The 72,089-nt window shown below is 41.4% G+C and overlaps 1 protein-coding gene across 2 annotated transcripts; it reads left to right on the top strand.

The window, feature by feature from the left end:
* The first annotated feature begins 5,245 nt into the window (after positions 1-5,245).
* Positions 5,246-30,296, top strand: pax3a (paired box 3a). 2 transcript variants are annotated; one of them, XM_060905314.1, is made up of 9 exons: positions 5,246-5,330; positions 5,755-5,990; positions 6,524-6,653; positions 6,992-7,135; positions 20,560-20,759; positions 21,276-21,441; positions 22,070-22,293; positions 27,616-27,879; positions 30,094-30,296. In XM_060905314.1, exons 1-9 carry the CDS (start codon positions 5,246-5,248, stop codon positions 30,109-30,111), a joined length of 1,467 nt encoding a protein of 488 aa, XP_060761297.1. In that variant the 3' UTR covers positions 30,112-30,296. The 2 variants fall into 2 exon arrangements, with proteins under 2 accessions (XP_060761297.1, XP_060761298.1); XM_060905315.1 differs by having other exon boundaries at positions 27,616-27,874; positions 30,094-30,128.
* Positions 30,297-72,089: the final 41,793 nt, after the last annotated feature.

A 72,089-nucleotide genomic window follows, 5' to 3' on the forward strand; every position in this document is an offset into this window, starting at 1 on the left:
TGTTGCATCATACAAAAGGGGCTTATCAAACCAGCAGCCTACATCATCACTTTCTCAACATCGCAGATTTGTAGGAGCCAGGCCGTATGAAGTTTTTAATGGTTACAGTTAAAGAACGAAAGTTTTGGTTGTTAATTGTAAGTAAAGTAAATCTCTGGTGATGCTGTTTAAAGCGCACTTGCATTCTCCCAGGTCACTGTGTCTCTGATGTTGGCCGCCTGTTGCGCGGATCTGTTGCTGGACGCCGCGATCACCTGTCAGTTTCTCCAGCAGCGCGCTAACGCCATGCAGGTTCACCATGGAGGCAATAAACTCAACCCCATTCTGTAGGGCCACATCCCCATGCCCCCGGGCGCAGATCGTACAACCGCTTTAGTCGTCACCTCCAAACTGCCTTTTCTGTCGTGCACCCTCCCTTCCTGTCTCTTAATTTCCTTTGGATGACAGTGTCAATGGGTAAATGTAGCCTAGAAACACTGGAGATGCGTTCATAAGTAGCATGTAATTAAAACCGCCAAGCGCACAGTTTGCAGTGTGTTTTAGAGAATAGTTAGACATGAACGCACCGCTAATTGCTACAATTGGAAACGTGTGCAAACTCTGACTGATTCGGGCATATGCGTAAAAAAGAAGAGGAAAATATTAAGTTTACATGTTTGCATGTAAACGAAATTTTCTTTAATCGACTTCTACTCTATGTTCATTTAATACCTCTGTCGCTCACACACACACACACACACACACACACACACACACACACACACACACACACACACACACACACACACACACACACACACACACACACACACACATATACCAAAAGTAGTTATACTCGACATAAGCATTACTGAAAATAGGAATCTTGTTTACTTAACATAAAAAATTCTAATTAATACAATATAAAAACGAACTTCATTAAGCAGATGGTCTCGTTTATTGCACGTGTCATCATATTAGTATCAGCAGAGCAGCTGATAAAATCCATTTAGTATATTCAACATTTTGTTAGATTGTTACTGCTTAAAAACAATATTTTTACGTTTGCAATTAATTTCGAAATAGATGTATGTTGCAGGTTTTGAATGTGAATAAGATCGAGTTCCCGATCAGGTCAACAGGCTGTGGCCGTTTCAGTAATGTGTAACGTTACCTACAGACTGCAATCTGGTTTTGTGTTTGCACTGAAGAATTGAACTCCACCAGCTTGAATTTAATAAATGTCCTTCCAGAAAAAAGCAGGGTTTGGTTGAGATTCAAGTTGAACTCGGCAGGTTTGCCTTATTCTTCAACGTGACATTTGCCTCTTTATTTATGATGTTTTTCCTCCCACTGACGGAGAAAATTTCTGACTTGGATTTTTCACTCGAGAATTGATTTGACATGGATATCCAATATCCCTTTAAGCATAATCAAACGAACTCTCTGGCGATATCTCCCCCCACAGTTTCTGACGGAATAGAGTTACAGCTCTAGTCCGCTGTGCTTCATCATCACGGTTTATTTGGAGAGCTGAACATATCATAACAGAGTTTATTAGCCATTGTAAGAACACCTAGTAAACAGAAATTCACATAAAGCAGAAAAGGGTACCATAGTCACTATGTATGTTGAGCTGAATAGACCCAAAGCCTATTTAATAACACAGTAAATGAACACAAACATATTTACATCCTTATATGCAGGCCTATAATCTGCGGAGAGTGTTTAAACAGCCCAGAGTGTTTAATTCCATTCCAAACAACACCCTCCCTACACACACACACACTCACCAACCCTCCCCCCCGACCAAACTGAATTGACTTGAACTGACTTCACTGCACTATTACCGGTACTATCTATGCACTACTGTTTATTCATACCGCATTTTGTATATACTGCAAATATCTATCATATCATACCATTGCTCTATAGTACATTCATATCGCACATTTGTACATAATGTAAATATCTATATCATATCATTATACCATTCCATACCCTGTAATTTCTGTACATTTTTATTTGTATATTACACTTATGCTATTCACTGCTATGCACTTCTGGCTAGATGCAATCTGCATTTCGTTGCCTTGTACCTGTGACATGTGCAATGACAATAACGTTGAATCTAATCTAATCTAATCTAATCTAATCTAATCTAATCTAATCTAATCTAATCTAATCTAATCTAATCTAATCTAATCTAACAACAACAAACTTGAAGAGTTTAAGTATGTGCGAAATTCTATCACTATTTACATGAGTGTAGTTTTTTTTATTTCTAATATACATTGAGTTAGTGTATTGTTTGTGTATCCCCTATCAAAACCTATTTCAGTTGCTGGGATACTGTAGTATAAAGTGCACTAACTACGTGTTTATTTTCTATGTGGATCATAATTCACATGAGAAAAATATACAAGTAGCTTATAGTTTTACCAATATAAGCCTTGGAGCCCAACTTATACAAGTTGGCTAAATCGATGGCAGGCTAGTGTTTGGTTATTTACAAGGCCTATTGGCAATCGCCTTATATGCTCTAAGGCTTGCAGGTCCATAGGCTATTCACATAACTAGACGGTGGACCTTGGAATGAGTTGACAGAGGTTCGGTGTAAGAAGGAAATCAGAAAGGTCACGGATGCCCCTTATTGTAGCATCACGAGGTGCCCTCCGAAGTGCTTCCCTTGTGAAGTTTGGTTTTTAGAATAAGAACAAGTTGCGTGTTAGCACGTGAATGGCCTCCCGTGTTCTGGCCGCCCTTCCCTCCCGAGCGCCTTTGTCCCCGCGGTGCTGCGCTAACACAACATTTGAAGTTGCTTTTCATGCGCACAAAGACCGAGAGATGTTAATGTAGCCAATAACTGCTTAATGGGGACCTTATTTCCATTGCTCACTTTTGTTCCATTTGCTCTCAATGATCTCTTCTGAGAGACTTTAGAAGCCATGCAACTAAACTTAATGTAAGCAGGCAAACAAACTATTACTGACGACGACGACAACAACAACAGCAACAACGAAAAGAATACTATAAATAATAATAATAATAATAATAATAATAATAATAATAATAATAATAATAATGCAATTACATCTGCAAAATTAATAATACATATTTAATCTACATTATTTATATATATATATATATATATATATATATATATATATATATATATATATATATATATATATATGGGCTGCAAAAGTAGGTATACAGTAATGAAAAACAAAATGTTAGTATTAAATGAAACCTAGCACCACTATTATAATACTAGTAATACTGGAATAATCCTTACTGTTTCGCAGCCCCTGTATGTATGTATGTATGTATGTATGTATGCATGCATATATGCAAAATTATTACTTTTGCAGATGTAATATGCAATTACATCTGCAAAATTAATAATACATATTTAATCTACAAGACATAACAGCTATTTGTGTCAATACATACAGCGTGGACAATTTTAGTATAATTTATAATAGGCTGTTTTAAATATTTTTAAAGACAGGCCTGCAGTCTTTATAGCCTTTTTGTATTTCAATGACATTACACTAAGTCATACTTACAATGCGTCTTATAAACCAGAGATAATATATTCCAGAGTTTGCATGCTCTGAAATTCATTTAAAAAAAAAAAAGCCCCGTGCGTGTTTGTTGTTCATAGCGATGCATCAGGTGGATGTGTGAAAAACTGTCCCCAAAGTGAGTATTAACTGCCATGTCTCTTGCGCATGTTGCGGACTGATCTGTATAGATTTGCGCGCTTTATCCGCATCTCTCCACGCAACCTGCGCAAAACCGACTCATTATTCAGTGAGACTTACAGACCCCGAGAGACCAGGGATTTAGTTATTTAACTGTCGACACGTCTCTGTACAGATTATTACCGATGACAGCTGACGTATTTGTCACATTAGTTCCATAAGTGGACAAAAAATAAATTGGGAAGCGTTTAGCGCAATACAAATGTAACCGATCGTCATTAAGAAGTGAGGTTATCTTTCAACAAATGTAGACGTAATGACCAGGAAGTATTCGGCTACTGAATTTACCTTCTGACACATTTATTCTCTTCTTAAAAAAAAGATGTGTTCAGTGGCCCGGAGTGCTAAGTAGACTAAAATTGTATGTTCCTGTTGTCAGTGATGAAGAAAAAAAAAGAAGAAGCATTGTTTTAGTTGATAGCAGTCTTCCAGTCCACTGATCGATCGAGAAGTTTCCCGTGTACAGGAAAGGACTGAACTGACGTGAAGCTCTCAATGAGCTCTACAAAAAGAGGACCACTATATGTTATAGAGGACATAGAGAAAAATAAAGCTCGTCCCCAACTCCAGCGCACTTAGAAACAGTCCACAAAGCACAGATGGATAGAGGAAGTAGAGTGAGTAAAGATGGGATGCAGAGAAGCAGTGAAAGACTGAAAGAATAAGGTGCATAGGCCTACTGAATGTCACAAAGGTATAAATAAATACTCTTCACAATTGTATCCCTTTCTTACAGACAGTTTTTAGGGCCCTAGAGGCGTCATATCCTGCTGGGAGCCGAGCGTTGTACTCCTTTCACCAGACCTGTATTACTACCCGACTCTTTAAAAATGTCCATAACTATACTAAAAGTGCAAGATCGCATCTTATACATATACTTTATTAGCTATTGCTGAATTAACCCGTTGGCATAGTTCACATATATTTAATAATCAGGGCACTTGTGATAGACCTTATGGAATCAAAATAACAGACAGAATTCCCCTCATTCCATCATTCAACCATCGAGAACTTTTCTAGATTGATCATAGACGTTTTATCAGTGTCACATCTCGAGGACACAGCACGAGAAAACTTGACAGATTTGGACCAATCAGAGAACGCCATCGTGTCTCAGGACCCTCCTTCTCTCAGCCAATCACAGGCCTCGGTGCGCTGTTGGGACACAACTCCTCAACTGATAAAATGTTTCACTACCGAGCGCCGACTCAATCCACAACAAGTGCGTCCAAACAGCTGCGGAAAGCAGGGCTGACTTCTGAGTTTTATTGCAGGAACAGCAGTTTCATAGTCTGGATATCTCTCGATAACTTCGAAGGACTTTTCTGAGTGATATTTTTGATTTTCTGAGGACGTATCACAGTGACATCTCATCGGCCTCACAGATAACGGACAGCACCGACACCTGACCTTAAATAGATTCCGTCTGGATCTCTAAATCCTCCGTTAATTCCACTGTTAAGTGGTTTCGTTGCCGTTCCTTAGGAATTCGGGACATGGCCGCCTTAGCAGGGGGCATTCCCAGGATGGTGCGCCCCACGCCACCCCAAAACTACCCAAGAGGGGGCTATTCGCTCGAAGGTAGGGCATTAGCATCACTTGCTTTAATACAGTAGCCACAGCTTTTAGATCTTGCATCAAAATAGTTGTTCTCATCTAATGATTGTTAATACATTAGATGTGGAGTTGATGTACAGTCATAAAATGTCGCTTCTTTAACAGTCAACTATGATCAGAAATTAAATTGAATGATATAAAACTTTTTGGCAAATCCTGGAAGTGGCAGTGCAGTTGCTTTGTGGAATTGGTTTTATGAAGGCTACTGCTTCTAATGCAATAAAGTTTTGCAGCAGATTTTATTTTATCGATTAAGAAAGTTTTGATTATTATTATTATTATTATTATTATTAGGGCTATATCACATCTGGTCGGCATTATAGTGCTTAAATGATGATTACCGCAGCAGAAGAAAATGACAATAATAATGCTGTAATATTTCTTGCAGTTTCCACACCTTTAGGCCAGGGCCGAGTAAACCAGCTCGGCGGTGTGTTCATTAACGGACGCCCCTTACCCAACCACATTCGCCATAAGATAGTAGAAATGGCACATCACGGGATCCGACCGTGCGTCATCTCGCGCCAGCTGCGCGTCTCACACGGCTGCGTGTCCAAAATCCTATGCAGGTACCAGGAGACGGGATCCATCCGCCCTGGTGCTATCGGAGGTAGCAAGCCGAAGGTACAGCATTTGTGACTGAATGAGTTCTGGAATAATATTCAGAAATAAAACTTGAATATATCTTATTACCAGATTAAGCAAAGTTTCGGTTCCCTATAACGTTCATCACGTCATCCAAAATGTTATCATCTCCACACAAAAGGACCATTACATAATATCCAAGACACTTACATAATATCTAAAACACTTATATAATATCCAAGACACTTAAAATACAAAAGAAATGTTTAATTTCTTAGACATTGAAGCACTTTGCAACGAGTTTTTACGCATCGTTTTATCCAAATTTCACTGTTTTTGAAATTTTTAAATATGATTTTGACGGAATGACGCTCAGCAAACCTTAAATATCATGTGAGTAAAAAAAAAAAATCAGTTCTGTTGAAAAATATAGATAAAATATTATTAGTGAGAAGAAAGAAAACTTTTGTGGAAAGAATGCGAACTCTCCACTTCATTACATCACTGCAGTTGATATTTCAGTTTGGTTGACACTGACAGTGATTCGCTGTGCAAATGTTTATCAATTAAAGCAGAACACCAGTCCCGACGTGGATAAGAAAATCGAGGAATATAAGAGAGAGAACCCGGGAATGTTCAGTTGGGAGATCCGAGACAAGCTGCTGAAAGACGGCATCTGTGACAGAAACAACGTGCCCTCAGGTACCCGGTCTAGAATTATGCCTTTCTTTTTATTTATTTGTTTTCCTCACCTATGCATCTTATACAGGATGAGGTAAATAATTAATTTCCGCTATAATAAACTAAAAATTATTAGACAAAAGTAGTTCGTAATATTAGTAGTTATTAGGCAGGGTGTGTGAATGAGGTTGTGTAAAACTTTATGCAAAAACATAAAAGTGCATTGAAATGAATAATACAAAGTGTAAATAAAAGGAGAACAAAACAACGTTTTGAAAATGTTTTATTATTATTTTTATTACAGATATCATTTCTATAACCACAGTGGATTGTAACTGTTATAATGTGTTGCTCTCCAGTCAGCTCGATCAGCCGCATACTGCGCTGTAAGTTTGGTGGGAATGGGGAGGATGAGGAGGACGATGATGAAGTTGAAAAGAGGGAGCTTGAGGAAAACGAAAGACGTGCCAAACACAGCATCGATGGTATTCTCGGAGACAGATGTAAGTTGTTTATTTCTGCTTTTTGATGTATGCGCAAAGCTTTGCTGCTATAAATGGGAGCATAATGGTATCCAGTACAACTGATTTAATGAATACAGCGACGTTCATGCAGCGCTTTGGCAACACAACTTACTCTGTAAGGATTATTATTATTACTATAATAATAATAATAATAATAATAATAATAATAATAATAATAATAATAATAATAATAGTTGTAGTAACAGCAGCAGACTTGGCAGTATGAGGAAGAGGCCTAGTACTAGTGCAACACGTTGGCAATACAACCTGACACAACTTACTTTATAAGACTTTATTACTGTTATGTTGCTGCTATTGTTATGTTTTATAGATTATGTATTACAGATTATTATAGATAGATGCATTATATATGTAGATTATCTATGTATTATTAAAATTGCAGATTTAATTGCACAATAACAACAATAATAGTTGTAGTTGTTGTTGCTGCTGCTGTTGTTATTGTTGTTGGTAGTAGTAGTAGAAGAATTCTGCTTGAATTTATTATTATTATTATTATTATTATTATTATTATTATTATTGTTGTTGTTGTTGTTGTTATTATTATTGTTGTTGTTGTTGTTGTTGTTGTTGTTATGGAATGGTCACGGTTTATTACAGTGTATATTGTGTAATGATTAAAAGATAATTAGTGCACCGAAAATGAGAAACTTCCCGCTGTAAGGCACACAGATGTGCAGTCCGCAGGGCTGTCAGTTGCAATATGTTTTTAGGCTACGGTTTGGACATAGTAAAATATAGAGCTTAAGTAGCTGAATGAGCACTGAAAAAACAACAACAACAACAACAACAACAACAACACACACACATACAAAAAAAATATACTGCTCAGTGAAGTCACATTTAGATCCAAAGAAACAGATGTGTAAAAAAAAAAGTATATACGTATACTTCTGGTTATTGGTTAGAAAGTTCCAGGTTAACGAAACGGGCCAGGAAGCAAAATGTGCAGGAATCAGTTAATCAAACATTTGTCCAAGAGTTGCGCGCTGAAAGGCGGCTCTGCGGTGCACAATTGGACACTTGAGGATGAACTTGAGGAGACAAAAGCGCGCGAGTCCATGAGCCTCACGCTCCGCTTTCACGTGCACAAAAGCGTTCCTTTGTGCGCACAAAGGACACTGAGCTTTATAAAAAAAATGCAGAGAAAGGCAGAAAAAAAAGGCCTAACAAAAAAAGACGCTGAGAAGACATTACAGACGGCCAATGAGAGATGAATTATTCAGCAAAGGGCTTTAATGGCGGGCGGTTTCGCAAAGTGTCCGGCATCGATGAAAAAAAAAAATCAGTTTATATTATGCGCAAATAATAATAATAATAATAATAATAATAATAATAATAATAATAACGGCACACTTTAGAGAGGAAATGAACGATAACTTCAGCAGTTAAGCTGAAACAAACAAGCAAAAAATTAAGAAGGAAAAAAAGACCAAAAAAAACCCAGAGAACTAAACGAGTCCTAACACTTGACAGCAAACCTGTCAGAGGCGACTTTTCGATTTTTAATAATAAAAAAAACCCGCCATATTATTCCATAATAAGGTAATTACGAAGCTTTTGTTCCACAACAATTTGAATTCCTATTAAATATATGCATCAAACAAATGTTGTCTAAACTGCAGACCAAAATATGTTAGGCATTTACGCTTTCCATATGTCGCTATTTAGTGGTATGAAATGTTTCTTGAGGCTTAGGCCTATCGTGGATTTTACAAATTATATTTAGTTAATAACACAGGTTATTAATCCCAGACTCTTCTCTTAGATGTAAAGTGTAACTTCCGCACAGCCAGCAACAGCCGACGGGTAATACTCGTTTCTTTTCACTGGGGAAAAAAAAATCTGTCTGTTTAAACTTGGAACCTGATCCAGGCCCCCAGGTTTTTTTTTTCTTTCTTTCCTTAACCTCCAATTCTTCAGGTTCTCGGGTAGACGAGTGTGTTTTCGACTTCGGGTCTTCATTAGACCTTGGTGATTAAGTGGGATTGGATCACGTTCACGAGAGCACCACATTGTGTTCTGTGATCATCATTAAAACCCCTACCTGCTTGATTAAACCTCTGCCTCTTTATTCGTCTCCACTTTCAAAGCCCCGCCCTTTCGTCTCCGCCCACCTCTCTCTCTCTCTCTCTCTCTCTTTTGCATCACGCGCGGGAATCAGTTCCTAATTATTTCAACAAGCTACTCTGGATAGTCTTTTGTAGATGCAGGACTGATAAGAGTTTATGAAAGAGTTGGACAAAAACAGAGCTTATTAGTACAGTTAAACAAGATTAGCTGTAGAGGTCAAGTAAATTGTCACTGTTACACAGAATTATACAGATTAAAAATAAATAAATAAATAAATAAATAAATAATGTTGCTTCTCACTGCAGAAAACCTATTATAGAGTTGTGTATTTAGGGCTTCCAACTTTAAGCAATTATAACATTCTGGAAAGATTACAAACAAACAAACAAACAAACAAACAAACAAACAAACAAACAAACAAACAAACAAACAAACAAACAAACAGATTAATGTATAGTGGTAAATGTAAGCTATAATCTACTGTTAATAAGAATGTAATGATGTAATGAACATAAATATGAAAATAGCTTAAGTCCCACTAGGCATAAGTTCCCATTAATACTTCAACACTCAGAAGAGTTTATTCAACATTAAGTTTTTTTTTCTGCTGACTGACAAACAATTAACTTTTGTCCAAATGCAAATGTGCGCGCATCATAAAACTCAAACCCTCCTCACTGTGTCCTGATCTCTACTGACAGACTGTAAAGTTTTTCCCTCTTTTGTCCTTTTAGTTTATTTACTGCAAGGTGGCTCAGGAGAATCTGTATTTCATTCTGCTGTCTCTTTCAGTTGGGCTTCTGGTTGTTACTCCTTTTTTTATGGTGCTCAATTAAAATCTGAAAAGGGCGTTTTCAGTATCAAGTGGGAGTGTTCTGACCAAATATTGATTAAGTAGGTGCTTGAGTCTATAGTTGTTAGTGAGAAGGCCCTGTTGGCCTGCTGCCCCCACTCCTCAAAAACCTATTGTTGGGGTCTCTTTAAGTGCTGAGATCAAAGAATGCGCTTTTAAGATTTATTTGTCTGGGAAAAGCCAGGGCAGTGAAGCAGCAGGCTGAATCAGTGGAGCATCACTGTACTGTAGCAGTGAAAGTTTCATTCACAAGGTGCTACTGATACTGCTACTGGTGGATATTACTGGTTGGGAATTTAATGATGCTCTGTCCAGTTCATGACAGGATACATATCTGTTTATCTGTTTTCTTTTTAATTGTCATTTATTTAGAAGAACATCCTGCTGAATTTGTTTCCCACTCTTTTATGTTTCTTTACTGAAAAAAAACATATTATGATGGCTTTTAAGTATTCCTGGGACACAAAGCTTATAACATATTTCAATACATTTTCAGGATCTTAAAGAGGGTCTTTTCCAACTTAACCTGTTGGGCTATGATGTGTAAATTAATAAAGATTTTTTTTCCACAAAGACAAGCTTGCATGAGTGCACCCGCTCTTTTCCCTTATACTATTAACTTTGGGAAAGCTGACAATTCTCGAGCCTCATTTAGCTAATTAAAAGTAACTAAAGTCATCAAAGAGCAATGGCCCCAGCTCTCTCAGACTTTCATTTTATGGCGGGCAAGAAAAGAAAACTCAGAAATACAAACAGTCAAAGGGATCAAGTTTTTTCTTCTTTCTTTCTTTTTTTTCTGAAGGGAGTCCTGCCGAGGCCAATTGAATAAGCTTAGTGCCTTCAGATGTGCCATGGTGAACGCAGTCAACATGTAATAATTAGTTTCATTGAGGAGCATTCCAACAATCTGCTGCCATTCTCCTGAGGCTATTGTCCCTCCCACAGGCCAATAGCCAGGAAGACAGAGAGAATCAAGTGCTAACAAAACATGAAAGAAAGCGAGGAGGACTTTGTTTGTGTAAATAAAGTGGGGGGGGGGGGGTGCTGGCTCGCCACTATTCTGGCAAGGAACTCACTCAATAGCGAGAGAGAGAGAGAGAGAGAGAGAGAGAGAGAGAGAGAGAGAGAGAGAGAGAATGAGGTTGTTGTAGATTTGAGAATAGGCTTTGCATCCCTTATATACAAACTGGAACAGCTAGAAATATGTTATCTGAGTACAACAGCTGACTTAATTTTTTCCGCTTTCACTTCTTTGTGCAGCTTTTTGGGGGGCAATTATTTTTTTCTAGTATGGTTGTAAATTCCTGATGCATTTTGAGTGTACATTTGTGTACAAAGAGAGGGGAAAAAGAGGGAGAAAGAAAGACAGAACTGTGTCCGTGATCAATAAACAAGGGGCCTAGTCTTCCTGCTGGAATGCTTTTCTCAGTCATGACTCCGAAGCCCTGCAGGCAGAGAGATGCAGCAGTAAATTCATCCCTGTTCATCCCCCTGTCCCCTCTCTCTCTCTCTCTCTCTCTCTCTCTCTCTCTCTCTCTCTCTCTCTCTCTCTCTCTTTCTCTCTCTCTCTCTCCTACTCTTCTACATGTGGAATCAACTGAATATCAGAACACAGTGAACTTCACAAATACTGTTATCATAACATGATTGAAGATAGCTAACATAAATTTAAATTTTGTAGGAATTCATGCCATTCAAATAGTATGCAGCTACAAGTGGTTAAGGTTAGGGAGAGGGAATTAGTGCTTGGTGCTTTTTTAAGGACTTTATTTTATATCAAAATAAATAGCACATATTTTAGCTTTCATCATAATGCAACTAATATGATAAACTTTGTCACTAGGAAATTACTTGCTTGCTCTACTGCACAATATCAGGATCTGGTATTTTTGTTTTAACCAAATCTATGCTTTTACAACATTTATAAATGAACATTATAAAATAAACAATATATACACAATATCCTAATTGATTTTTTTTTTCTCAGAGGAAATCACTGTGGCCTGTGAGTCTAATTTTCATTACATGAGGAATTTTTGGGAAGTGAAATTTACTGGCAGTACTTTCTAAGAATATCACGTGTCATACTCTTCATATTTCAGGGCTGTTCCTTTTTTCTGCTCAATCCTCCTCTGTTTGTCTTTTCTATCAAGAAAGTACTCTTTTGTGCTACAGCTTTAAATGAAATAAACACACACTCACTCACACACATACCCCAAGTTTATCTGCAAATGAATGCTTGACTCTATGCTTCATTGATTCTTCTTTCTCTTGTGGCACCAGCATTGTGATCCTCTGATATTAATTCAAAGGACAATTAATGAATGCAGGCCATCTTTGAAGTGGGGTTCTGGGGTTGCGCCCAGGCCTGGCCCCTCTGAGCTGATGGACTCCCCTCTTTCACTCCAAACTTCTCTCAAAGACAGTTTGAAGTGGCTGAAAGAGAAAGTGAGCAATGGAAGGTCAAGGAGAATAGGCGCTCCTCTCCAAATAGAGCTCTCTCTCTCTCTCTCTCTCTCTCTCTCTCTCTCTCTCTCTCTCTCTCTCTCTCTCTCTCTCTCGCTCTGTTCTTTTGGAAGTATTAGTGCGAGCAGAGGATGAAAAGGAAAGTGGAGAGGTCGAAGGGGTAGGGGCCAACCTATAAACACACACAATGAGATGGTTAATTGAGAAAAGCTAGACAACGTTGTCAATCACTTAACTCGAAGAACTTCACTTCTCGCTCTTATTTCTCTGTGTGATTGTGGAACTTGGGAGAAGCACAGACAGAGAGACAGAGGGAGGGAGAAAGAAAGAAAGAAAGAAAGAAAGAAAGAAAGAAAGAAAGAAAGAAAGAAAGAAAGAAAGAAAGAAGTGTGGTGTCTGTGAAATGGAAAGTAGACATAAACAAATACTGTTTTTCTTTTACTGGATGTTGTTTTTCCCTAGTTTTGCCACTGACAATTTTGCAGTAATAGCTGGGAAGTATTTGTAGACAGGATCACCTGATTTGAGACAAACAACTATTTTTTGCTTTGAAAATTAAAAGCGTTCCACTGTCAACATGTTTGCATTAGTTTAAAACATTTCCAATGGATTCTAACTATTGTGTAAAAAAACAAAAACAAACAAACAAACAAACAAACAAACAAACAAACAAACAAACAAACAAATTGCACATGCTTTTATTCATTAAGGTTTTTTAAATGAGGACAAACATAAAAAATCTAAAAGTGAAATGAAAAAAGATTTACAGGATAGCAACTGCAACCTGTTGAATTTGGTTCTTTAAACTTTCTTTCTGAAAACTTCATTAGGGGTATAATAGAAAAAGTAGCAAAAAGCTCTGCCCTATTCTCAGGTGTATTTTCTAACACAAAAAATGATTTAAAAAATTTATACCACAGTCTTGATGAATTCACTGATTGGTCTGAAAGTGCTGATTAATTGTCTATAACAGCAGTTCTGACAATACTGCTGGCTGTAAGGCAAATCACAGGTTTATATTAATGAGCTTATGATGATATGTTAGCGTTTCTGTAGTAACATCTAATTCACAGAGACTTGTGTGGTAGAAGTCTAAGAATTAACTGATTAATTCACAAAGTATAAAGTCTAATGATTTATCTCGTGAAGTTTTTTGTATGAAAACATATGGAATTTATGGAAGTAGTCTCAAATCTCAGCTCTTCTTTTAAATTCAGTTTAAAGCAAAAGTATAGTTTGTGCTTTTTAGAGTTTTTTAGTGGCATTACAGTACAGGCTGTGATGTTTGTCTTACTAACTTCAAGAGAAAAAGAAAGGGGCTGTCAAGGAACCAGCTGTTTACATTACTTTTTTTTTTAACTATAACTAGAAACAGATATGTATAGTATGACATATTCTTTCATTAATTTAAAATTATAGTAATTGACTTTTTGTGCTATAAGTGTAACCTACATCAAAATTAGTAGTATTGACTTGCTCTATTTTCAGGATAATTACAGAACAATGTATTAGTTATCTCATCATCATCTCATTATCTCTAGCCACTTTATCCTGTTCTACAGGGTCGCAGGCAAGCTGGAGCCTATTGTATTAGTTATAATAATTAATAATTATTTACAAATATTTTAATTAGGAAGGTGCATTATATACAGTAGAAATGTGCTGAGTGGATGTTTTCCATTCTGCTACTGAGCCCTGCAAATTTGAGTGTGTAAAGTAAACAGAGAGCTAGAAAAAAATGGAGAACTGGAGGGTGTAGAGAAGGAGCACCTTGTCCACTTTCTGATCTCCAGAGAGTGTGATCCATACCTGTGCTGGGTCAAAGATGAGCCCTGGGTCACTGGCTGAGCAAATGCCTTCTCTGCTGGCAGCCAGGGTTAAAATAATGTTTTGCCTTACAATGACAGGTAAATGGAGCTTTGGGAATAAGTTCTTCATGAATGCAGCAAGAATTTCTTCATACAGTTTGTTTAAGCAGAAAAAATGGTCTGAGCAGTAAGATTTAAAAAAAAAAATTAAAACAACATTTTCAGGCAGTGTATTGGAATAGTTTCGTGGGAATGTCGAACTTGACTTTACACAGAAAGAGTCTAAAGATGGTTTAATGAGTTTAGTCTATTTAAGTAAATTATCATTTAAATTATTTCAAATAATTGGAAATCGGACAGGAAATTGTGACATTCATATTATAAGTTTTTTTCCTCTGGGTAAAGAATAAATTGAAGGTGTTCCCTTATAATACTCCCACAAAACACACTAAATGTACATAAGAAGATTTAATTCAGTGAACATTTTTAAGGCTGGTAACTTAACTGTACAAAATACAACTTATTTAGTGCATATACTTTTTTTTCTTGTACAAAATAAATTTTGGCATAATGATATGGATCCTGGAGGCAAAAATGATTCTTCCTGTTTGTGTTTCTGGGTGTGTTTCGTAGTGTATGCATGTGTGTGTTCTCTCTCTGCTCTATATGGGTGCTATTTTATGAATGTGTGCTCCAATCAAGCATTTCCATGCTATAATCCATGTTTCTGTGTAAACGTGACAGTATAATACCGACTGCATGCTGTGTACCCGTAATGCCTACTTTTTCCACTTTGTTATTGCATTAAATCAACAATAATATGTTTATTTGTTAAAAATCCCTGGCTTGTAGCGATTTAAATTATGGGATTTTCTCTTGGGTGTTGCATAATATCTTAATTAGGATCAAATGTTGTAAACATGTCTTAAAAATATTTTTCTTTACTTTTCCAATGGCCTCTCCTCACACCACTCTTTCTCTGTTTATTTTTTCCCCGTTACTCTGTCTTTCTCCAGCTGGAGAGTTAGTATCTCTTTAGCAGGCCGAGTGCCTCCCAAGTTCCTCCCTCTTAACTAAATGCCAGCCGCAGATGGACTCATAATCAGTCTCTTAACTATTCTTTCCTCTGCATCTGCTGGACCTCTATATACTGCTTAATACACTCCAACAGTGGCACACGGGCCCAAGAGCCCAAAGGGCCAGGGCTCTTCCACTGAGCAAATAAATGCTTCATTTGTCTCTTCTGCCTTTTGTTTTGTTTGCTGAACACATGTCACTAGCTCAATTACCCTGCCATTTAACTGCCCCTCAGGAGGAGATGGCTCTCCCCCTACTAAGAGCTATAAACGGCCCAGATGGCTACTCTCTCTCTCTCTCTCTCTCTCTCTCTCTCTCTCTCTCTCTCTCTCCTTTTTCTTTTTGCTTTATTTTGGAAGTTTTGTTTTCCCACCCTTCTCCCACTGATTTTCTTTTCTCTGGATATGAATCCTTTTTTTCAGCATCCTTTAATTTTGGGGGGTTTGGCATAATCTGCAGTCATTCAAATGACATTTTGCTGGCTCTGTCACTGAGGGTGAGGTTTACCTCTTTTACTTAACATATTTACAGAGAAAGTGTGACGCCGGGTCTCTGTGCGGGTGTGCATAAACATAAAAAGGGTTGTGTATATGAGAAGCACGCTATGAGACAAATACTGAGTAAACACTGCAAAATTGGAGCTCCAGTCATGCTTCCAATAGTAACATGGCAAAGTTAACAAAGTCTCCTCCTGTTGCCATCACCACTGAATGTTGTGCTCATGTTGCTATTTGGATCAGTGTGGAATTCTGTCTGCCCTAGTACAGAATTCTTATGTCCGCAGGTGGAACCCATTCAACAGTGTAGTTCTCTCTCTCTCTCTCTCTCTCTCTCTCTCTCTCTCTCTCCTTTAGTCCTCTTCTTCCACTCTGATGGAGGATTGATAAATAGTAAAGCTGTGCTTAGGTCTATAGAGTTTTAACCGTTTTTGTCCTTTGTGTCCTGTGTGTGTGTGTGTGTGTGTGTGTGTGTGTGTGTGTGCGTGTGCGCGTGCGCGTGCACTCCAGGAGTGACTGCTCTGAATACAAATACCCTCCTCGAATAGAAGGCATGCACCTTGTGTCAGATTAATGAATAGCCTTGCACTGTGGCAGCGGGGGAAGTATTGTTGTTCCTGCCTCCACAAACACAGTGAGAGAGCCTGCATCTGCAGTACCAAGCCAAATCAGACTATACAGTGAGACTCTGCTACTTTCTCCTCTCAAAGAAAAAAAAAAAGTCTTACTTCTGTCTGGCAGCGCAACTTCATTTAAAAGCCTAATTTCCTCTTATGTTTAGAAGTCAGGTGGGAAAACACCATTTATCTCTGCTGCTCTCTTAAGTGAGCTGTTCTAGCCTGATTTGGATGCATATGAAAGACAAAGACTTACAAGAAGTGAGAAAACAAAAAGAGATGGAAATGGAGTAAGATAGACAGAGTTCTTCCCCCAGGATCTGTCTGGATTAGGAGTAATAAGTGATGGAGGAGGCGTTCCGGTGAATTCCTGGTTTTGTAAGTAGGCAAAAACTCTGCAGGAAACCAACCAGCACTTCCTATTTCTCGGACTGACTTCCTAACAAAGTCCATGTAAACACACTGATACACATTCCATCTGTGTATCATTAGTCCATCCATCCATCCATCCATCCATCCATCCATCCATCCATCCATCCATCCATCATCACAAAATTATGTTTTATTGGAGGTTTTAAAAAACAGTGACATCTATGAGAGGGGAGTTCCCACATGTGGCATAATTAATAGCTAATGACATCCCATAAATGCCTTTTAAACATTATTTAGATTCAATTTTAGGTTAGTGGGCTACATATTACAAAACTTTTACAATTTAAACAACAAAAAGAGCATAGTAGCATTTTTACAATACTTAAGTTAATTCAAGATAGCTTCATTAGCACACGTATAATAAATGACTACTGCAGTATATGAAAAAGTAAGATTTTGAAGAACAAGAACACCATTTGATTTTTATGCTGTTCTCTTAGTCAAGTAGACTTTGTTGGAAGACTACAAAAGACACAGTATTTCCAAGTATATCATACGTGATCTATCCATATATAGGGAAGTACACAGAACACAGACAAATACATTTGCACACACACACACACACACACACACACACACACACACACACACACACACACACACACACGTGTGTGTGTATATATCTCTTACCTTCCCCTTTAAGCCCCCATCCACACGTAAACCCCCTGGCGATGGTGAAGGAAAGATCGGAGGCGGCCCCCTGCTGTTCCCCCATTGGCCCCCACGTCCTGCCCCCATTGTGCCCCCCCTTGTGCCCCCTCCCCCGCTGGGCAGGTGACAGCGGCCCTGAATGCCCGCCTGCCCAGCTCTGATGGATCCTACAGATGGAGCGTGGAAATCAGAGTCCAAAGCCTTCAGCCACAGGCTTCTCCATATAGGCCAACAAAAGACTCCCAAATAACTCCCTGAGAAGGATAGAGCAAGAGAGAGGGAGAGAGAGAATGGAGGATGACAAAAGTAACAGTGTCATTTACTATTAACTCACAGCCCATGATGGAGTGTTTTTGCAACAGTTGCAGATAATAAAAACTCAGAGAAGAAAGATGGGAGAGAAAGGAACAAGGGAAAGACAAGTATTGAGCTTTGAACTCTGTAGTTAACACTTAGCCCCTTCTCCAACTGTTACTTTCCTCAAATGTTGAATCATCTTTATTTTTGAGAATTTGTTGTTTTTAATTACAAGCTGCATGAAAAATCCAAAAAACTTTCTTCCTTGCATGTCTTTGCCAATCTATCAAATCTGCTAGCGCCCATGTGAAAGTGATAATGTGCTGCATTCTGTACTGCTCTCTGTCATTTTCCTCTCTCTGTTTCAAATCCTTGTGAGATGCCTCGTGAGACCCATGCTGGCAGAAAGTAGCAGCATTTCCTGTATCGCTCCTTAAGCACAGTGGCTCTCCTGCTAGCATGACTTCTTTCTTACTTTTACTTAAACCTCCCTCTCTCTCTCTCTCTCTCTCTCTCTCTCTCACACACACACACACACACACACACACACACACACACACACACACACACACACACACACACACACAAGCACTTGAGGAATTTATTTTCAGTTCATATACTTTCTTATCAGGTCAAACATCAAGACAAGATTAATTAGTTACAACTTAAAACAAGTTTGCATTTTGTGCATGCTAATATTAGAGCTGCATATATTTTTATTGTCATTGCTAGCTACCTATGACATTATCCATCATCTGTTAGCTAAAGTTAGCTTTCATAGTTACCTCAAATGTAATTCAAGCTGTGAGATTTGCTTTTAATATTGGTAGGGATAATGAATTATCACATCAAATTAGTGCAAAATTCCCACAGAACATTTTGTTAGCGTACATATAGTCATAGTAAATATAGATTAGTACCAACTTTGTGCTGGGTACTCATTTAATGCTGACTTGTAAAAAATAATAAAATAAAAATAGTTAAAAGCAGTAATTGAAATATTTGGGCAAATCTGCAATGGGAGGTGACAATGCTTTAACATGTTATGATGTGGGCACTTGTGTAATTTTTTCACTTTCATTTTTTAACACAATATGACACCAAATGTGTTGAAGACAACATTTGTAATATATTTTTCTTCTGTAGCATGTTTCCAAATGAAGACATTTGGGTGTGAAATAATGTGTGGCTTCGGCTTGGTTTAACTGTAAACTGGAAAATTACAGTTTTTTGACTGATAGCATTAGTGCCGTTTTTCATACCCTTTTATGCATGGTGACACTGTCTTTAAAATAGTGATAACACAAAAAAGTATTTTGTTAAATAGTACATTTATGTGCAAATTATGGAATAGTTGATTGATTGCATTGAAGATATTTAGCAGGTAAAATACCCAAATATCTATGATCAAGATATTTTATCAAGAATATCTATCAGCTATCATAAGCAGCATAGCCATGCCTGGTCAACTGTTCCCACTCTTGCGGGATCAAACCAGAAAGATATGGGGAGAGGGGCGAATGAAAGACAGGAGCAAGAGAAAGGTATGGTTGGTGTTGGACGAAACAGATGCCATGTTTGTGCATTGGGGACTGGGGATTTTGAGGCGTATTATTGCACAATGGCAGGCTGTCACGCTAGTTTGAGAGGCCTAATCATTATTTGATAGAGAGCCCCATCCCCGCCTCCTTAGAGATGCTGAGCTCCAAGCTTAAGAGCAGTCTGAATGACCCGTGAATAAACACTGTCCCACACTTACAGAGAGCACACACAGTGTGCATGCATGCATGCATGGTTGTGTGTGTGTGCGTGTGTGTGTGCACGCATCTACATGTGCATGTGCACATTCAAATTGGCTCTAATTAGCTATGGGAAAATCACAATATTATTTGCTAGAAAAGATAACAACTGTTGATTCTGTGCAGTAAATCTGAAAGTACTGATTGCAGATTATTTATGTATGAGTGGTTTTGATATCTTTGAGTTTTTTTAACCTAATGTTTCTTTTTGCTACCATCGATAAAGCAATAGTTCTGCAATTTTATAGACTATTTATTATCTGTAGTGCACATGTGATTGCCATGGCCAATAATTAGATGCACATGTTTAAAATTAATTTATATTTGAAGTCTATAAAGAGCCGATGATAAATAAGTTAATAAGTATTTATGTGGATTGCTTTTATAAATTCTTCAGTCAAACGTATTTGTGAATCAAGCTATAAATTTGCATAATTTACCCATTTAGAGATGAGTCTTTGTCGGGAAGTATTTGGAGTTACGTTTGTACATGAAGTGAAGTGATGCCAACACTTCAAACATGGAAGTGCCCAGTGGGTCCCACAAAACATTTGGGAAAATACAAGTAACCAGAATTTCTTTGTGCCAGTGTATGAAAGTTGCATAAAACTACATAATAAATTCTTTTGTAATATTTTCTTTCATATCTGTCTAAAACAGAACTGTGGAAGTAAAAATTTAAAACATAAATATATCATTCTTATTCGACAGCACTTTGTCTGTAAAATATATATTTGTGTTCATTTTTGCAAATCTGCAAAGGACTGAGGACTTAATTTAGATGACATGACTCTGCAATGTGTGTGTTTTAGCGAGCCATTCGGATGAGGGTTCAGATGTAGACTCAGAGCCAGGCCTGCCTCTGAAGAGAAAACAGAGGCGCAGCCGCACGACATTCACTGCTGAGCAGCTTGAGGAGCTGGAGAGAGCTTTTGAGCGCACACACTACCCCGACATCTACACACGAGAGGAGCTTGCCCAAAGAGCCAAACTTACTGAGGCGAGAGTGCAGGTACACACACACACACACACACACACACACACACACACACACACACACACACACACACACACACACACACACACACACACACACACACACAGAGTTTCTATCTTCCCTCTTATGAAATAACAAAGCCCAACCAAACACACTGCCATTTATTAATTGCCTTTATTTAAAAACTCTTGAACCCTGTGAAGTATGATCTCAGTGGCTGGACTCGTGATTTATGTGATGTCATCATTTTTTTTTTAATATGGGTCACACAAACATACTCCATCACACAAACAATCTCTCACACATGCTCATGTGCTTACACAAGATTCTGCATGCACATATTCACATGCACTCTGACGATCCTACACTCTCACACTTACAAATTTAGAGAAGAACAGAGTGTAATATATTTCACCGAATATACACAAAGGACATATATTTCACAACTCTCATACTTTTTGCACCCACAGGAAAACAATAGTTCAGATACGTTGGACATCAATTTTTTTTTTTTGATGTCTTGGTTTGTAGGTGTGGTTCAGCAACAGACGGGCTCGCTGGAGGAAGCAGGCAGGAGCCAATCAGCTGATGGCATTCAATCACCTGATTCCTGGCGGATTCCCACCATCAGCCATGTCGAGCCTACAGCCTTACCAGCTTCCGGAAAGTCCTTACTCTGCTTCCTCCATCCCACAAGGTGGGCCAGATGCCAGTTTCAGGTCAAACTCCCACTTAGTCAGTACACCTGAAAAATGAGAACACAGTGGCTCTATATATTGCTTATGGCAATGCTGTCAACTGTATTCATTTATTATTATTATTATTATTATTATTATTATTATTATTATTACTAATAATAAAACATTTATAAATTAATTTATCTAAAATTTATATCTGGAATTTATGTATTTCTGTGAAGCTAGTTTGTGACAATGTCCATTGTTAAAAGTGCTTGACAAATAAAAGTGAATTGAATTACATTGAATTGAATAATCAGTATCATTTATCATGTACCCAAAATCACTTTATCAAACAGAATTACACAAAGACAGAAAATAGCAAGGGGCTTGTTGGATCAGTAATTAGACAATTTGTTCTGGCATGAATTAAAAAAAAAATCAACATATGTATCATGCACATTATATACATCGCAATGCCAGTAGCTATCTACAGTATGCATAAAAGGCTGAGTTTTTCAGGGAGCAACACTTTTGACCACTTACATGTAAAATGGCAGTTAAGGCAAAAAATGCCTAATATGAATACTGCCTAACATTCCTGTTTTTTTTTCTGCTTTCCTTGCTGTCTTCCTCTATATGTATCAGCAATGTCAGAACAGGCCAGCACAGTGCACAGGCCTCAACCTCTTCCACCGACTTCTGTACATCAGAGCAGTCTGGCCACTGCCCCGGGAGCCCAGGATGCCACTTCAGCCTATTGCCTTTCTTCAGGCCGTCATGGCTTCACAGGCTACTCAGACAGTTTTGTGCCTGCACCGAGCCACTCTAACCCGGTCAACCCTGCTATCACCAATGGCCTCTCAACACAGGTCAGTGAGCTCTTTCTGAGATAGAATTGCACATATATGGTGTTTCATTATTTGATACAGAAAATAGTGTGCTTGTTTTATGACTTGCTTACTTGCAAAGCGCATCGTGATTACTGGCCATATAAATCAATTTCTATTCCGAACTATTAAAAAACCAACCAACCAACCAACCAACCAACCAACCAAACAAACAAACAAACAAACAAACAAACAAACAAACAAACAAACAAACAAACAAACAAACAAACAAACCCCACAACCCTGATGCTATGGTAATAGTATGGCCATTCTTAGACTGGCAAGTTTGAGCATGTCTCAGTGTGGGTAACTGAAGTTGTACTTCATAAACTCAGAAATATTCAATGTGTTGTAATGTGCATTGAATATAGCAATATGCCTGATCTAGTTTAGTTATGTGTTTTGGTAAGATGTTCTAGTTATGCACCCTTGCTTCAGTGGATAATCTCACCTGAATACTGTAGACTGGTATCTAAAAACTGCTGGTTAATCATAAAGACTGTGCTCATTCCCTTTCGGGTCTGGTTCCTCTGAAGGTTTCTTCTTCATATAACCTCAGGGAGTTATTCCTTGCCACTTTTTCATTAGGGCTCTGTTCATTAGGGCCCATCCATATTTCTATAAAGTTGCTTTGTGACAATTACTATTGTTAAAAGTGCTAAAATTAAACTGAACGGAAATTTTGGGTTGGGGATACGAGAGACAGACCTGCAGTAAATGAAAAGTGAAGTGCTGTGGGCCTCCACAGCATGTTAAGGCATTATATATATATATATATATATATATATATATATATATATATATATATATATATAAAACTTGTCCACTAGCTATCATGGTGACTGATACAGTAGTAAAAAGAGAAGAAAGTGAAGGTTGGAGTAGAAGTAAACAAGTGGCAGAAGGGATGGTGATGAAAATGAGAAGCGAAAAGACAATTATGTGATTACACACTCATTGGCTGCTATCTCCCGTGGTGAGCACCATGCGCGTCTGTGCTAACAAGCGGAAAATGAGCTGCTAAGCACCTCAGAGGCGCCTCTTGCTCGATCATATGCGTGACACTCTGGAAGCACATGCGGAAGTCTACTATGTTCTTGATGACTTAAAAAGAATTAAACAAAGAACTTATAGTCTCGTGGTGGGAAGCATAGATGTGGGGGTGTGGAAGAGTGTCGAAAATGTTGCATGTGATTCTGTTTATGCAGTAGAAATTAAGGGCCTCGCGGGACTTTTTGTGATTACGTACAAAACAGCGTGACAGAAGGCATATTTATGTCTAAATATAGAAATCCAGAAATAATATCTCACAACGATATTCATTGTCATTGAATGTTGTTATTGTTTGGTCTCGTAGCAGTGTTCGCTGTTGTGTCATGAGCATACTTCCAAAATAATTGACTGATTGTAATGTTTGTGTGACTTAATTGTCCAACACAGATGAGATAGCATTGCATTGGAATGTTTGAGTGAAAAGTCCTCAGTATTGAGACTGACCCATCACAAACCATTAAACATGGGGTTCTTGTCCCTCACATTCATAGAGAATATGGTATTGCCATTAGTTTGTGTGTGTGTGCATGTGTGCATGTGCGTGTCCTAGGCCTGAGCTGATTAGTGGTCTTCTGTCTTCTGTTGCCGCTTGAGAGCAAGAGCTGCTGGGTGTCACGATGAGGGCACAACTCTGTGTCTGTGATTCTAATTATGGAATGTTCCAGATCCTTAATTAATTGAAATGAGAGAATTTATCCTTCATAATGTACTGTGTAATTTATGCAAATGACTCACTTTATTACTTAATTGTTTCATTTATACCTTTATTGAGTGGTTTAAGGTAGGGCTTCATTTGATTCACCCTGCAGAGGTTTCTTTATGGATTAAATAATTTGAATGGTTAACTATTTACCATGTTTATCATTTATGTTTATATCAATACTAACCTTGATAAATAAAATGAGAAGACTGCATCAGTTTTAATAGTCAAACAAAAGTATTTTGCTGTTAGAAAACTTCATTCAGACACATTCCAATCTGTGCAGAATTTTGTGTCTCTTGTTTTGATTTTGTTATATGTAAGTGGACTGAACAGTGAAGCCATTCTGGTTTTATATATTAAGTATATTACATGGTTGCATGAAGATATGAAGTTTATCTTTGAGTGTTGAATATATATATATATATATATATATATATATATATATATATATATATATATATATATATATATATATATATATATATTCACTAGTGAGTGATGCAAACAAGTGATAATATTTTCAACATGAGAAGATAAACTTCATATCTTCATGCCACTGTGTAATGTTCTTCATATTACACGGACACATTAAAAAAAAAAACCCTGCAAGTTAATAAAAAAATGTTCATTTTCAACCAGTTCGCCATTTTGACAACACGTGTCCAGTCAGCAGGAAAATACTGGGAATGGCATAATTGGAGTGAACTATCAGAAAATATGTCACTCAGGTCCGCCATGTATTTTGTGTGAAAAATGCATGTTTTTCAACATGAGAAGATAAACTTCATATCTTCAAGCCAATATGTAATTTTCTTTTTATTATAGAGACACATTCACAAACAAAAAGTACCCAAATTTATCAAAACAATTAATCAATTTCCTCATGAGTGACATATAGAGATTTATGTCACAGTTTTGGATCTCCATGTCCCAGATGTAGCTCATATATATATATATATATATAAAATGGACAGATTCATAACATTTCCTGGCTATTAGACAGAAACCAGACAGACATGCATGGTAAAATTGTGAACTCAAGTTTTTGGCCATTTGTGTAAATCCTGTCTGGATGTATTATTGCATTGTGGCTGGGTGTCAAGTGTGTGTGTGTGTGTGTAATTGTTATTAAAGAAGTGGAGTTGTCATGTGCTACAGCATGGCTCAGCTCACTTGCCCCATGGGTAAAACTCTTACATGTCTTGTGAATAATCCAGCACATACCAGTGTTCTGTTCACACCAGGCCTGCAAAAAGCACCCGCATTCTCATGCCATAGCACATAAGCTCCGTAACCACTGCAAACCAGAGACACCGGAGATGCATATACATACGTATTCAGTCACATTCATACTCTCAGCCTTACGCCCACACATGCATTCTGATCTAACAATCTCCCTATTCGTGTGTCTATAAAAAGTCACAAACCACACACACACACACACCAGTTAAATGGGCTGAATCTCTGTTTATCCTATTTCATAACATCAGATTAGATCACTACATCATTTAGATCATTTACGTTTTGATTTACATCAATTACATTTTTACCCCCACAATCCCCGCTCTCATTTTTGTGTATGACTCAGATACTGATTTTCTACTGCTTCACATGCTTTTCTGGATCTTGACTATTAATTCAGTGGTATTGTTTCCCGTATTGTAAATTTTTTTTTTTGGTCACTGTGATAGTTCAAAAAGCACTTTACACAATATATACTGTAGATACACTGGATTTAGCTTTCCACCTTAGTAACTCACATATATTCAAAATCATATGTTATGAGGAAGCTTTTTGTCAGTGAACTATGTGTGTGCTCTTTGGATTGTGCTTGAGAGTTCACCTCACGTGTAGACATGTCTCCCCCTGCAGCTAGGTGAACCAGGCTTTTTAACCTCCATGTGGTTTCCATTTGTAAAGCATAACACATCAGCATGCTCCTCTCACACACTCCGGATCCCTCTGACCAGGACCCTGTAAATTACCTACTGTCAGTGTGAGCATGAGTGTGTGTGGCCTCCAAGGTGGGAAACACACCACTTCACTTCAGTTGAGTGCAGGTTGTATTTTTTTAAATATATAATAGTACAGCCAGTATTCCACTCTTATATTGCTGAAGCTGCAGTTATAGTGTATTAAACATTAAAGAATTATAAAACAAATTTAAAAGAATTAGAAAATATTAAATTAAATAGTTCAAGAGGTTGTCATAATAATTATAAAGATTTTTAAATAAGCTTATATGACGTTGTGACGTTGGATCACAGACAAAAAAAAAAAAACTAATGACAAATACGCGTAAAAGATAGAAATATACAGTGTGTTTGTATGTGAAAATGTCGAAACATTCTCGTTCTCTCCTGTCTGTTTCTTGCTCATGTTCTACATGTGTGTGCTCATCCAGCTGTTTAAGATGAATCACTGGAGGGATTTCACGACCCTTCACAGAGGTTGTAAAACTCTTAACTACATGCATTCATTCAAGTAGACATATAAGCTTCTCTCTCTCTCTCTCTCTCTCCTTGTTGCACATGCTGAGTTTAATTCACTCCGTTGCAGGCAGACCACAGATCTATGTCCACTGTCCCTTCTCTTTTCATTTTTCTCCATAATTTTCTTTTCTAAACGATGCACTTACATAAATACATACCCTAGCACACTCACAGAAGACCATTTTTAGTAAAATCTTAGCAGGGTAGAAAACATAGGGTAGAGAAACACAACACAAAAGCTCTCTCTCTCTCTCTCTCTCTCTCTCTCTCTCTGTTATATGGGAAATTATTTAAACAGGACCATGTGTGTGCTCGGATGGAGAATAATCAGAGTCTTATGGGCCATGAGTGAGTGTGTGCTGGTGATCTCAGCTTTACCCAGACTGCTTTTCATTAATGATTAGCGGAGCGAGAGAGGGAACCTCCCTCAGAGCCAGGCCAAGCTTGGCCCATCAGTGCTGGCAGTGATTGCCCTCTGGCACTGATGCCACAGTTAACATCCCAGCTTTCCAAATCTTGCTAACACTGAGATAAATGGCTAAATTAGATATGAAGATGATTGGCCAATGTCCCCTGAGTCTTTTTGACATTGTGATTGTGGTTTCATTTTATTGACCCTTGTTGGTGAAGAAAGGTGATTATGTGGTGAATGTTTTCATGTTTCTCTGTACTGCTTCAGCATTTTGGTGAAGATAGAGATTATATTTATATTGAGTGGGAGAGATTTGGAGAGCTAAATCTGTTTTCTCTCTAGTAAACTGAAAGTCTAATCAAATAAGAGGCATACTGCATGTACGTGGAGCAGGACATAGTACTGCTGGGTAGATGGACAAATTTTAGAAAGTATCTAATCTTGCAATCTGGTGTCAATGTAATCCAAAGATTATATTGGCTTTTGTAGACTTTTCCAATATGTCTTCCTATATTTGTGTGCTATATGATACTCATTATAACTTTTTTTGTCCTTTTCCCTTGTCTTCATATCTTCTCCTCTCCTCTCCTCTCCTCTCCTCTCCTCTCCTCTCCTCTCCTCTCCTCTCCTCTCCTCTTTGTCAGGTGATGGGACTGTTGAACCCAGGAGGTGTGCCTCACCAGCCGCAGGGAGACTTCTCTCTCTCCCCTCTCACTGGTTCTCTGGAGCCCAGTGCGGGCATGGCTGCCAGCTGCCACTCATCACAGAGACTGGAGTCTCTTTCCGGACTGGCCAGCATGCCTTCTCTGCCCAGCTCACAGTCTTATTGCCCGCCCAGCTACAGCTCGCCTGCCTACAGCGTCGACCACATGGCACCGTACCAATATAGCCAGTATGGGCAAAGTAAGGTGAATAACACTACTGTTTGCTGGTGTGTATTTGTCTGTGTCCACACTTAGATCTGTGTAGTGAAAAAACTGAACCTATTAATGGCCATTCTGTAGTACTTATTTTGAGGTCCAGAAGGGTATAACAGTATAGCATTAATAGGAATTCAGAGACAGAACAAAGAATATTTCTACATTGCTTTGTTGAATTACTTATTAAAGCATAACAAGAATTAGTTAAAAAATTAGCAAACATATTAGCAGATTCCCTAAGAAAATAATTTGCAACGTTGCTATGTTGTTATGCCATTTAATTCCACTGAAGTGTTTAAAATGTAAAACTATAAGTAGATACAATTATATATATACACACAGAGATAACCTTTATACCCCCCCAACCACTTATTCTATTTATTATTTTAAATTCTGTGTTTTGAAATGTTTTGTGGAAATGTGTGTGTGTGTGTGTGTGTGTGTGTGTGTATGGGTGCTACCACTGCAGAATAATTGCCCTATTGGGACAAATAAAGTATTACTACTACTATATATATATCTCATCTCATTATCTCTAGCCGCTTTATCCTATTCTGTAGGGTCACAGGCAAGCTGGAGCCTATCCCAGCTGACTACGGGCGAAAGGCGGGGTACACCCTGGACAAGTCGCCAGGTCATCACAGGGCTGACACATAGACACAGACAACCATTCACACTCACATTCACACCTACGGTCAATTTAGAGTCACCAGTTAACCTAACCTGCATGTCTTTGGACTGTGGGGGAAACCAGAGCACCTGGAGGAAACCCACACGAACATGGGGAGAACATGCAAACTCCACACAGAAAGGCCCTCGCTGGCCACAGGGCTCGAACTTCTTGCTGTGAGGCGACAGTGATATATATATATATATATATATATATATATATATATATATATATATATATATATATATATATATATATATAAACACACTCATTACTTTTTATATCATCACTCTTTCAAATCATATGTACTTTGTCCATTTTCAGTTTTCCACATGAACGCATTTGAACAGATTGCATTCAAATTAAAGTATGGTTTATTTCTTAATTTTCAGTACTTTTCACTCTAGAGCAATGCTCATTTTCCTTCGGTGAAAGTGCTGACATTCTGAGTTGATAGGGTTATTTTCCGAAATGCACTTGAACCTGGCCAGTGAGTGATTACAATTATAATAGCCTCAATTTGAACAAGTAACAAGTAGATGCCATCATGGGTCACAACCCAGCATGTGTGACCTTTCACGACCCATGTGATGAGTTTGCCTATCTACCTTAGGAGTCCATAAGCTAGCCATGAAATGACCTCTAGGGTAACGAAGATATTGCTTATTACACACACAGGCACAGACACATGAAAGCAGAAATGAAAGGAGCAGTCAGTTGTTCATTACACACACACACACACACACACACACACACACACACACACACACACACACACACACACACACACACACACACACACACACGAGAAGGCAGAAATGAAAGGCGCAGCCATCACAAAGTATGTTTGACAGATCCAATGAGAGGATTGGAATGGTACAGACCACATGTTGAATGCCCTATATGACGCCATCTTGAAATAATTAATTTGCCTCAGTCAATGGCTCATACACTAAACCAGCAGTAGTGTGTGTTTGTGTGGTTTGGTGTGGAGATGTGAATGGGAGTTGCTGGTTTGTACTTTTTTGCAAGTAAGGAAACGTTGGTGTGCACATGAGTGGGTAGTGCTGGAGAATTGAGGGGTGTTTGTATTTGCATGTGTATTGGGGAGGGGGTTGAAGAGGGCTTTAGCAGGAGTAAAATAGCCTGTGGCAGCTACTTATTAGAACCATGTGTTTTAGTCAGAGGTCAGATCCTGAACTCTTATTGATTGTCGGACATACTCCAAGTGACGCTGGGTAGAGCTGTACAGTGCATTGTAGCACTGATCAGGCCTCCTCTAGTAACACACACACACACACACACACACACACACACACACACACACACACACACACACACACACACACACAATATGGTACCCAACCTATTGCTTCAACAATCCACCTGGACCCTTTTCTACAGAGGAAACCTCTCCTATTCAAGACATAATACCTCCATCTACAGGCTGTCATGTGCCATAAAACTGTTACTAAATTTTTTCCTCTCTCTCTCTCTCTCTCTCTCTCTCTCTCTCTCTCTCTCTCTCTCAGGTGCCTTTCATTATTTGAAGCCCAACATCAACTAAGCAGGAAGAAGTGAGCAGTAGAAAAGAGGGGACGTTAAAATGCTCTGACAGAAACCACCTGCTCTTCAGCTCATCTCGTGACCTCTGACATCCACTTCCAGATCCATGCCTACCCACAATCCCCCTGGCATCAGGATGGTTCTGATCCAGCCGCACCACACACTCATGCTGGGTTGATTCTCATTCTGAGTGATTCAGGTTTTGTGTGGATGATAAGGACCAAAGGACCTTTGTGGTTAGAGCTCCATTCCATGTCTCAAACATCCAACACAAAGCTTACTCGACCATTCCCAAAGAACGCCATGTAAGCAGTGAGGGAAACTGAGAGGTGGACAAGGAATTTAAAAAAATTTTGAGAAATGAAATTAAATACTGATAAAGACTGGATATTTAACCTGAAATGACCAGCAGGGAAATGTGTAGGGTAAGATTGTTGAAATGCCTTCATCTTTCAGACAAAATACGTTACGTTGTCAACAATCATAAGAAATTGTTGTTTGACTCATGATGTGTTTGGGAAAATAAGGGCTCCTTTTTGTTTGTGTATCATCTTCTATTGACTTAATCAACATTATTTACAAGTGCATAAGAGAGACAGAAATAGAAAGAGTGATCTGGCTCCTCTGCCCTCAAGTGTCTGATGGAATTTCACTTATGTCAGGCACATCAACGAAAGAAAGATATGTCACATTTACCCATACAATGACAGTATAGTTAAAAGTAGACACTGATATTTAAAAGCAACTAAAATTCCATTGTGTGAAGACATATTAAATATTGTCATCAGAGAAAGGGGGGGAGAAGGATATAATGTATGAGAGAAAGAAAAGACTAAAGTAGCACAAACTGAAATCCAAAGAAAGTGCAATATACACAATTTATACCTCATACACCAATCTCTTGATTTAATAATTCATATGTAGATTATGAAGGAGCAATAGGGAGAAGTTCTTAATGAACATTAGGAAACACTACAAAAAATAGCACTCAGAGACAGTAGTTGTGGACCCTGAACTGGAAAAATGTCTTTCCATTCTACAGGAATCAGGTCTACTAAATCTTACTCTCCTAACACTTTTCAGACTCCATGACCTGCCAGAGTGTTCTGTAATGTCTTTTAAATTATCAACACATTCCTGCCAATATTAAGATATTTTAATCTTAAAATGTTAGGAATGATAAAACTGAGGCAAAACAAAATGTGTGGCATCAAAGAGATTTTATTTTAAATGGGGACAGAATGTGTAATCAAGACCAAGTGAGAAAATCTCAACTTAAGCAAAATGCAGAAAAAGTATTGTTGCTTTAACTAACAATAAATCATTTTATATTTGATATTACCTAATTGGGGTAAAGGAAACAAGATAAGACTGTTAATTTGTTGTCTTACATCGGATATATAAATATACATTTTCCCATTTCTGAGTTGACCCGACTTTACATGATTGTCAAAGTGAGAAAGAAAATACTTTGTGCCTATAACATAATGCCACCTGTTTTTAAGTCTTAAATTCCATGCCGAAGGTTATTTTTTACATCTGCTTTTTATACTTATATTATTTTTTTTAAAGACTGCATTCAATTGTTGTTGCAAAATGTCTTGTGTCAAATGCAGCACTATTTACTATTTATAAGAAAAAATAAAAAACTAAAAAAAGCGTTCAAGCTTTGGTCATGTGGTTTATAAAAGGTATGCTTTTCTTTTTGATTATAGTTCTTGCTCTCTCCCCCTCTTTGTTCCTAGTGCCTTTCTTTGTTTGTCAGAAGAAATAGCACATTAATTTAGTTTTGTCTTACCGTGTTTCACATTAAAATCAGCCCATACCCACTTCCAGATCAGCTGTGCATGGGTATTTGATCTTATTGAGAATTAAGAGACAATTGGCGTGACATAGAACAATAGCTATCAGGTTCTTTCCAACCGAGTGCAGTGACCCTCTGTGCATAAATATATCTCGTTTCATAAACACTTCTGCTTGACAAATTCCTGCTCTCAGGGGAGCATTTAATGGAGTTAATGAGGAAAGCAGAGACCTGTAAACCTCCAAAGCACCTCAAAGAGTGGACATGGAGACACACCCTACTGAGAGCTGTGGTCTGTAGTTCACAAGGTGACATTACACGCTCCTGTCTCCCACCATACACACACACACACACACACACACACACACACACACACACACGCACGAGAAGGCAAAAATATAAAATATTTCTTTGCCCTCCCTCTCACTGCCCCCTCTTAGATCAGGTGCCTGCAGCTGGTACTGCCATTCTCTCTCTCTCTCTCTCTCTCTCTCTCTCTCTCTCTCTCTCTCTCTCTCTCTCTCTCTGTGTCTGTGATTGGTATGTTAGTACATATACTTATTTTGATTATTATAATTAGTTTTCATTAAATTCATTATACTAATTAAACAATTAGATGTTCCTTAAAACAGAGTAATAGCAGCTTTATTCACATTTCTATCATACTAAGACAAAGCACATAGTTCTCATAACAGTTGAGAAAGCATGGAGTGTTCAGTCTCTCTTTCAGTATGGATCTGAGTGGCAGCCAGATTAACACACATTGGAGATGACTTAACTTTTGACCCTGGCACTCTTTGAAATTGCATGACCACTCCAGCAGAGCTGACAGGGTAAGAGTTACGGGTGCTCTCGTGTCATTGGGAGATGGAGAAGGGTGAAAGGGGAGAGTGAGAAGTGAGGAGGTGGAAGAACAAGGGTGCATATTGCTGCAAAGACTCATGAGAGCAAGAAAGAGTGAGGGTTAAAAAGAGTGAAGGAATTCAAAAGGCAAGAAAGAGACAAACTGTAGCATGTAAAAATTTTGCTCTTTAGATAAGGACTGAACTGTACTTAAGAGAAGTTAAAAAAAAGAGGCAATGAATGTCTGGAACGACAGGCCGATGATGATGATGATGATGATGATGATGATGATGATGATGATTATTACATTTACTTTGGATACCTATATGATTTTTTTTCCTTCAAACATGGAAGGAAATCTTTCTTGTGTCAAATACAGCACAATTACTATTTAAAATAAAGAATAAACGCATATTAATAACAAATTATATCATAAATATAAACTGGATGAGGACTGGGTGAATGGCATGTATCTATCTTAGAAATGTCTCTTTATCTTGAGTGTGACCAACAAACAGCAGAGCAGGAAAGCATTCCTTTCCAAAACTGTCTCACCAACTGCTTTTTCCATTTCCCAACATCCAGACTGTGTGCATGAGGGAGACAGAAAAGTCATTGTATCTTCAGCTTTACTTTACAAACTTGAGAAGGATTTTTTGAAACTCTATTTTTGTGACTGGAGAGAAGATCCATGCCAACTTTACTGAAGTGACCAGAATTTGGATGTTACAAGTGAATTTGTGACTTTGCCTTGAGTAATGAATGATTATTTCTAACATAACACATGCAGGTGGCATTCTTTACCTTTTGTCCATGCTGCATGGAGACTCAATGAATCACCAGAAGGACCTGTTGATGACTAATGGGTCAGTATGAATGCTGACTGCTATCTTTTTTACAAAAATTTAAAAAAGATGTATGAAGTGCAAATTGTTCCTTTGTTGTTAAGTGCATGCTTGCCTATCAGTAGTGATGCAATGAATAAGACTATGCTACTCACTCTGCTGACCAAGTGTAAGGATGTCATCTTGGAGGAACAGGATAACCATGAAAATTTCCTTGTGAATGCAACCACAGTCACCCTAACCCAGACAACTGTCATTAATTCATCCAGGAAATCCTATGACAGTGCTTATTTTTACATACTGTTTGTGATGTTCATCTACTTCTTCCTTGCTCTCACACTTTTTCGGAGCTTTCTTCAAAATGAGAAAACAATGAAGGACCTATCTGAAGATTCTAGAAGCTCAGCTGATGCCATTGCACACAAATACAGCGAGGACTCCACTTCAGGGAAATTTGATTTTGAGGACGAGACGATCATCTGAGCGAATCAGACAAGGCAGGCAGTAAAAGCTGCCAGGAAAACGTCAACCTATAGAAAACTTGCACTGCCAATCAATTTTCACTAATCTTGTTTTTCTAATTTTTCCCTCCCATTGATGTTAAAAATGGAACCAGATGCGAACATGGTAACAGGGGAGTTTGTATCAGATATCTAGGTTACAGTGGAAAAACTGAATAGGACAGTCAGTAACAATTATTTTGAAGACCTGTGCCAGGGATCGGTGCTGGGTTGAAGGCAGACATTTTAAATTGGGAAATGCTGATAGTAAGTCTTAGGACAACTTTATCACTGTCTCGTCTCACACAAGAATCCTGAACCTTGAAATGTTTCTTTTGCTTCACTCTATGATTTCATTATTTCCCTTAGTTGTTTGAGTCAACTTAAGCACATCATTGTTGTTTATATTTTTCCATGCTGAGAACTGGTGCAATGTCTGAATGTCATTATCAATCAAACCCAACACCAACAAAGTAAGCTTGATAGGATTCACTAAGGAGGCAGTTGCTAGGTACAGCAGTTTACTAGAGCAAGAAATAACGTGAAACACAATTGGAGATTATTTAAACCAAATATGAAAAAAAAATCTCTGTACTATTTGCAATGACTAATAATGTGTCTTGATTGCATCTGTGTTGGCATAATCTTATTTGCTTTGTGGAATGAAATCGTGAACACACCACAGCTAGAGCTTACACAGTTTGATTTTATCATATCATATTTTAACCAAATCAAAGTTGTTTAATTTTTATATTTAGTTTTTTTAAAGATATATTATATTTCAGACTAAAGGAAACACCATTAGCTATGGTTGAGGTTTTGAAATGGTTTTGAAAAAGCAGCCAATTTGATACTGTAGGGGAAAAATACAAGAAACCTTTTTAAAGTACTAAAGTCTTGTTATACAGCAAGCCTGTCTTACTTTGGTTTCTGAAAACCATTTATTTAGGTGGTCTTATTTAGCTGATGAGTTGTTGGTGTGTGAAATAAGGTAGAGTGCTGTGGTAGTATGGCGCTAAAGAGTCATAGACTAGGGTGCAGTTATTGTGCTAAATAGCTTATGTGCATTTACATTCTGAAGATGTAATTGTTATCATTTATCAGCTTGCTTCTGTTTTAGATAACTCTTTCTGTCTATTTTGCCTTTGCATACCTCTTGTAGAAAACAAAATTATGCACATAACCTTTTTTTTTAAATACTGATTTTGGTTGCAGATAGATAAAAACATTAATCTGAAAAATCAGTTGGGTTTTCATCTATCTTATTTTTATTCTACTTTATTTCAGTATCATTTTTATTTCACCTTATTTCAGTATCAAACCAGACACAGTTATTTTATTTCCACTGCTAAATAGTACAAAAATACAGTTCTATGTCGAATAACAATTGCATAAAAATTGTTGTGATATAGAACCATCCATCCATTATCTATGCCGCTTATTCACTGAGGGTTGCAGGGGAAGCTGGAGCCAATCCCAGCTGACTTCAGGCAAGCGTCGGGGTATACCCTGGACAGGTCGCCAATCTCATATCGAACCATTTAAAAGGATTTAAAAAAAAGAGAACCATATATAATAGGGTTCAATGTTTCATCCTCATGTGCTCTGTAAAACCATATATATTTTTTAAAAATTTCGCTTTTTCTTCTTTTGAGATCCCATTGATGATGATGAGACCACATCATCCAACAGTTGTTCACCATGTAGTTACCAAGTTAATTTTTAAATATTGCTATCAGACATTATGTGTACCCTTCTATACCCATGCCTACATCTGCACAGGAGTAGAACAGGTAATCAATTCTGAAAAGAAAGAAAAATGCATCCCTCAAAAGCATATTTGCTCTTTAGCGCATTCTTCCACAGAAAGAGCAAGTCTCCAAATGCATATTTGTTGTCCACAATATATATTTTCACTACTCAACCCAGTTTTGTTTACATACAACTTGTTTGCAGTGCCTTATATGATGAATACATGATGTATATTAACATATGCATATCAACTTTCACTAGACTGCTTTGTCATATGCAACACATCTATAGACATATACAATCAGGTCCATAAATATTTGTACATTGACAAAGTTACTGGTATTTTAGCTGTCTACCACAGTATACTGGAGTTCAAATCAAATAATATCAATCAAATGGCAGACTTTCAGCTTTAATTTGATGTATTTACATCCAAACTGAATAAATGGTATAGGAATAATCACATTTTTTTTTATATTTGCCACCCTCACCTCCTTTAAGAAACCAGAAGAAATGGGACATTTAAGATGAATACACAACACACAGCCTGGTTTGCTATAAAACTATTAGACTGATCATGAACACTGAACTTGTTTAATTAAATAATGCTACCCAGATAGTACTGGAGTCTTATTCTTTCCTGTTTTCCCTCATTTATTTTTTCCCCTTCCTCTTGATGTTTCTGTCTGCTGTGGAGAGAAAGAACAATAATGTCAGTGTAAATCTACATGCTTTTACTATCATAAAGATAGTAAAGCATTCTTATAGATCAGGAAATGGCAGTAATGACAGATTATGACATGTTCCCACATAATTTTAAATTCATATGTCAATTATTCTAATCTGAGAAATAGAATTATGGACCAATATTACAAATAATAAAAACTAATAAAGTTACCAGTCTTTCTGGTAACTTTATTACCATCCATCCATTATCTGCAGCCAATCGCCCATAGTCACTGCACTGACTATGGGCGAGAGGCAGGGTACACCCTGGACAAGTCGCCAGGTCATTGCAGGGCTAACACATAGAGACAAACAACCATTCACACTCACACCTACAGTTAATTTAGAGCCACCAATTAGCCTAACCTGCATGTCTTTGGACTGTGGGGGAAACCAGAGCACCCAGAGGAAACCCACACAGACACAGGGAGAACATGCAAACTCCACACAGAAAAGCTCTCATCAGCCGCTAGGCTCAAACCCAGGACCTTCTTGCTATGAGACAACAGTGCTAACCACTACACCATCGTGCCACCCTGATTTGAAGCCATATATATATATATATATATATATATATATATATATATATTTTTTTGCACTGCTAAAGCCAAGTTGGGGAAAGTCAGGGGTTCTGTTGACATTTCCCCCCCTTATACTAAGAAGAAGTTCACTTATGTAAAAGGCCAATCACCTATATAGGACTGAGGACAAAATTCATGTGTATTCATCACATACACATGCAGGCATTTCTATTTAAGATATAATGTTTACTAACTTGTAACTCATTCAATACATGATGAAGTAACATTTGTTCTTACCAATATTAAAATGTATTTTGTGCCATTATAATTAAAGAAAACTTATTATAAACTTCTTCTTTTAGATTATGTTGTTCAACACTGTGGAGAGAAAGAACAATAATGTCAGTGTAAATCTGCATGCTTTACTATCATGTCACAAATTACCTAGTTTAAATAAAAAAGTTAAAAATTAAATTACTGTCATGTCTACCAAGATTCTGTCCTTGTTCACCTTCAATTCTCTGTATATTATACAGAGTATAATTGAACACTTTGATACTCAAAAATGCTGCAAGTCAACATTTCAAAGTAAGTTGCTATGAGGCAAAAATGAATAGTGGTTTAAAAAAAAAACTGGACCAATGATGCTATCTCCAGAAGTCTCGTGTCACCCCTGAAAAGTTAGACTGAAGAAAAAGTCGAGTCAGCTCAGCACCTCTTTCTCTTTATCCCACTCAACTGCTTCACCATATATTGCATATATAGGGAAGAGGGAAAAAAAGACCTGATTTGAACAAGTCAGGGGTGTTTACATTCAGAGCATCCATATGAAGTTGGAAATAATTATAGGCAAACACTGGCCAATTTATGAGATAATATTACATATTTAGAAGAGGAAATGCAAACATATGAACTGATCTGTACACTAAGCTATTAATGTTTTAATGCACCCAATTTAACTTTTTTTTCCATTGTGATGAAGGAACATCTCTGAAACCTAACATACAAAAGATTTTGTTGTTTATAACTCAACTTTGGAAAAAAAAGTTATCTGTTTTTTTTAAGGCAAGGTGATGAAGCATTTTTTGTACAGTGTTGATGTATTAGAGAAAAGAACATGCTAACTTGCCTTGCGGAGGCAAATGCCATAATCTGAATGGAAAACAAAAAAAATCCCTTTAATTTTTTAACTGTTAAAATTCTATAAATAACTATTGCTTTTACCAAAGAACACTTTAAGAAAAAAAATAAAAATAAATAAATAAAAGTGTGTCGCTATCTATCTATCTGGCATATCACTGCAGTGACGTGGCTGCTCTGAGGGCTCCAGCCATCAAAATTCCTAGGGAAGAATTGCAGTTTCTCCATCCATCCATTATCTGTAGCCACTTATCCTGTCCTACAGGGTTGCAGGCAAGCTGGAGCCTATCCTAGGACAAGTCACCAGATCATCGCAGGGCTGACACATAGACACAGACAACCATTCACACTCACACCTAAGGTCAATTTAGAGCCACCAGTTAACCTAACCTGCATGTCTTTGGGGGAAACCGGAGCACCCGGAGGAAACCCATGCAGACATGGAGAGAACATGCAAACTCCGCACAGAAAGGCCGTCGCCAGCCACAGGGCTCGAACCCGGACCTTCTTGCTGTGAGGCGACAGCACTAACCACTACACCACCGTGCCGCCCCTACTGGTTTCTCTTTACCTTCTATTGTATTATTATAGAGGTTTTCTCCTCTCAACCATTCACACACATTCACACAATTTAGAGTAGTATGGAGGCTACTGAAAAATAAATTGTGGAAATATTATGCTGTTTTGTCAAGAACCACAGTGATTATCTCATCATATTGTAAAATCTCTGATGGTTTTTTTTTTTTTTTTACTGCTACTGCTTCTCTAAGACCCCATGACTATAGTGGCTATTTCGTCGTGCAAACAAGATATCGTTATGTCAAATTATGCACTTCGTGACCTTCACGTCCGTGATGTTACACACAATTGCAAGGCGAATTTGCAAATTAACAAATGCCGTCACGTTTGTTTGGACAAAATCAGAATCGGTGAGTAAGGTAATACGACGGCCTCTGTGTACATTTGATGCGGAGCTGGCAGATGTAATCAGGAAAAAAAAAAAAAAACCCTGGGGTTCAGTGCAGGGGGCGATCATTCCTTTACTCGAGCAATATGTAAAGCGAAAAAGGGACTTTTCTGATTTTTGGCCTGCCGCTGACCCTGCGAGATCTTAAGCATTCAAAGCAAACCAGGGGGAAATGGAGACAGAGCGAACCCATAGACTTTATCAGTCTTGTGAATTAACATCAATTGCATCTAGCAGGATCTCTGGGACGTCTCTAATGAGACCATGCGGTTTTCATTTGGACGGCATTCCGCCAACGAGCTCATGAAAGCAAGGGCAAGGAGAGAGAGAGAGAGAGACTGAAGGCAGCGACAGAGCCGATTTCAGCCCAGGAGGATCTACCTACACCAGCACTCCCGCCCCTCCTGTCTTAAGGTAGCGGTATCTCCTTTCATAGCTGTATCAAATCAAGCGCGGCTGAGTTCACTGGTTTACTGTGGCGCAGTGGGGGCAACTGAGGCGGAAGCGCTCTGGAAGAGGTACATCTTACCAGAGCGCGTGCCTATAACGTTTATTACATTAGGCTCGAGTGATGGGTGCACAACGAGTGCGGGGGTCAAATCCCCGCATGAGGCTACATGTGCAGAGTTTGCTACAAAATTCTCTAAGGAAATTTAGAACCCTTAATTCAGAAAGGGCTCCAAATAGAATCCTTAAAAAACCCCTGAAGAACTGTTTTTTAAGAAGTACAGTAGGGTGAAGTGGGACACTTAAGCTTAAATCTCTGTAACGTGTAATCTTTGGGAAGTTAAAAAAAAAAAAAAATATATATATATCCTTCTACAGGGTCGATATATATATATATATATATATATATATATATATATATATTAGGCGGCACGGTGGTGTCCGCGTGGGTTTCCTCCGGGTGCTCCGGTTTCCCCCACAGTCCAAAGACATGCAGGTTAGGTTAACTGGTGACTCTAAATTGACCGTAGGTGTGAATGTGAGTGTGAATGATTGTCTGTGTCTATGTGCCAGCCCTGTGATGACCTGGTGACTTGTCCAGGGTGTACCCCGCCTTTCGCCCGTAGTCAGCTGGGATAGGCTCCAGCTTGCCTGCGACCCTGTAGAAGGATAAAGCGGCTACAGATAATGAGATGAGATGAGATGATATATATATATATATATATATATATATATATATATATATATATATTAGGCGGCACGGTGGTGTCCGCGTGGGTTTCCTCCGGGTGCTCCGGTTTCCCCCACAGTCCAAAGACATGCAGGTTAGGTTAACTGGTGACTCTAAATTGACCGTAGGTGTGAATGTGAGTGTGAATGATTGTCTATGTCTATGTGCCAGCCCTGTGATGACCTGGTGACTTGTCCAGGGTGTACCCCGCCTTTCGCCCGTAGTCAGCTGGGATAGGCTCCAGCTTGCCTGCGACTCTGTAGAACAGGATAAAGCGGCTACAGATAATGAGATGAGATATATATATATATATATATATTATATACCTGTATACTACCATTCAAAAGGAGTGGCACGGTGGTGTAGTGGTTAGCGCTGTCGCCTCACAGCAAGAAGGTCCAGGTTCGAGCCCCGTGGCTGGCAAGGGCCTTTCTGTGCAGAGTTTGCATGTTCTCCCTGTGTCCGCGTGGGTTTCCTCCGGGTGCTCCGGTTTCCCCCACAGTCCAAAGACATGAAGGTTAGGTTAACTGGTGACTCTAAATTGACCGCAGGTGTGAGTGTGAATGGTTGTCTGTGTCTATGTGTCAGCCCTGTGATGACCTGGTGACTTGTCCAGGGTATACCCTGCCTTTCGCCCGTAGTCAGCTGGGATAGGCTCCAGCTTGCCTGTGACCCTGTAGAACAGGATAAAGCGGCTAGAGATACTGAGATGAGAGATGAGACCATTCAAAAGTTTGGGGTCACTTTGAAATTTCCTTATTCTTGAAAGAAAAGCACTGTTCTTTTCAATGAAGATCACTTTAAACTAATCAGAAATACACTCTATACATTGCTAATGTGGTAAATGACTATTCTAGCTGCAAATGTCTGGTTTTTGGTGCAATATCTACATAGGTGTATAGAGGCCCATTTCCAGCAACTATCACTCCAGTGTTCTAATGGTACAATGTGTTTGCTCATTGCCTCAGAAGGCTAATGGATGATTAGAAAACCCTTGTACAATCATGTTAGCACAGCTGAAAACAGTTTAGCTCTTTAGAGAAGCTATAAAACTGACCTTCCTTTGAGCAGATTGAGTTTCTGGAGCATTACATTTGTGGGGTCGATTAAATGCTCAAAATGGCCAGAAAAATGTCTTGACTATATTTTCTATTCATTTTACAACTTATGGTGGTAAATAAAAGTGTGACTTTTCATGGAAAACACAAAATTGTCTGGGTGACCCCAAACTTTTGAATGGTAGTGTATATATATATATATATATATATATATATATATATATATATATATATATATATACACTAGTGCATCTCAAAAAATTAGAATATTGTGAAAAAGTTCAATATTTTCCATCAGTTATTTAAGAAGGTGAAAATGTTATATATTATAGACTCATTACACATAAACTAAAATGTTTCAAGCATTTTTCTATTTTAATTTTAATCAGTATGGCATACAGTACAAAAACATAAAAAAATCTCAAAATATTAGAATATTTCATTTTGAGTTTGAGTAAAACAGTATGAACACAGTGCATCTCTCGGTCTAGTTCAGTACACACAACCACAATCATGGGGAAGACTGCTGACTTGACTGTTGTCCAGAAGATGATCACTGATGCCGTCCACAAGGAGGGTAAGCCACAAAAGGTCATTGCTGAAAAGAGTGGCTGGAAAAGGTGCACAAGCAACAGGGATGGCCGCAGTCTTGAGAGGATTGTCAAGAAAAGTTGATTCAAGAACTTGGGAGAGCTTCACAAGGAGTGGACTGAGGCTGGTGTCAGTGTATCAAGAACCATCATGAACAGACATCAAGAAAGGGGCTACAACTTTCGCATTCCTAATATCAAGCTACTCCTGAGCCAGAGACAATGTCAGAAGTGTCTTATCTGGGCTAAGGAGAGAAAGAAATGGACTGTTGCTCAGTGGTCCAAAGTCCTCTTTTCAGATGAAAGTACATTTTGCATTTAATTTGGAAATCACGGTTCTAGAGTCTGGAGGAAGAGTGGAGAGGCACAGAATCCAAGGTGTTTGAAGCCCAGTGTGAAGTTTCCACAGTCTGTGATGATTTGGAGTGCCATGTCATCTGCTGGTGTTGGTCCACTGTATTTTATCAAGTCCAAAGTCAACACAGCCACCTACCAGGAGATTTTAGAGCACTTCATGCTTCCATCTGCTGATGAACTTTTTGGAGATGCTGGTTTCCTTTTCCAGCAGTACTTAGCACCTACCCAAAGTGCCAAAAACTACTACCAAATGGTTTGCTGACCATGATATTACTGTGTTTGATTGGCCAGCCAACTTGCCTGACCTGAACCCAATAGAGAATCTATGGGGTATTGTCAAGAGGAAGATGAGAAACACCCGACCCAAAAATACAGATACGCTGAAGGCCACTATCAAAGCAACCTGGGCTTCAATAACACCTCAGCAGTGCCACAGACTGATCACCTCCATGCCACACCGCATTGAAACAGTAATTCATGGTAAAGGAGCCCCAACCAAGTATTGAGTGTATAAATGAATATACTTTTCAGAAGTTGGACATTTCTGTATTGTAAATCCTTTTTTTGATTGATCTTAGGGAATATTCTAATAATTTGAGATACTGGTTTTCTGATTTTCATGAGCTATAAGCCATAATCATCAAAATTAAAACAAAAAAGGCTTTAAATATTTCACTTTACATGTAATGAATATAGAATATATGAAAGTTTACCTTTTTGAATTAAATTATGAAAAAAAAGGAACTTTTTCATGGTATTCTAATTTTTTGAGATGCAGTAATATATATATATATATGGGTGGCACGGTGGTGTAGTGGTTAGCGCTGTTGCCTCACAGCAAGAAGGTCCGGGTTCGAGCCCCGTGGCCGACGAGGGCCTTTCTGTGTGGAGTTTGCATGTTGTCCGCGTGGGTTTCCTCTGGGTGCTCCGGTTTTCCCCACAGTCCAAAGACATGCAGGTTAGGTTAACTGGTGACTCTAAAATTGACCGTAGGTGTGAGTGGTTGTCTGTGTCTATGTGTCAGCCCTGTGATGACCTGGCAACTTGTCCAGAGTGTACCCTGCCTTTCGCCCATAGTCAGCTGGGATAGGCTGTAGCTTGCCTGCGACCCTGTAGAAGGATAAAGCGGCTAGAGATGATGAGATATACGTATATATATATATATATATATATATTGTAGTGGTTAGCACTGTCGCCTCACAGCAAGAAGGTCCTGGGTTCGAGCCCAGTGTCTGGCGAGAGCCTTTCTGTGTGGAGTTTGCATGTTGTCCGCGTGGGTTTCCTCTGGGTGCTCTGGTTTCCCCCACAGTTGAAAGACATGCAGGTTAGGCTAATTGGTAGCTCTAAATTGACCGTAGGTATGAATGGTTGTTTGTTTCTGTGTCAGCCCTGCGATAACCTGGCGACTTGTCCAGGGTGTACCCTGCCTCTCGCCCATAGTCAGCTGGGATGGACTCCAGCTTGCCTGCAACCCTGTAGAACAGGATAAGCGGCTACAGATAATGGATGGATATCAGTTTAATTCTTTACTTCCCAAAGATAGATATTCTTCAGGGGCGAAGCTGGGGGGGGGTCCTGGGGTGCCCGTGACCCCCTCCCCTTTGTCAGACCATACATTTTTTCAATAGCCGCATAAGAATATTAGAAAAGCGCCCACTGTAATTTTTCTAACATTTTTTTTAAAAAACTAGATCGTCACCTCAGCCTCATAAGGGTTTCTATAACCTTGTATGGACTTCCTGTGGTTTGGGCGCAAAAATCCAGTTTGTCAGAGTGTGTGCAGGAGAGGCGGATGTAAGTGCAGATATGTTCAATAATACACAGTGTGATATGAGCATAAAGTGTGTGAAACGCACACAACAGGCAAACAGTCCAAAACAGCAGGCAAAGTCGTAATCGAGGAAACAGGCAGGAGGTCATCGAGGCGCGGACAGAATATCAGAGGCAAAACTATACAAGATCAAGGGACGAGAAACAGGAGTCGAAAAACCAGGAGGTCAACAGGGACAGGGACCAAGGCTTTGTAAGGCACACTAGACACGGTGTAATACTTCGCATCGTCCTTGCATGGGCACAATCCTTAAATAGCCTAAACACAGTTCATTGATTAAAGACAGGTGTTTTTTGTTAACGGCGTGCGTGCCGGAGCTTGTTAGGTGCGCGTGCCCAAGGCGCACCTTCAGGTGCACAAACCAAGGTGCACAGGACTGAAACAGTTCTGCGCAAGCACAACACGATCGGACTAGAAAGCATGGTCAAGCTGCCAGTGTAGCTGCAGTCTTTTTGTTGCGAATTACGAGTATTTCCTCTTGTGTTAATAATTTGCAATGTCAAAACAAGCTAAACTTTCCTCCGTCTTTCGATGTGAAGAGAAGTAAGCAATTTATTATATATATTTTTTCCATCAAAGTTGCATTTTGTGGCTTTGAAGCTAAGTTTTAGTGTGCCGTTTCTAGAACACAACATCAAGAAAATGTGGAAGAAACAGCAATAATGGAAGAGCCGGTTTCTAAGCTACCTAAAACTAGTAATGGTAATTATTTTTTGTTACATACTGTACTCAGGCTGCCAGTCAGTGTGTGACCGCCCCCCCCCCCCCCCCTTGAAAAAATCCTAGCGATGCCCCTGTTCTTCCCCTTTTGTGTTTGTCCTGTTTTGTTGCATACAAGATGGATTTAAAATTAATTTTTGGGTGGTTATCACCATTTGATTTACACAACATGCCTACAACTTTAAAGGTGATTTTTTTTTTATTGTGACACAAACAATAATTAAGATGAAAAAACAGAAATCAGGTGTGTGCATAGGTATTCACCCCTTTTTGTATGAAACCCCTAAATAAGAGCTGGTCCAACCAATTAACGTCATAAGTCACATAATTAGTTGATTATGATCCACCTGTGTGCCATCAAAGTGTCACATGATCTGTCATATAATGTTTGTATAAATCAACCTGTTCTGGAAGGACCCTGACTCTGCAGCACTACTAAGCAAGCAACATGAGAACCAAGGAGCACTCCAAACATGTCAGAGACAAAGTTGTGAAGAAATATAAATCAGGGTTTGGTTATAAAAAAATATCCCAAACATTGAATATCTCAGGGAGCACCATTAAATCCATAATAACAAAATGGAAAGAATACGGCACCACTACAAACCTGACAAGAGAAGGCCACCCATCAAAACTCACAGACCAGACAAGGAGGGCATTAATCAGAGATGCAACAAAAACAACAAAGATAACACTGAAAGAGCTGCAAAGATCCACAGAAGAGATGGGAGTATCTGTCCAAAGGACTATTTTAAGCCATACACTCCACAGAGCGGGGCTTTATGGAAAAGTGGCCAGAAAGAAGTCATTGCTTAAGAAAACACGTTTGGAGTTTGCCCAACAGCATGTGGCAGACTCCTCAAACACATGGAAGAAGATTCTCTGGTCAAATGAAACTAAAATTGATCTTTTTGGCCATTGTGGGAAATGCCATGTGTGGTGGAAACCCAACACTCTGAGAACACTTTTCCTACAGTGAAGCATGGTGGTGGCAGCATCATGCTGTGGGGATATTTTTCATCTGCAGGGACAGGAAAGCTGGTCAGGACTGAAGGAAAGATGGATGGCACTAAATACAGGGCAATTCTGCAGGAAAACCTGTTTGAGTCAGCCAGAGGTTTGAGACTGGGATGAAGGTTCACGTTCCAGCAGGACAATGAACCTAAACATACTGCTAAAGCCACACTGGAGTGGTTTAAAGAGAAACATTTAAATGTCTTAGAATGGCCTAGTCAAAGCCCTGACCTCAATCCAATTGAGAATCTGTGGCATAACTTGAAAATTGCTATACACCAATGCAACCCATCTAACATGAAGGAGTTGGAGCAGTTTTTCCTTGAGAAATGGGCAAAAATCCCAGTGTGCTAAGTGAATAGAGACACCCCAAGAGACTTGCAGCTGTAATTGCAGCAAAATGTGGCTCTACAAAGTACTGACTTTGGGTGTGTGTGAATACCTATGCTTTTTCATCTTAATAATTGTTTATGTCACAAGAAAAAAGAAAAAACAACAAATTTCACCTTTAAAGTGGTAGGCATATTGTGTAAATCAAACATAGGTGGACAGTAATGAAGTACATTTACTTGAGTACTGTACTTAAGTACACTTTTTGAGTATCTGTACTTTACTTGAGTATTATTTTTTTTGGAAACTTATGACTTTAACTTCACTACATTTGAAAGACAAATATCGTACTTTTCACCAGGGGCGATTCTAGCATCTGATCTTTGGGGGTGCTTAGCCCCCAGAGCTGACAGAGGCACCTGGCTTGAATGACAGTTTATTCCGCATTTAGACTAGACTTAACTAGACAAGAAGACTAGACTAGACTTATGCAATGTTTTGACAGAAGCTGACCCAATAAACTATGATATCTACACATTTACAACCACTGACACAAATATTTACGTTATATTTTTAACTAAACAAGACCTACTACTGCATTTGTAATGTTGGAGCTATTCATTTTGAACAGTGGTAATTGTTAACGTGTTATTGTGCATTGTGCAATAATAGTGTGTATTATGATTTTACATTAGTTTATATTTTTTGTTATATTTGTTATATTTTGGTAGTGCTCTTTTGATAGTCATTTGTTTGTTTGCTTCGTGCTTGTACGTTTCAGTGTCTGTTTTGATTAATTTGCTAATTAAGTATCTCGATATGGATGATAAATGTCGTTTTTATCATTCTGTTCATAGACCAGGGAACATCAATATTGCATTATGCATATTATTGTGTTGTGTTTAACAATTGTAACTCCAGTCCGTACCTTCACATCTCGCTATGCCAGTAATACTCAGGTGCTACTTCGAGTTCCTCATTGGCGTGGAATCCAGTTAAAAAAACACCATGTCGTAGCAAGCACTTGCGCGGACAGGCAGAGGGGACGCAAGGAGGAGAGGGATTTTACTGCTCATACAACTCTCACCTAACAGGTGAATTCAAAAACACACACACGCCCGCGCACACATTCATTGCGCAGTGCGCAAGGGCACTTATTTCTGAAAATTACGTCCAAAAGCAGTGTTTTTGAGGGTGCTGAGCTCGTTTTTGGGGGTGCTTGAGCACCCCCAAAAATATGCTAAACACGCCCCTGCTTTTCACTCCACTACATTTCTATCAAGGTCCTCGTTACTTGTTACTATGAAGCAGCTTTGAAAGTGGATTTTTTTTCTTTTCTTTTCTAAAATGTGATTTGTTTTTTCACAAGTGACACTGAGACAGCCTATCAGTAATCACTAGGGTCACATCACGTCCATAGACTGTATAAAATCAAGTTCAGTGATTTCTCCGCAGCAATATTTAACATGATCAGTTGATGGCAGAATGGAAGGAGGCGGTTCTTCTGGGGAATGCATGCACTCAGGGCTTTACCTAGAACCCATGTTTCAGTTTTCTGAAAGGATTAAAGATTCATTTCATTTTAAATGTTTGCTTTGTTTGCTGAAAACGAACCACATCACGGCCTACAAAAACTCACCGTCCAACCTGCAGAAGCATATTGAGGTATATAAACGTTTTATTCCAAGAGAAAGCTTGCAACTAAGTTCTCTGTGCTTTTAGAGCTAGCGATAACATTGCAATAGCTATGCAGCATGATTAGTCAAATGACTTTCTATGGATTTGCCCACCAAGTTGCTGTAGCCTTGTCCACGGCTAATGTTTACACATAGCTAGTTAATTTGGACACTGTTAGTTAGCATGTAAAAACAGAGTTATGCTAACATGAATAACGTTAACTTATCTGACATCCTTTCAGAAATATGTTTTAACATAATCTTGCCAAATAAACAGAATGTAAAAATCTTTCTTTTCTAGTAACATTAGCTACCCAATATGATTTTGAGTTTGAAAAGAGTTTGCTAGCATGTCAGGTGGAGTGTCACTGACTAGCTAGCTTAACATTAAATCACCATGATGGCACAGCATGTGTTCATTTTGTGAATTCACATTTCTGTCTTTGGTAACGGCATTAAATATCGTAAGTGTTATGGCAGTAATACAACGATGCATTGACAGAAAACGTACTTTTAATACTTAAGTATTTTTAAAAGCAAGTACTTCAGTACTTTAACTTCAGTAAAAAATAGACTGTACAACTTTCACTTGTATCAGAGTAACATTTGACCAGCGGGATCTGTACTTTGACTTAAATAATGAAGTTGGGTACTTTGTGCACCTCTGAAACCAAATGGTGATAACCCCCCAAAAATCCGTTTTAATTCTAGCTTGTAATGGACCAAACAGGACAAGCACCAAGGGGGATGAATACTTTTGCAAGACACTGTATATACAGTACTGTGCAAAAGTCTTCAGCACATGTAAAGAAATGCTGTAGACCAAAGTGGCTTAAAAATAATGAAATGAAATGTTTCAACATTAAAAAAAAAATGTCACGATAAAACAATAATTTTCACCTTTAAAGTGGTAGGCATGTTGTGTAAATCAAATGGTGCTAACCCCCCCAAAAGCCATTTTAATTTGTTCTTCTTACCCTATGGGGTCTGAGGGTATTTTCTGGCACTCTAATGATTTTGGCATGCTCTGATTTTGTTGTCAGTTTCAGCAAATCTAAGCAGTATTTTCAAAATCATATGACTTTTTTGTATTGAGCACAAGTTCAGCTGCAATAATATCTATGTAGTATGTATGTCATGATTGCACTTAAAACAATAACAGATAAATGAAGATGTTGTAAAAAGCAGTTTTAGAACCGTGTTGGAATGTGTGAAACCCCTCCCCCCCAAACATTACCTTTCCCATTGTGATGAACCGTTTTGATCACTTGAGGTGATTCTGTTCAGTCTTAGGAATGTATTAAGCACAAAAACTTAAATCTGCTACATTGATTTGGACAATTAACTGGCCATCAAAAAATTTATGTCCTATTCTTTTGGGATAAAGGATTGGCAGTGGGAGGAGTATTCAATAAGAGCGGTAAAAATTTCCACTCCATTCAGTGAGAAGAGTGAATACCCCTCCCACTGCCAACTCTTCATCCCATCAGGTCAACTCTTTATCCCATCAGATCAAGTCACAATGGGTAAGGCAATGTTTTTTTCACACATTCCAACACAGTTCTAAAACTGCTTTTTAAAACAGCTTAATTTATCTGGTATTTGACTTTATTTTGGTATTTGACTGTGTTCAGTGTGTCTTGAAATTAACTCTTGTACTATTTTCCTCAGTTCAGAGCCACAACCAACTCTGTTACACTGTTACACAATTACTCTGTAATTTTGCTCGCACTCCACTCCAAATTTTACTCTCTAAACTTAAAATAGAGCAAAATTACCTATTTTTGAGGAAAATACTTTTAACTCTGGAAAAATTGCTCAATCATTTTTCCTGTGCATGCACTACAGCATATCAACCAATATGCTCATAATAAATAGGAGAAATATTTGCACTTACTTGAGTTGATCTTTGGCTGGATCTAATCAAAGTAAAAAAAAAAAAAAGCACCACTCATCATCAGTGTTGAAATTCTCAAGATTGAATTTAATTGCTGTCCCAAATCGTGAATTGAATCATGAATTGATTTGCTGTCCTGAAATTGAATCGCCGTCCTGAATCATGAAATGAATCCTGAATTGAATCACTGTCCTGAATCATCCGAAGCGCATAAAATCTGCGTGCCATCTTGCAACAAGTTTTACCTCCAAACAGCCTAAACTAATGTCTGACAGATTTCATCCTCTTTATGGTGGGCATTCCCACCGCGAAAGAGAAACCAATCGAAACTGAAAGTGATTATCATGCCGTTACCATGTGAATAGTCTTTTATGACTGCATAAGTGGGCACTCAGGGCTCTGACTCCAGTGTAACTGAATAAGGTGACAAGTTTTATGTTTCATCTAATTTAAGTAATGTAAAAATATAATATTATTTGGCAGTGGGCACATAGGAAAGTGTAAAGTATAAAGTTTCTGTCAATATGTTTATTATGCTTGTATGGTAAAAAAAAACCTCACAAAGATATTTATCTAAATACATGACAATCATTCTAAGCCTGTCGAGCTTCGCTGACAAAGTTCTCGAGCCCAAAGGGTTAAGTTAACTTTATTTATTATTATTATTATTATTATTATTATTATAGCACAGTTTTTGGAGATGCTACTCCTCCTACAGCTTTTTGAGATAGCCACAACATTCCAACTCAGAAACGTCCGTCCTGAACTGGTGTAGTGTGCTTGTATACAGCTTTTGGATTGACGCACCTGTTCTCTCATTCTTGTCATTTTTCTGTTGTTTTTTTCCCCATAGAGAATGAATAGGACTCACGAACTGAATCATCCTGCTCAGACATGCTTCACTGGAGATGCACCAAACCTCATGTAGTACTTCAGGCCACCTCCCCCAACACATACATGCAATCGGTTCTGACCCATAGTCATCTTTTCCTTTCTTTTCACTCATCCTTTTTTCCTCTATTCACTTCCATTCATTTTTGGCCCCTTTGAAAATAAATGTAGTTTCTGGAGAAAAACTTTCACTCTCTGTCAGTTTTTTGAACCGAGTGACCAAACTTCAAGAAACTTCACATGATGCCTCAGGCCAAGTCCCCGCACATATCCATCCCCTCATCAGAGAACTGCACTCATCTTTTCCTTGGTTTTCATGCATCCTTTTTTCCCTCCATAGGCTTTGATTGATTTTTGGCCCCATTCAAATTTATGGAGTTCTGCTCAGTAACACTTCACCAAACTTCATATGGCACCTCAGGTCAACTCACCCATCACACACAACATCTCATCTCATCTCATTATCTCTAGCCGCTTTATCCTTCTACAGGGTCGCAGGAAAGCTGGAGCCTATCCCAGCTGACTACGGGCGAAAGGCGGGGTACACCCTGGACAAGTCGCCAGGTCATCACAGGGCTGACACATAGACACAGACAACCATTCACACTCACATTCACACCTACGGTCAATTTAGAGTCACCAGTTAACCTAACCTGCATGTCTTTGGACTGTGGGGGAAACCGGAGCACCCGGAGGAAACCCACGCGGACACGGGGAGAACATGCAAACTCCACACAGAAAGGCCCTCACCGGCCCCAGGGCTCGAACCCAGGACCTTCTTGCTGTGAGGCGACAGCGCTAACCACTACACCACCGTGCCGCCCACACACAACATATCAGGTCTAATCTGCATTCGTCTTTGTCTGACCTTTCATCCATCCCATTTTCCTCCACATTGCCACTAATTATGGAAAACTTGACAGAGTCATCCCTCCATTCCCCTATAGGTGATAATGCATTTGTCAAGGATCTGCTCATTTGAGACTTTGACAACAAATCAATTTCAACTCAATGACCAATTTATTAGGAATACTTGTACGTACATACACACACACAGATATATGCAAGCAGTTAGCATATAATCCTTAGTGTGTTAGCACGCTAACTGTTAGCATGTTAGCATTAGCATGTTGACATGCTAACAGTTAGCATGTTGGCCAAAATATGTTAGCATGTTAGACTTAGCATGTCAGCATGTTAGCTGTTTGTATGGTAACCATTATCATGTTAGCATGCGAGCTGTTAGCATGCTAGTTGTTAGCATATTAGCCTTAGAGTGTTGGCATGCTAACAATTAACATGTTTGCCTTAAGCATGTTGGCATGCTAGCTGTTTGCATGCTAGCTGTTAACATGTTCGTATTGGCATGTAAACATGCTAGCTGTTAGCATGTTATCAGTTAGCATGTTAGTATGCAAGCCGTTAGCATGTTAACCTTAGCATGTTAGCCTGATAGCTGTTCTGCGACAGCTCAGCAATCAGCAAGAACACTGCATCTTCTCTGCAGAAATGCAGTCTAGTTCCAGCTTGTAATGCAATAAAACAGGACAAACACGAAGGGGGATGAATACTTTTGCAAGACACTGATTATATATATATCTTTGGGAAGTAAAGGATTAAACTGATCAAGTACTGTCTGTGATGTCACAAAAAATGTTATGGTTAAAAAAATTAAATAAGTATATATATATATATATATCTCATCTCATTATCTCTAGCCGCTTTATCCTTCTACAGGGTCGCAGGCAAGCTGAAGCCTATCCCAGCTGACTACGGGCGAAAGGCGGGGTACACCCTGGACAAGTCGCCAGGTCATCACAGGGCTGACACATAGACACAGACAACCATTCACACCTACGGTCAATTTAGAGTCACCAGTTAACCTAACCTGCATGTCTTTGGACTGTGGGGGAAACCGGAGCACCCGGAGGAAACCCACGCGGACACGGGGAGAACATGCAAACTCCACACAGAAAGGCCCTCGCCGGCCCCGGGGCTCGAACCCAGGACCTTCTTGCTGTGAGGCGACAGCGCTAACCACTACACCACCGTGCCGCCCATATATATATATATATATACACACACACACACACACAGCAGAGAAAATAAGTATTGAACGCGTCAATATTTTTCTCAGTAAATATATTTCTGATGGAGCTACTGGGTAAGAACCCAAGTAATTCACACATACAAAGAAATCAAAACATATATGTCCATAAATTAAGTGTAATAAAGTGGAATGACACAGGGAATAAGTATTGAACAAGCTTACTGAAATTTATTTAATACTTCGTAAAAAAGCCTTTGTTGGTAATGACAGCTTCAAGATGCCTCCTGTATGGAGAAACTAGTTGCATGCATTGCTCAGGTGTGATTTTGGCCTATTCCACACAAACTGTCTTCAAATCTTGAAGGTTCTAGGGGCCTCTTCTATGAACTCTGATCTTCAGTTCTTTCCATAGATTTTCAATTGGATTCAAGTTGGGTGATTGACTGGGCCATTCAAGCAGCTTTATTTTCTTTCTCTGAAACCAGTTGAGAGTTTCCTTGGCTGTGTGTTTGGGATCGTCTTGCTGAAATGTCCACCCTCGTTTCATCTTCAGTATCCTGGTAGATGGCAGCATGTGTGAATTACTTGGGTTGTTACCGACATCTGGCAAAAATTTCATGTCAATAGCCCCATTAGAAATATATTTACTGAGAAAAATGTTGACGCATTCAATACTTATTTTAACTGCTGTACACACACACACACACACACACACACACACACACACACACACATGCAGAAAATCTACAATATATATAGAGGATATTACATGTTGGCACAAAGATATAAAGTTTATCTTCAAGGGATGAACATATTTCATGAGTGAGCAAAGTGAATAAACTTCATATCTTCACGCTACCGTGTAAGATTCTTGTTTATTATACAACCTCAATTCCAAAAAAGTTGGGACAAAGTACAAATTGTAAATAAAAACGGAATGCAATGATGTGGAAGTTTCAAAATTCCATATTTTATTTAGAATAGAACATAGATGACATATCAAATGTTTAAACTGAGAAAATGTATCATTTAAAGAGAAAAATTAGGTGATTTTAAATTTCATGACAACAACACATCTCAAAAAAGTTGGGACAAGGCCATGTTTACCACTGTGAGACATCCCCTTTTCTCTTTACAACAGTCTGTAAACATCTGGGGACTGAGGAGACAAGTTGCTCAAGTTTAGGGATAGGAATGTTAACCCATTCTTGTCTAATGTAGGATTCTAGTTGCTCAACTGTCTTAGGTCTTTTTTGTTGTATCTTCCGTTTTATTTTGCGCCAAATGTTTTCTATGGGTGAAAGATCCGGACTGCAGGCTGGCCAGTTCAGTACCCGTACCCTTCTTCTATGCAGCCATGATGCTGTAATTGATGCAGTATGCAGTGGCGTGCACAGACATTTTGGAGGGCAAGTGCTCTGGGGGGAAAAAAGGGCACTTTTTTGCGCATGTGGAACACCTTATTATAAAAGTCTGAGATTTAACCCTCCTCTTGTGTTTGGGTCACCACTGACCCGTTTTAGTTTTTAAAGGTGTAAAGCAACGACTTAATGTTAATTTATTACATCAAGGCTTTTTGACTTTGCCAGGAATCTCTAGTTGAACAAAATAGAAAAAGAAATTTTTGTTTTTCTAAATCTGAAAATGGTCTAGCAAAAAATATAATACTTATGTGCAGTTGTTTCTGTATGCGACGGGCTACTTCACGACAAAATAATTACAGCTTGGGCTTAGAGGGCAAACAATACATTTTCACTTGATTCATGTGTTACCTGGCTGGTGGGGCAGGGGAAGAGCTGACTGACTGCCCGATGTGTTGTCTGCGCTACGACAAGGCCGTGGCTTCCAGGACGCTATGCTGCTGCAACCTCACATTGAATGCACTGCATGCTTGTTCACGTGACAGAGCAAGAGAGACAGAGGTCCGGTGTGTGTGCGGAGGGGGCACACATCAGGACATTATTTTTGCACACGCTTTTAATGCCGCGGCTTTTCTAAAAGATCATGTCGACATTGGCCTCAGTAAACTGTAAAAAAAAAAATTCAAAAGGGCACTTTTTTGGACAGAGGGCAGAGGGGCAGGTGCTTGAGCACCACCTCGTGTCTATCTGTGCACGCCACTGGCAGTATGTGGTTTGGCATTGTCATGTTGGAAAATGCAAGACATCGTCTGGATGGGAGCATATGTTGCTCTAGAACCTGGATATACCTTTCAGCATTGATGGTGTCTTTCCAGATGTGTAAGCTGCCCATGCCACACGCACTAATGCAACCCCATACCATCAGAGATGCAGGCTTCTGAACTGAGCGCTGATAACAACTTGGGTCGTCCTTCTCCTCTTTAGTCCGAATGACACAGTGTCCCTGATTTCCATAAAGAACTTCAAATTTTGATTCGTCTGACCACAGAACGGTTTTCCACTTTGCCACAGTCCATTTTAAATGAGCCTTGGCCCAGAGAAGACGTCTGCGCTTCTGGATCATGTTTAGATATGGCTTCTTCTTTGAACTATAGAGTTTTAGCTGGCAACGGCGGATGGCACGGTGAATTGTGTTCACAGATAATGTTCTCTGGAAATATTCCTGAGCCCATTTTGTTAGGACTAGGACTGTTTTGGCCTCTAGAGGCCGCTGTTATTTCCTTTTCATGTCGTGTTCATTTTGGCCTCTAGAGGCCGCCACTGTTCCTGTGTTTTGAGTTTGTGTTAATTGCCTAATTATCTTCACCTGTGTCCTTAATTAGTTTGTCTATTTATACCCCTGAGTTCAGTCCTCTTGTCACGGAGTCTTTGTGCTGTTATGTTTATCTCCAGTTTCCTTTGTACTGTGTTTTTTGATCTTCTTAGCTTTTGTATTTTTGCACTTTGCTTTTCTTTTGGATTATACTCTTTGGTTTTTTTTTTGTCTTTTGTTTTGCCCTGTATATAGTGTATATAGTTTAAATAAACCTTTTGATTCTTTTTCTACTTCCGCCTCACGCCTCTGCATTTGAGTCATCCCCCTGGTGGCCTAGTGGGGGTTTGCTGGATTATCACACCAACGAACCAGGTTCGAATCCCAGCAAAACCCTAACAGAAAGACTCCGTCATGACCGACTCAGCAGAGGCTGCTTCAACTGTCTACCCGGCCAACCTTCAGGGAATTATGGCAGCTTTGACATGCTTCGGAGCGACCATGGACGCTCATGGACGTACGCTCACCAGCCAACGTGAGGCCCTCGCTCGCCACGAGGAACTGCTTCAGCAAATTGGGAAAACCCTGGCACAGCTGACATCTCTGCCTGCATCTCCTGCTCCTGATCCAGTTCCTGCTCCTGATCCAGTTCCTGCTCCTGATCCAGCTCCCACTCCTGCTCCAGTGCCTCCTGCAATGCTGCCTTCTTCACCTCGCGAACCCAGCCTTCCTGCACCACAGAGGTATGACGGCAAGCACAGTGAGTGCCGAGAGTTCCTTACCCAGTGTCAACTCACCTTTGAGCTTCAGCCTACCACCTACACTACGGATCGCCGCAAGATTGCCTTTGTGATCACCTTATTAGCTGGTAAGGCGCGAGCCTGGGCTACTGCTATCTGGCAAAGACAGGGACCTGAGTGCTTTGATTTCCAGCTGTTTTCTGAAGAGATGCTTCGGGTCTTCGATCAGGCAGACATCAGTACCGACGCAGCCCGAAAGCTCATGTCCATCTGGCAAGGAGGAAGCGTCGCAGATTACGCCATCTCGTTCCGAACACTCGCAGCAGTAAGTGGATGGAACGAGACTGCCCTGGTGTCAGCCTTCCACCATGGTCTGTCTGACCCCATCAAGGACGGTCTGGCCTCTATTGGATGCCCAAGTGACCTCGAAACCCTCATCTCACATGCTATTCGTCTGGACAACAGGATGAGAGAACGCCACCAAGCCTTGAGCCCCCCCAGCCTCCCTACCTCTACCTGGAGACCATCTACCTCCTTCAGTGACTGTCCAGAACCCATGCAAGTGGGTCGTACTCGCCTCTCCGCATCTGAGAGGGAGCGCAGAAGGAGGGACAAGTGCTGCATCTACTGTGGCAAGCCTGGTCACTTCCGAGCATCATGTCCCGAACTCTTGGGAAAAGGACCGCCCCGTCCAGCCGAGGGAGGGTTGTGACGGGGCCTACCCTCTCTCCCGGACTCCCTGGCCAAGGAATCTACATCCCGGTCTCCATCTCCTGGGGTGAGTCTGTCCACTCTTGTCAAGCTTTGATAGACTCAGGGGCGGCTGGGAACTTTATGGATATTCACTTCGCCCAAAGCATCAATATTCCGACTGCACCTCTTGAAGTCCCACTGTCTGTGTCTGCCCTCGATGGCCAAGCGTTAGGTGATGGAAGAGTCACCCAAGTTACTTCTCCAGTTTTCCTCCAGTCTCAAGGTCACAAGGAAGAAATATCCCTGCACCTGATTCCTTCACCTGAGTTCCCAGTTATTCTAGGCCTTCCTTGGCTTACTCGCCACAACCCTCGCATAGACTGGGTAACAAGCCAGGTTGTGGAATGGGGCCCTGCATGCCATGCCTCTTGTCTGCTCTCTAGCTCTCCTGTGTCTCCTGCCGAGCCCCCTGATCTCACCGAGTTATCTCAAGTTCCCACAGAGTACTGGGATCTCAAGGAGGTATTCAGCAAGAGCAGGGCCGCTGTTCTTCCTCCGCACCGGGCCTACGACTGTGCCATCGACTTGCTCCCTGGGACTACCCCTCCTCGTGGCAGACTGTTTTCACTCTCTCAGCCAGAACGCAAGGCCATGGAGGAATACCTCAAAGATGCCCTGGTCTCTGGGTTTATTCGACCCTCCACTTCACCTGCTGGAGCCGGCTTCTTCTTTGTCGGCAAGAAGGATGGGGGGCTCCGACCATGTATTGATTACAGGGGCCTGAATAAGATCACTGTGCGCAACCGATATCCCCTTCCGCTGATGTCCACAGCTTTCGACCTGCTCCAAGGCGCCACCGTCTTCACCAAGTTGGACCTACGGAACGCATACCACCTCATCCGTATCCGACAGGGAGACGAGTGGAAGACTGCCTTTAACACCCCGTCTGGGCACTACGAATACCAGGTGATGCCCTTCGGACTCACCAACGCACCAGCTGTTTTTCAGGCCCTAATCAACGACGTCTTAAGGGACATGATTAACCTATACGTTTTTGTCTACCTCGACGACATCCTTATCTTTTCCAAGACCGTGCAGGAGCACCGCCACCATGTCCGCCAGGTTCTCCAGAGGCTGCTACAGAACAATCTGTTCGCCAAGGCCCAGAAATGCGAATTTCATGTTCCCGAGGTCTCCTTTCTGGGATTTATTGTACGGACAGGCCAACTCCAAATGGACCCTGCCAAGACCCTGGCCGTCCAGGATTGGCCTACTCCCAAGTCCGTTAAGGAGGTTCAGCGGTTCTTAGGATTCGCTAACTTCTACCGCAAGTTCATCAGGAACTTCAGTTCTGTGGCAGCACCCATGTCAGACCTCACCAAAGGGACAGGTGGATCTTATGGCTGGTCTCCTCAGGCAGAAAAGGCGTTCAAAGACCTCAAGGACCGCTTCTGCACGGCACCCATTCTGGTTCTCCCGGACACCTCCCAACCATTCATCGTGGAGGTGGACGCCTCGGACAGTGGTGTCGGCGCGGTGCTCTCTCAACGTTCGGAAGGAAAGCTGCACCCCTGCGCTTACTTCTCCCACCGCCTGAGTCCTGCTGAGTCCCGGTACGATGTGGGGGATCGAGAACTGCTAGCGGTCAAACTGGCCCTTGAGGAGTGGAGGCACTGGCTGGAGGGAGCACAACATCCATTCCTGGTTTGGACTGACCACAAGAACCTGGAGTACCTCCAGCAAGCCAAGAGACTGAACCCTCGACAGGCTAGGTGGGCCCTGTTTTTCAGTCGGTTTGACTTCACCCTCTCATACCGCCCCGGCTCCAAGAACACCAAACCTGACGCACTGTCCAGACTGTTCTCTGCCACTAACAGGGAGAATGAAGTCGGGCCTATTATCCCTGTGTCCCGGATTGTGGCCCCTGTCCGCTGGGGTATTGAGGAGGCTGTCCGACGAGCCCAACGCCAGGACCCCGGTCCTGGGACGGGGCCACCAGGCCTCTTGTACGTCCCACATCAAGCCCGGGCCAAGGTTCTCCAGTGGGGTCACTCTTCCCCTCTCACCGCCCACCCGGGAGCTCGGAGGACCCTGGACTTCCTGAAAAGACGCTTCTGGTGGCCTAACATGGAAAAGGAAGTAAGGTCATTTGTCCTGTCCTGTGAGGTTTGCACCAGAACCAAGAACCCACGACAGCGTCCCCAGGGTCTCCTGCATCCTCTGACCATTCCCCGGCGTCCCTGGTCCCACGTGGCAGTCGACTTTATCACGGGTCTCCCTGAGTCACAAGGTAACACGGTCATTTTGGTCTTAGTTGACAGATTCTCCAAGGCCTGCCGCTTCATACCACTGTGCAAACTCCCCTCTGCTCTTGAAACTGCGAAACTTTTGTTTAATCATGTCTTCCGAGTCTTTGGTCTTCCACAGGACATCGTCTCAGACCGAGGGCCCCAGTTCTCCTCCCGAGTGTGGCACGGGTTCTGCAAGGTCATCGGAGCCACTGCCAGCCTCTCCTCTGGGTTTCACCCACAGTCCAATGGTCAGACGGAGAGGCTCAACCAGGACCTGGAAACCACCCTGCGAGGCCTGGCTATGGATAACCCGACATCGTGGAGCACCTGGCTGCCATGGGCGGAGTACGCCCACAACACCCTGCAGTCATCGGCCACCAAGCTGTCGCCATTCCAGTGCCAATTCGGGTTCCAGCCACCTCTGTTCCCGGACCAGGAGGAGGACGCGGGGGTGCCCTCGGTCAACCAATATGTGAGACGGTGTCGCAAGACCTGGAGCAAGGTCAGGAAGACCCTCATACAGACCTCCAGAACCAACCAGACTCAGGCCAACCGCCATAGAAGACCTGCACACGCTTTCCGCCCTGGGCAGCGTGTTTGGCTGTCCACTAAGGACCTTCCACTGCGGGTGGAGAACCGCAAGCTTGCTCCTCGCTACATTGGCCCCTTCAAGGTGGTGCGCAGGGTGAACCCTGTCTCCTACCGGCTCCAGTTGCCCCGGACTCTGAGGATCAACCCCACTTTCCATGTTTCCCTGTTACGGCCCGTACTGACGTCTACGTATGCCCCTGCCCCTAGGAACCCCCCACCCCCCCGCATCTTCCAGGGGCAGACTGTGTTCACTGTGAATCGCCTGCTTGACTCCCGCCGGGTCCGCGGCGGGTTGCAATATCTGGTGGACTGGGAGGGCTATGGTCCTGAGGAGCGCTGCTGGGTTCCTGCTCGGGATGTCCTTGATAAAGAACTATGTCGGGACTTCCATTCGGCCCATCCGGATCGCCCTGGGAACGTCAGGAGACGCTCCTAGAGGGGGGGGTCCTGTTAGGACTAGGACTGTTTTGGCCTCTAGAGGCCGCTGTTATTTCCTTTTCATGTCGTGTTCATTTTGGCCTCTAGAGGCCGCCACTGTTCCTGTGTTTTGAGTTTGTGTTAATTGCCTAATTATCTTCACCTGTGTCCTTAATTAGTTTGTCTATTTATACCCCTGAGTTCAGTCCTCTTGTCACGGAGTCTTTGTGCTGTTATGTTTATCTCCAGTTTCCTTTGTACTGTGTTTTTTGATCTTCTTAGCTTTTGTATTTTTGCACTTTGCTTTTCTTTTGGATTATACTCTTTGGTTTTTTTTTTGTCTTTTGTTTTGCCCTGTATATAGTGTATATAGTTTAAATAAACCTTTTGATTCTTTTTCTACTTCCGCCTCACGCCTCTGCATTTGAGTCATCCCCCTGGTGGCCTAGTGGGGGTTTGCTGGATTATCACACCAACGAACCAGGTTCGAATCCCAGCAAAACCCTAACACATTTTGTGATTTCCAATACAGAAACATGCCTGTATGTGATGCAGTGTCGTCTAAGGGCCCGAAGATCACGGGCACCCAGTATGGTTTTCTGCCTTGACCCTTATGCACAGAGATTCTTCCAGATTCTCTGAATCTTCTGATGATATTATGCACTGTAGATGATGATATGTTCAAACTCTTTGCAATTTTACACTGTCAAACTCCTTTCTGATATTGCTCCACTATTTGTCGGCACAGAATTAGGGGGATTGGTGATCCTCTTCCCATCTTTACTTCCGAGAGCCGCTGCCACTCCAAGATGCTCTTTTTATACCCAGTCATGTTAATGACTGTAACAGTTCGTAGGAGGGGGAGGAGCACAGAAAGATGGCAGGCCAGAATAAAGTTCCATAATTTAGTTTATTTGTTCTTTTCAGACACAAATACTCTCCCAGTCATACACACACACAAGTCGTCTGGTTCAGGAGAGAGCTCCCTTCCTCTGCTCTCTCTCTCTCTTTATTTAGGGCGCGGTCACTGGGAAGACACAAACACAGGTTAATTGACATCAGGTGTAGTGATTCTGCCACTTACCTTCCCTGGCTCCGCCCTCCGGTCACAGACCGGCGCTTGACCACGCCCCCGCTGCCACATACCCCCACCGCCCGACTCAGGCCGGGCAGCCGTCCGGCCTGCAGTTGACTCCCTGTCCCCCCTTGACGGGAGAGAAAGTCGGCCACAACCATCTGCGCCCCCGGCCTGTGGATCACCTTGAAGTTAAAGAGTTGGAGTGCCAGATACCAACGGGTGATCCGCGCGTTGGCACCCTTCATGCGGTGGAGCCATTGGAGGGGTGCATGGTATGAACAGAGGGTGAAAGGGTGTCCCAGCAGGTAGTAGCGGAGGGCGAGGACCGCCCACTTGATCGCGAGGCACTCCTTTTCAATCGTGCTGTAGCGCCCCTCGCGTACTGACAGCTTTCTGCTGATGTACAGCACTGGACGGTCCTCCCCCTCCACCTCCTGGGACAAAACGGCCCCCAGCCCTCTGTCCAACGCATCCGTCTGTAACATAAAAGGGAGAGAAAAGTCAGGGGAGTTTAACAGTGGCCCCCCGCACAGTGCAGCCTTTACCTCAGAGAAAGCCTGCTGGCATTGCTCCGTCCACTGGACCGGATCTGGTGCCCCCTTTTTAGTGAGATCAGTCAGCGGGCTGGTGACATCCGAATAATTAGGTATAAACCTACGATAGTAGCCAGCCAGCCCCAGGAACTGTCTCACCCCCTTTCTGGTCTTGGGCCTCGGGCAGGCCGCAATTGCTGCTGTCTTGTTAATTTGGGGACGCACCTGCCTGTTGGCCAAGTGGAAGCCCAGATACCGTACTTCCACCCACCCAATTGCACACTTCTTTGAGTTGGCTGTGAGACCCGCTCGCCTCAGCGACCTAAGGACGGCCCTCAGGTGTTGTAAGTGCGGCTGCCAGTCATTACTATAAATAATGATGTCGTCGAGGTATGCGGCCGCATAGGTGGCGTGGGGGCGGAGGACCCTATCCATCAGCCACTGAAATGTAGTGGGTGCCCCAAACAGCCCAAAAGGAAGTGTGACAAACTGGTGTAAGCGGAACAGTGTGGAAAAGGCCGTTTTTTTCTCGGGATAATGGAGTCAAGGGGATCTGCCAATAACCCTTTGTTAAATCCAGTGTCGAGTAAAAGCGAGCCGTGCCTAGTCGATCAAGCAACTCATCAATACGAGGCATTGAGTATGCGTCAAATTTAGACACCGCGTTGACTTTTCTATAGTCTACACAGAACCGGACTGACCCATCGGCCTTGGGTACCAAGACCACCGGGCTGCTCCAGTCACTGTGGGACTCCTCGACGATACCCATTTCAAGCATGGCCTCGAGTTCTTCCCGAACCACTTTTTTCTTGTGTTCGGGTAGCCGGTAAGGGCGGCTGTGCACTACCACCCCCGGGGGCGTCTCAATGTGGTGCTGTATGAGGTTGGTGCGGCCGGGCAGGGGTGAGAACTAGTCCGAAAACTCAGTCTGCAACTGGGCAACCTCCGTGAGTTGGGTCGGGGGGAGGTGGTCTCCACAGGGGACCGGAGAGGTACGCGATGCCAATGCTCCCTTTTGAACCTCCGGCCCCAGCTCCACCTTCTCCGGAACCACCGACACCAACGCCACGGGGACCTCCTCATTCCAGAGTTTGAGCAGATTGAGGTGGTAAATCTGTAGCGCCCCACCCCTGTCCGTTCGCCTCACCTTGTAGTCGATGTCCCCGACTCGCTGTGTGACCTCAAAGGGTCCTTGCTACTTGGTGATCAATTTGGAGCTCGATGCGGGCAACAGTACGAGTACTTTATCTCCCGGTGCGAACTCCCTAAGATGTGTACCCTTGTCGTACAGGCTGGTTTGCCGTTCTTGGGCCTGCCGCAAATTCTCCTGGGTTAGGTGTGTGAGTGTGTGGAGTTTTGCGCGCAGGTCAATAACGTATTGAATTTCGTTTTTACTTTGTGAAGGTCCCTCCTCCCAATTTTCTCGCAGCACATCTAGAATGCTGCACTGCTTATGCCCATATAATAATTCGAATGGGGAGAACCCCGTGGAGGCTTGGGGGACCTCTTGCACTGAAAACAACAAGGGTTCAAGCCACTTATCCCAATTACGTGCGTCCTCACTTACGAATTTTTTAATTATGTTCTTGAGGGTGCAATTGAACCGTTCAACTAAACTGTCCATTTGTGGGTGATACACACTGGTGCGGATCGGCTTAATACCTAATCACCCATACAGTTTGTTCAGTGTCCGTGACATAAACGAGGTGCCGTGGTCAGTCAGAATCTCTTTCGGGATTCCAACTCGGGAGATGACACGGACGAGTGCCTCCGCAATACTGCGTGCTGAGATATTGCGAAGAGGCACTGCCTCCGGGTATCGCGTTGCATAGTCCATCAGAACTAATATAAAGCGGTACCCTCGTGCTGACCGATCTAATGGCCCGACGAGATCCATCCCAATTCTTTCGAACGGGGTCTCGATTAATGGTAGAGGGCGCAAAGGCACTTTTGGAATGGCCGCTGGATTTACTAACTGGCATTCGCGGCACGCCGTACACCACCTACGGACATTGCCGCGAATCCCTGGCCAATAGAACCGGGCCATTATTCGGGCTAGTGTCTTATCCTGACCTAAGTGTCCAGCCATGGGATTAAAGTGAGCCGCCTGGAATACCAATTCCCGGCGGCTTTTTGGAATCAAAAGCTGTGTGATTTGCTCTTTCGTCTGAGTGTCCTGCGTCACTCGGTATAATCTATCCTTCATAATAGAAAAATAGGGGAAGGACGGGGTGGCGTTTGGCTGGAGCGTTTGACCATCGATTACTCTCACTTGGTCAAACGCATACCACAGAGTCTCGTCTTGCAACTGCTCTAACGAGAAATCCGCAAGGGATTCCCCAAGAGAGGGAGGAGGAGCCTGCTGCTCCTCACTCGGACGCAGAGATGATGTAGACGGCTCTGTGACAGCTGCTCCCGCCAAAGCAACACCGGGACCTCTCCCTGCTAAACTATGGCAGGAACCACTCTTCACTAAATGACTCATCAACTCCCCGAATCCCAGCCAATCAGTCCCCAAAATTATTGAGTGGGTGAGGCGAGGATTAACCGCCGCCTTTACTCTAAATTTTTCCCCTCGGAAAAAAATGTGGACCGACACCAAAGGGTAGCTGTGAACATCCCCGTGCACACACAACACCTTCACCCCCTGTGCTCCCCCCAATGCCTCGTCTTGCACCAGGCTTTGGTGAACTGAGGTCTGATTACAACCAGAATCCACCAATGCCTGATATGTATCCCCTTGGATACTCACCGGTATGCGATACGCTCCGGCCCGATCAAGGGCAGCTCCTGGCGCGTCGGGGATCCGAACCACTGCGCCCACTTCCATTGCCGAACACTGCTGTTGGAGGTGGCCCGGCTCCCCGCAGCACCAGCAAACCGGCCCGGGCTTCCTCTCTGCACTGGCACCCTGGGGCTCACTCACCTGAGGGGGGGAAGAGACAGACACAGAAGGGAGAAACGGGAGGGCACCGCGGGTGCAATGAGCCAGCTGGGGTGGGGCTGGCCCCCTCCTCCGCAGTGGGGGAATGGAGCGAGGATGAGACACAGGAGGAGAGAGGGGGGGAGAGAGAGAGAGGAGAGGAGAGAAGAGGATGGCCGCTGTCCTGCCGTCGGAACAGCCGCCAACTGGTCCTCCGCCAACTCGATGGCCTGATCCAGCGACGCTGGGCGGTGGCACTGGACCCACTCCGCGGTTCCCTCTGGCAGGCGGCCGATGAACTGCTCCAGCACCACCTGATCGATGATTCCCTCGGCATCGCGGTTGTCGGCCCTCAACCACCGCCAGCAGGCGTTCCGGAGCTGCTGGCCAAACGCGAACGGCCGGCCGACTTCCTCCAGACGCAGAGCGCGGAAGTGCTGTCGCTGTTGTTCGGGGGTGCACCCCACCCGCTGGAGGACGGCCTGGCGAAGGTCCGCATAGGCCAGCCGGCAGTCGGCAGGGAGCTGTAGCACGGCCAGCTGCACCTCGCCTGTTAGCAGGGGGAGGAAGCGCGCCGCTCGCTGTTCCACCGGTTAGCCCAAGGCCTCTGCTGCCTGCTCGAAGAGCGTGAGGAAGGCCTCGGGGTCGTTCTGCGGGCCCATCTTAGTTAGGGTGAGGGAAGAAGGGCCCACGGCGGTGGAGATGGTGGACCCTGCCGACGTGAGGAGGTGCCAGAACGCCTGTCGATCTTCCTGCTGCGCCAGCACCAGGGCCTCGAACCGGCGCTCTTGCTCCTTCTGGAGGGTGACTAGCGCCTGGTGCAGGCTCTGCTGGGCCGTGGCGAGGGCGTGGACCAGGTCTGCGAAGGGGGAGGACTCCATGGGGCTGTTCTTTTCCTGTGCTCCTTCCCGGGTTTCAGCACCACTGTGGCAGTTCGTAGGAGGGGGAGGAGCACAGAAAGATGGCAAGCCAGAATAAAGTTCCATAATTTAGTTTATTTGTTCTTTTCAGACACAAATACTCTCCCAGTCATACACACACACACACACACACACACACACACACACACACACAAGTCGTCTGGTTCAGGAGAGAGCTCCCTTCCTCTGCTCTCTCTCTCTGTATATAGGGCGCGGTCACTGGGAAGACACACAAACACAGGTTAATTGACATCAGGTGTAGTGATTCTGCCACTTACCTTCCCTGACTCCGCCCTCCGGCCACAGACCGGCGCTTGATGACGCCCCCGCTGCCACAATGACTTATTGCCAATTGACCTAATGAGTTGCAATTTGGTCCTCCAGCTTTTCCTTTTTTGTACATTTAACTTTTCCATCCTCTTATTGCCCCTGTCCCAACTTTTTTGAGATGTGTTGCTGTCATGAAATTTCAATTGAGCCAGTATTTGGCATGAAATTTCAAAATGTCTCACTTTCGACATTTGATATGTTGTCTATGTTCTATTGTGAATACAATATCAGTTTTTGAGGTTTGTAAATTATTGCATTCCGTTTTTATTTACAATTTGTACTTTGTCCCAACTTTTTTGGAATCAGGGTTGTATAGACACATCCACAAATAAAAGTAAGTTAATCAAAAGAATTTTCATTTTGAACCAGTTTGCCATTTTGACAATGCATAGCAAGTCAGGAAAACAGTGGGAGTGATGTCATCAGAGTGAAAATATTGGAAATTATTATACTAGTGCATCTCAAAAAATTAGAATACCATGAAAAAGTTCCTTTTTTTCATAATTTAATTCAAAAAGGTAAACTTTCATATATTCTATATAAATTACATGTAAAGTGAAATAATTAAAGCCTTTTTTGTTTTAATTTTGATGATTATGGCTTATAGCTCATGAAAATCAGAAATCCAGTATCTCAAATTATTAGAATATTCCCTCAGATCAATCAAAAAAAGGATTTACAATACAGAAATGTCCAACTTCTGAAAAGTATATTCATTTATACACACAATACTTGGTTGGGGCTCCTTTACCATGAATTACTGTTTCAATGCGGTGTGGCATGGAGGTGATCAGTCTGTGGCACTGCTGAGGTGTTATTGAAGCCCAGGTTGCTTTGATAGTGGCCTTCAGCATATCTGTATTTTTGGGTCGGGTGTTTCTCATCTTCCTCTTGACAATATCCCATAGATTCTCTATTGAGTTCAGGTCAGGCAAGTTGGCTGGCCAATCAAACACAGTAATATCATGGTCAGCAAACCATTTGGTAGTAGTTTTGGCACTGTGGGTAGGTGCCAAGTCCTGATGGAAAAGGAAATAAGCATCTCCAAAAAGTTCGTCAGTAGATGGAAGCAAGAAGTGCTCTAAAATCTCCTGGTAGGTGGCTGTGTTGACTTTGGACTTGATAAAATACAGTGCACCAACACCAGCAGATGACATGGTACCCCAAATCATCACAGACTGTGGAAACTTCACACTGGGCTTCAAACACCTTGGATTCTGTGACTCTCCACTCTTCCTCCAGACTCTAGAACCGTGATTTCCAAATTAAATGCAAAATGTACTTTCATCTGAAAAGAGGACTTTGGACCACTGAGCAACAGTCCATTTCTTTCTCTCCTTAGCCCAGATAAGACACTTCTGACATTGTCTCTGGCTCAGGAGTAGCTTGATATTAGGAATGCGAAAGTTGTATCCACTTTCTTGAAGATGTCTGTTCGTGATGGTTCTTGATACACTGACACCAGCCTCAGTCCACTCCTTGTGAAGCTCTCCCAAGTTCTTGAATCAACTTTTCTTGACAATCCTCTCAAGACTGTGGCCATCCCTGTTGCTTGTGCACCTTTTCCAGCCACCCTTTTCAGCAATGACCTTTTGTGGCTTACCCTCCTTGTAGAGGGCATCAGTGATCATCTTCTGGGCAACAGTCAAGTCAGCAGTCTTCCCCATGATTGTGGTTGTGTGCACTGAACTAGACCGAGAGATACACTGTGTTCATACTGTTTTACTCAAACTCGAAATGAAATATTCTAATATTTTGAGATTTTTTTTTATGTTTTTGTACTGTATGCCATACTGATTAAAATTAAAATAGAAAAATGCTTGAAACATTTTAGTTTATGTGTAATGAGTCTATAATATATAACATTTTCACTTTATTAAATAACTGATGGAAAATATTGAACTTTTTCACAATATTCTAATTTTTTGAGATGCACTAGTACATACAGGACACTTTTTCGATGGAATAAAAACATATATTCTATTCCCTTCTAGTGGGTTAAATTCATTTGATTTGATAGCATGCAATATTGTTAGCATATTGCTTATCCTACATGTATTACTTCACTCGACCCAATGGAGAATGAGCGTTGAATATGGTTTACGATATTGCATGGTTGTCAAGACAACATGACGTCACATGTCTGAGCTGATGCGAATGTCCACTGAGAACGTTTTTTGCTGCACATGCACAGAAGGATTACTTTGTTCGTCGGTGGTGCCTGCTGCTAACTGTAGCACTGAATTTATGTGTAATATAAATATTACACATAAAACTTCCATGCTAGCGAGCGACTGTGACAATTTGTAAACAAATTTATAATTGTTCCATCGAATATGTATGTATGTATGTATGTATGTATGTATGTATGTATGTATTATAATAATAATAATAATAATAATAATAATTATAATTATAATTATAATAATAAAAACAGACTTTTTTTTGGTATATCAGATATATTCCATTCAGCTAGCATAATAATGAACTCGTCTTAAACTCATTCAATATAATGCATCAGAAAAATGTGAGTTTTTCAAAAAGAGAAGAAGAACTTTGTATCTTCAAGCCAACGTGTAATTTTATTTTCTTTCTTGGCTGGTGCAAAGAATGGAGGTCAGTTATTGGTTATTGGTAAAAATGGTGATCAGTGATTGATTGTTGGGAACAAACTCAATCAGACTGAAACGACTCTCTGAACTTGTATAACCAACAGCTGCAATGTGAGCTGGAGAACGCTGGTTACGTATGTAACCGTGGTTCTACGACTGGTGGAAGACCGCCAGATGGCGTATTTTACTGTGTGAATCCCCTTGCGCTAGCCGCATCTATGCTGAGAACTTGTATCAAAGTTGTCACCTCGTGACCGATGATGTGGCCCAAGTGAATAAATAGCTGTGCCCACGTCACTCGTTGCCTGGATCCTTCCTCGCCAGAACTAGAGGCCTGAGTGACCCACATATCTGGCGGTCTTCCACCAGTCGTAGAACCACGGTTACATACATAATCAGCGTTCTACTTCCTTGTCTTCAGACCGCCAGATGGCGTATTTTACTGTGTGGAAGACTAATTTACAAGTTGTCACGAGGGCCTAAGCAACTGTATGGAGTCAATTACTCCCAGGTCCAAGATAGAAATGAACACACAAAACACCAGTTTCTTGCTCACTCCAATTTATTAACTTTTCCATCCAGAAACATTAACGAAGGTGGAGACTTAAAACTCATGGCCATGATGAACTGGAACAGTTGCCATCTGCAGCTTAAGTTGAGTGAACTGATGGAGCAGTATTTAATACTGCCTGAACAGAAGAAGTGGAAGCAACATTAATTCTATAAAACCTGGAGAACGTGCAAGGCGATGTCCAAGTCGCTGCAGAACATATGTCCACCAAACTCACACCCTGCAAGGCTGCCCAAGATGTGGAAACGGCCCTAGTAGAGTGGCATTTAACTGAAAGTGGCACATCACGACCCGTGGAGGAGTATGCATGTGTTATAGTGTCTGAAATCCAATTAGAGAGCCTGTCTTTAGACAGGGCTCTTCCCTTACATTTATTACTGAAGCATACAAACAACTGATCACTAGTACGCCAGGCCGACGTAGCTGTGACATAATGATTGAGTGCTCTAACAGGGCAAAGATCCATGTTCAGCGCTGTGTCAGAAGTAGTGAAAGCAGACACCGTAAAAGGTCTGTTTACAAAATCAGAGCCCAAGACCTTAGGCAGAAATGTGGGGTTTGGCCACAGGGTCACATGTGAGAGGTCTGGCCCCCACTGAATACACTTTGGGCTGACAGATAAGGCATGTAACTACCCTACCCTTTTTGCAGAGGCTATTGCAATGAGGAATGCTGTTTTCATTGATAGCCACTTTATGTCAGTCTCCTCCAGGGGTTTGTAGGGAGAATTGCATAGACTGTTCAGTACAATGTTAAGGTCCCACTGAGGGACAAAACATTTACGAGGTGGATTAAGGTGCTTTGCACCCTTCAAGAAGGTTACAACCAAGCTATGTGCACCGACTGGCGTCCCATCAATTTTACCTCTGTAAGCTGACATCATTGCCACATACCCCCGCAGAGTGGATACTGAATGACTGGTCTCCAAAAGACCTTGAAGGAACTCCAAAACGTTGTTCAAAGAACAATTCAGTGGGTCAAGATTACGTTCTAAGCACCATGCTGAGAAGTACTTCCACCTACTGCTGTACAGCGAGCATGTAGATAGGGCACGAGCATTTAAAATAGTGTCCCTGACCCCTTGTGAACAGTCCAGTAGGATGGGTGTGCTCCCAAGGGCCAAACCCACAGTTTCAGTCTCTGAGGGTGGTCGTGCCACAGCTGTCCATTTGGGTGTATCAACAGGTCTGCCCTGACAGGAAGAGGGCAGGGTGGTCCTGTCAGCAGTGCCTGAAGGAGGTAAAACCAGGGACTGTGGACACGGTAAGGAGCTATCAGAAGGATTGGCTGATTGGTCATTTGAATTCGCTGGAGTGTCTGCCACAGCAATGGAAATGGAGGGAATGCATAAAGCTTTTGATTGGGCCACTGGTGGGCTAGTGCATCTTGCCCCAAGGAGCCTATTTCGTCCTGGAGAGCAAACCAACTCGGGCAGTGGGTTGTGGCTCTGGTGGCAAACAGATCCACCTCTGCCTTCCCATATGTGTTCCAGATCATCTGAACCACTTCTGGGTTCAGACTCCACTCTCCCAGGAGAGGCCTGCCCCGAGACAGGATGTCTGCCATCTGATTCTTCTTCCCAGGCACATGAATTGCTCTCAATGAAAGCAGGTGCACATTCGCCCATATCCATATCTTCCTGGTGAGGTTGTTCAGTGTCTGGGACCTCAGTCCTCCCTGGTGGTTGATATGATAAACCGTTGATGTGTTGTCCGTTTGTACAAGGACATGTTTGTGTTTCAACTGTTTTTGGAAGTGTTGCAATGTCAGCCAGACAGCCTGCAGTTCCAAGTAATTGATATGGTAGGCTCGCAGTTCATCCTGCCAAACACCATGCACTCCTTTGTGATTCCACACTCCTCCCCAGCCATGTTGGCTGGCATCTGTTGTGATGATTTCCCTTCTTGGTGGAGGGGGTCCCAGAGGTACACCGTTGTGAAGGAAAGCTCTCAGTCTCCACTGGTGCAAGGAAGCAGCCCCCTTGGGTGTGATTTTCACCAGCACACTCTTCTGCGTTTGTGCTGAAAGCCTTTTTGTCCTTAACCAACATTGGAAAGGTCGGAGATGCAATCTCCCCAACTGGACTAGCGGTGTAGCTGCAGCCAACATACCTGCAAGGCATAGCAGTAGACTGTAGCGAACAGTCTGACGTGACCTGACACGCATCACCAGCCCCATTATATTGTGCATTCTTCCTTGAGTCAAGCATGCTTGTTGGGTGATTGAGTTTAAGTGGATACTTATGTAGTCGATGGACTGCATGGGTTGCAATGAACTCTTCTCAAAGTTCACGGAGAGACCAAGAGCTGAAATGTGGTCGAGCAGTCTCTGAATGTGCACTTTGGCTTGATCTGGTGACCGAGCACAGAGAAGCCAGTCGTCTAGATAAGGAAAGACGCACATGTCCTGTCTGAGAAGTGGAGCAAGAGCCTCGTGCATGCACTTTGTGAAGACCCGAGGGGCCAGAGATAGACCAAAAGGCAGCACCTTGAACTGAAATGAGCGGCCTTCGAAGTGGAAACGGAGGAAAAGACGATGTTGTGGTGCAATGGGCACATGGAAATATGCATCCTTTAAATTGACCATGATGAACCAGTCTCCTGGCTCTATTGAGTGGAGTACATCTGATGTTCGCAACATGCGGAACGGCAGCTGCTTTAGGTATGTGTTTAAACGGCGTAGGTCCAATATTGGCCGAAGTCCGCCGTCCTTTTTGGGCATGACAAAGTAAGTGGAGAAAACACCCTTTTGTGTCTTGGGGTCTATCTCCTCGATCGCATTTTTTTCTAAAAGTGATTGTATTTCTGAGTGTAGAACTGAACGTAGCTCTGGGCTCGTGACCTGTGTGGCACGTAGCCCAGAGTTCAGGGGAGGCCGGCGGCGAAACTGAAGGCGATAACC

The sequence above is a fragment of the Neoarius graeffei genome, chromosome 23 (genome assembly GCF_027579695.1).
Source record: "Neoarius graeffei isolate fNeoGra1 chromosome 23, fNeoGra1.pri, whole genome shotgun sequence".
Lineage (NCBI taxonomy): Eukaryota > Metazoa > Chordata > Actinopteri > Siluriformes > Ariidae > Neoarius > Neoarius graeffei.

Excerpts from the sequence above, each read along its gene's own strand:
- pax3a (XM_060905315.1), top strand. The coding sequence starts at position 5,246 with ATGGCCGCCTTAGCAGGGGGCATTCCCAGGATGGTGCGCCCCACGCCA. Across the intron at positions 5,331-5,754 it reads AGGGGGCTATTCGCTCGAAG|TTTCCACACCTTTAGGCCAG; the intron begins GTAGGGCATTAG and ends TATTTCTTGCAG. Across the intron at positions 7,136-20,559 it reads TGGTATTCTCGGAGACAGAT|CGAGCCATTCGGATGAGGGT; the intron begins GTAAGTTGTTTA and ends TGTGTGTTTTAG.